The following is a 69100-nucleotide window of genomic DNA, read 5'->3' as shown; positions in this document are numbered from 1 at the left end:
CAGTGGCAGCCGCACAGGAAGAGGAGGAGGAGGAGGAGGAAGATGAGGAGGAAGAAGAGTGTTCTGGAATGGGGGTGGAGCAGAATCAAGCAAATTGAGATCATATGGCCTCCAGACACATACATCCCATGATTAATGTCTCTGTGTCCTCTTCCTGTTACTGTCTCCTCCACGTGGAAACTTTCACTATCACCCAGAATGAATAAATATTTGAAGTGAACTATTGTCTAATGTTTTTTTTGTATTTTTATTTCACTCAAATTATAATTGGTATTACACGTTTCTCAAAACAGTCTAAATCTGACATGCCATTCCATGGGTGTGACTCTATAGCAGTAATTCTAGTGTGAAAGTCTACCAACTATAAATGTATACTTATGGTGTGAGTGGATTGCAAAACAGTGGTCTTGGTTTTTGAATATGAAAGACATCCAGTCACGTCCATCATGGCAGAACTCCTGGAATAACAGGCTCACAGTTTTTAAAAAACTCAACTTTAATGTGAAATAATAAATCTGGCTAAATATATGTCATATAATAAATCTAGTACCTCGATAAGACACTGCAAACAGGAAGTAACAGTTTTTTAATCGAAACAACATGACAGTGTATAATTAGGGCTGTTTACCTGGTCTGCTGTGGGCTGCCAAGTCAGCAGCCAAACAAAAATATTTCCCAGACAGCCTCAGTATGAGACAACCTTCCAGCCAACCACAGCAGCCATGAGTGTATGACCCCAAACAACATGAGAATCTGTGTTTGTTGATGAAATCTGAACAGACAGCTGTTTCTGACCAAAGGGATTAAAAGAGGTCAGTATAGTAGGAGTAGATATATATAAAGAGTTGGACCAGTAACAAAGAGGATCATTTACTGCAGTTTTGCACACCTTCTGTAACGCAGAACTACTCTGAGATCTGCAGATTTATAGATAGATAGATAAATAGATAGGTAGACAGAGAGACATATAGAGACAAGCAAAATGTTAGTTGTCTCTGCCCTCATGTCCACAGCTGTATTTACTGCCATGCTGTGGTTGTTTCATTGTCACCGACAGGATCACCACAGCCCTCTCTGAGGAGCCAAGTCCCACTAACCCTGACCCTAGTACTGTACCTATCACAGAATCCCCTGACTCTGACCTCTGACTTGACCTTGACATTTTCTTTTTTTACTTTCTCTACCCAGACTGTGGGACAAGTGGGAAAGTTCTGAGCTGATATGGCTGCCAAGAGAAAAACAAGATATGAGGCCCATCATCATGGCCACACTGAGACAGACACAACTCTCAGACACAGCCAGCTCCAACAGATAAACAGACCTTTGAACGTACAGAAGGTTCTAGCACGCCGATGTAGCCAAGTAGTATAAATGACTTTGGCCTCGGCAGAGCTTGAACGTACAGAAGGTTCTAGCACTCCGATGTAGCCAAGTATAAATGACTTTGGCCTCGGCAGAGTCCCCACCCCGACATGTAACCTCTGAGTGACGCCTCAGAAGTCTACACTATCTATCTATCTATCTATCTATCTATCTATCTATCTATCTATCTATCTATCTATCTATCTATCTATCTATCTATCTATCTATCTATCTAGATGCTACAATCCAAGTACTGCTCATGTAGTAAAACATTTTGTTTGATTTGATATTCCACACATGATGATGTCAGTTGTTTGTGTCCTGCAGCCACAACAATCTGATGGTTTTTAGTCCAGCGGCTTCTGGAAATCTCCACAAACCCACCTCAGATTCTGCATCACTGTGTAATTGGTTGTGGTTTTTCAGCTGCAACAAAGGCAGTTGTGGACAGATGAGCAGGGTTGGCTCTTCATAGAGGACTACTCACTGGGCTACTTACCTTTTCTCCCTTTATTGTCCAAAAGAAGATGTCATATTCCAGGTGTCTATGACACACAGGTGACAGGTACTATGGGGCTCGTCAACAACAACCATGTTCTGTCTTCTAATTGGACCATAATAATCTCCGGGCCAGATATAAGGCATTTAACACGCGCTCACACAGTGTTTAGTGTAGTCTTTGTCTGTTTTATCTGATTTAAAGAGTCAAAGGAGAGACGAATTTCAGGCTTGTTGTAAACAGGATAGGGCAAAAGAAAAGAAAAAAGAAAAGAAAATTCAACAGGCCTAAATATGAAGATCCTTTGTCTTACAACATTTGTGGTTACCATCTGTTATGTGAGTATTTTATACCCATGTATGTACGTACATATGTATGTATGTATGTACGTACATCCCCAGTCCATTTAAGTCAATAGTTTCATACATTATTGACTCATCAAATATCATGTCTATTTACTTACAGGTCAGCGCGGGCAAGGTGAGGACTATATGGACTAATTATTTCTCTCTGTGATGTCTACAAAGTGATACGTGAACTGGAACAATTGTTTTGTAGAAATTAAGCCACGGCTAAAAGTAACCAGTGCTTTAATCAGGTTCTCCTTGTCTCCTTCCACACAGACACAGAAGTTATTAGCAGCTATGATGGCAGCGAATATGAACGCAGGGATGATGGCAGGTGCGAATGGCGGCATCGTCAACCCTGGCCTGATGGCACGAGGCATAAACCTGCCTGTAGGGGCCGCCGCTGGGGCAGGCTTCTTCGGTCAGCCAATGTATGCGCAGGTACAGGTACAGTGTAAAAACTGTTCACAATGCAACCACAAGGTGACACTCTCTGACTGACTCTGACTTCATGGTGCTCCTACATAGAACGTTGAAATACTACTACTACTACTAATGATGATAATAATAATAATAAGGTGAAATAAAATAAAATCATGACATTTCTGTCCTTACTCTCAAAGCTCGTTCCTGGAGTCCCTGCTTTTGCTGCACCAGCTCCATTTCCTAATGTTTATCCTATGCCTGCAGTTAACACGGTAAGTATCAAAAACACACATATTGTAACAGTATTGGTGTTATGTGACAAAATGTATTCAATATTGCTTGTGCTTAATAAAACATTTTAAAATATATGTATACTTTTAGCTTCCCTTTTCTGGACTCCCTCAAATGGCAGCAGGGAATCCTCTCCAGCAGCCGGCCATTGTAAATAGAATATTGTTTTTTGTTTTTTGTTTTTATATTGCGTTTTACCATGACCTAGAAGACACAGAAAACCAGTGACTCTTTTCCCGCATTTTTCTTTTCTCTTCAGGGGGCTCTAGGGGGTGTCCTGACTCAACAACTCCCCCCTCAGGTTGATCCCCTTAGAAGATTCAGGGTGAGAAGATGAATGTTTATCTTCTGCAGTGGTACAAAATAAGAAATTGCGCGAATTGACTTTTGTTTTCTGCATTTATTTTTCTCTTCAGCGTCAGGTTATGAAACAGGGGGAGCTCTCAGAAACTACCCTTGATACTCAAGTAATTTCATTTATTAACCCATTCACAGATGCAATTAATTTTAAATTCTCATCAACATATTTCTTTCCCAATTTCTTAGATTCCAGCTCCTGACAAACAGACGACTCTGTGTGGTGGAGATGGGAAGCCGAACAATAACTAACAAAATAAAACACACATTTCTTGTGTTCTAATCACAGGAGCTTTTGCATTGAATAAATACAAATAAATTACGAAAGTAATGCGTGGGATACATTCTTTTACAGTAACATAACGCTGGTATTCATAGTGACTCTCTACTGCCATCTATCGGCCAATCTTTATATCAACTAATGCATAGTAAAATAAACTGTTACCGATGTTCACAGCTGAAATAAAGCAGTTTCTCCATTTTGTTAGGGTCACACAAAAGGTAAAAAAGTTCATTACTATAATAGTATTTCATGAGTGCATTATTGGAAGAGAAACACTGGTCTGGGTTTAACATGAAACATACGTTGGACTACAGTGATACTGTACATTTTACAATAAACTTAATTATATATATATTGGAGAATATATAATATAAAATAATATATATAACATATTGGAAAAAACGTTTGGATTTTTCTGCGTGTAACTTGCGCAATAAGGCAGACAGATACTGACATACTTTATTAATTACTCCTTAAGGAGCCTTTGACAAGTACAGTTCATTAAACAAGAAAAATGTGAATAAAATCCAAAACCATATGTTTCAGACACCAATATTTGTGACACAAAACAATGTCTTTAAAATCAAAGTCCCTGAAAACAGGCTAATATGGATGATTTCTCATCATGATTCAGCATGGCCCGACCTAATATGAGATTTAAGTCAGTTCAATGTAAAACTTAAAATGGAGTCTCAATATCTTAAATGATGCCATAAGCCACAGAAATATCACATCAGGCCAGCTTTTGTTTTCCAGTTAGGCAGGTCCATGTGGCCGACTGAGCCACTGTACACCACTGTGGGCTGAATACATGATACATACTTGTCAGAACTGGGCCTCAGTCTCTGTGCTCTCTGAAGAATCATTGGAGTTATTTATTTGTTTCTGTTGTATTAAAATGTGCCAGGTGTCATCTTTCAGAACAGCTATTTAAAAAGTTCAGCTTTTTTTAGCTGCACAAGTTTAAAATGTCTGTCACTGCATTTTATGTCATACTGCTGTACTGAGACTAGTTATTGAAAAGACATCCAGCAGTAAAATTGCCATTAAAACGATCACAAAATGAAACAAGAAACAAAGTGTCTACAACAAATGTACTTTTTTTTCCCTCCCCAGACAAGCATTACCACCTGTTACACCCAAGTTTCTGCAAATGTAGGCAAATTTGGGTCTAATTATAGTGGGGATTTGTTTTTTTGTGTGTAAAAATTGCAGCTCCTATACTTTTGAATCCAGATTCCTTAAGACCTGCCAATGCTTCGACACAGACCGTGTGTAGAGACATGACTTACACTTAATAACATACCAACTAGCACTGTGTTGTAAATGTCTGAGAATGAGAAACGTCTGTGACACTGACCACACATTGTCCAAACAGGCCATTGGTGGACGGTAACAGCTCACATCAGACAATTTATAAGGGACATGGACCAGATGAGAAGACCAGCAGACAGGACTGAACATCAGGAGCTCAGCACCAGAACAAGGACTCTGTGTCAGACATGATGAAGCTGCGAACCGTCTTCCTGTTGGCCTGTCTGTTGAGGACCAGCTTGGCTCTGCCAGTGAGTTGCATCCACTCTTCTACAGTATACTGTACTGTGTGTCGTGTACTGTGGTATTTAAAAGTTACAGATTATTTCACTTTTTTTTTCTTTTATAGTTGCAGATTGGGATTATTGCAAGCAACAGTAACGAGGTAACACGGCCACGGCATTTTCCCACAAAACATTTTACCTGGAATTATCTGATAATCTCAGGTCTAAATCTAATCCTGCACTTTTGTGACTTCAGATCTTGAGGCTGAATGGACTAACTCTAGCAGCTCTTGGACAAGCGCAGGTATAGAACTGAAGTCAAGAAAGCAAATAAACTTTGTTTTCCTGTGCATATTCTCAAAACATAAATGTCACCCTCAGGCAGCGTCATTCCTGCCCCCGTTCGTACTGCAGCAGCAGCAGCAGCCGGAGGTGCTCCTCACTCCACAGATGGTGAACTTGAACCCCCAGCTGGCAGGTCCTTTTGGTCCCCAGGGGCCTCAGTTCCTGTTCCCAAACCAGGGAAACCAGCTGACCCCTGTGATTGTCCCCAACGGCCAACAAGATCAGGGGGGGCTTCCACAGGACCCCAACAACCCTAATGTTCCGCAGCAGAACCCAAACACAGTTCAGGTACAACATTGATCTTACAGCCATGTTTTTTTTGTGGCCTCATGTAATAATGAATTATTCTTTCAGATGTATCCACAGTTTCACTACCCAGCCTACGGATTCCCCCAGTTTCCCAGGCAGCAGGTAAGAAGTCCAACATTTTCAGCAAGTCTCGTGTTCTCAGTGAAGAAACAAACTTCATATTTAACTGTTTCATTAACCACCTACAGAGTTACCAGTACTTTGTGCCCTCATATGGATATCCTCAACAGAGGAACACAGTAATGCTTCCACCCAACAATGGCCAGCAGAACCCTGAGAGAACCACACAGAGGACACAGCTCCCTCTGCAGGTCAGACGTTAAGAACGACATCACGGAAAAAGATCTTGCTCTCTTGTTAGAAAGAAACAAATGATCAGAAAATATAAAATATATTGTTTGTGGTTAGGCTTACTCTCTGAACCACCCCCCAAAGATGTAGCCTAAAGATAACCACAGCTGTAGATGTTGAGTGATTCCTGGACAGTTGTACTGACTTTGATGCAACAACAACCAGTAATAACAGTTTTCTGGTCAGACAATGTCTGCACAGTGGTGAGCTATCATCACAGACCTATTAGAGTGTTTAGTGATAACATATGATGACTGCATACCTTAGTTCAGCCATGGGCAAACTAAGGCTCGGGGGCTGGATACGGCCCGTTCATCTTTTTAATCCGGCCCGCAAAACCTTTCAAATTATATAATTTATTTATATTATCATTATACTTCGGCCTTTTCCCTGCAATACTCACGTTTCCCCAATAGATAGCATAGAAAATGAAAAAAAAACATTTTAGCATTTTAGCCTTTATGCATGACTTTTACATCATTTATCCCGTAAAATGTTCCCCCATTTCAATTTTAAGACAATTGTGGACCACGAGTCAAAAAGTTTGCCCACACGGATTATTTTGTCCCTTGAAGTTCATGTTATTCTCCTGTTGTTTATATATATTTTTTCACATATGTTGTTTTTCAGCAGGGTTCTCAGCCAAAGGTGCCAACAGAGAGGGTAGGTGAACAACACAATCCTTTTCTTTCATTATTACCTACAGTATAAACTACTTCCATAACAGTCATCTCTAATGGCTGTGGTGTATGACTATTACCAGACCTGGCCACTGGAGACACAGAAAGAGTCTACAACGATCCCCCCTAATCCTCGTGGTGACGCATCTGGCCCTGGAGTTGACGAGGTACAGTTTTTGACACACACACAAAAGACTAAATGACGTCTCTGAGAAAATTAATGACTAAACCTTTTCTCCAGGGTAATTTCAACTTTCCCTTCCTGTTTGAGCCTTAGACGTCACCGGGGGCTCGTTCTTCTGCAGAATACCTTTGAGTATTTTGAGCGTTTTGTTCTGAATGCTGTTTATTTGTATAACAAATCCTGGCTGCCTTTGTTGTTTTCAGAACTTGTCCAATAAACATCAGATACAAACTTCCAGAGTTTTAATCTAGCACACATGGTGTTGTTTTTTTATATATTGTACAGAGAAGGTTGTGGCAGTGACACCCATGAATTATGGAGGTAAATATTCAAACTATTACAAAACTATAAAAAAATACTGTATATTAATATTGAGATCATTTACAGTATTAAAAATTAAATAGATACAGACTGTATGAATTAAATTAAAATTAAATAGATACAGACTGTATGAACTCTTCCATCATAGAAGCACACAAACCAATAATGTTATTCCCAGTTACTAAAAAAATAAAAAACAAACTGCGGCAGATTATGAAATACACCACATATTATCAAACATTTTAATCATACACAATTATTTACAAAACATGATGACCTGCCTTTTAATAATTAATTTTTTTATTAACTATAAAGTCGTATTATTATTGTATATAATTGGGATGCTGTAAAGCACAAGAACATTAAATAAGGTAAATAAAGAGGTTTAAATAACTTGGTGTGACACAGAGGAAACAGACATTAAGGTCTGCTCCGAAGTGTCAGCTGTTCAAACCATCTGAGGTCATTGACCACACCTTGGAAGGATACGATTTCCTAATAACTGCAATTCGTCAACAACGTTTGTGGAAATATCTGCCTGTTTACCCATATATAAGAGGAGAGAGACTTTAATCCCTGACATTACAACATTCACACTGTAAGCCAGCTGTGAGATCATCTACCAAAGATTAAGTATGAAGGATTTTTTATCTATTTAATTTTAAAAAAACAAAACTGTCTTATCTTTGAGATTTGATGAATTCGGAACTGTTTTTTTTCCTTCTTCCTTTGTCCTAATTTCCAGCTGTGGCCACTGAAACCATGCTGAAGGTACTGCTGATACTTGGATGCCTCCTGACCATTACCTTTGGTCAGCCTGTAAGTCTCTTTCTAATCCTCGTCCTCAGATGATTGTTGAAGTTGAAGAACCTGTAAAGCCAGTCTCCTACTGCAATATTTCTAAATTCCTACAGATGGCTCACAAGCGAGTTGCTCGCTCCAGTTCTGACTCGAGCTCCGACTCCGACTCAGATTCTGATGAGGTGAGTGTCACCTCCGGACCTCCGTCAGCTTCTGTGAAAGTTCTGTCAGATTGTGTTTGATCTTTGACAACCAATGTCATTGCATTTCCAGAGACGTGCCCCGAGCCGGCCTCGCGTCAACCAACAACAGATGCAGCTCCTGCTGACTCTCATGAAGCTCATGAAGACCACCACTACTGCACCAACAACCACCACCGCCACCACAACCACTACCACCACTGCAGCTACCACTACGGCCGCCACTACAGCCGCTGCTACCACCGCTGCGTAAAACAATCACAAATGTTACCGTACATTTGGGCTGGATTATACAACATGGATGTTTTGAGATTAGTACTTTGTCGAGTACTTGTTTGTTTTAGGATGAATCTTTGTACTCCTAAATTTTTTGTTCCAGCTGAATAAACAAAATTCAATGCAACCATTTTGGCTCAGTTTATTTCCTTCTCTGGATATTTTGATATATATACTTACTCAACTGTCTTCTACTACATCCTCAACCATGGACGAGTGGTAAACTCTTCAAATATGTCAAAAATGTACTGCTTTGTTTGTTCTAAATTCAACTTGTTTGCCAAGTGAAACACTAGAAACACGTCTTGTTATTGATCTGGTGTTTGTCGATGAAGCTGTGTGAACAAAAGTGTTGGACGTCAAATGATTTGTTCACCGTTCACTCGGCGTTTCAGCAGAAGAACGTGCAGCCTCAGTTTCTATGGTTTCCTATCTCCACTCCTCTGTGATTCATTCAGCTTTTGGTTTTATTTGCCATCCCGTCCGAGCCACACAGGTCGTCTATTTAACGAGAAAATAAGACCAGAGGCTAACTACAAACACAAAAAAAGTCAGTCAATCGGCATTTTTTTTAACAAAGTCAAAAAGTAACAACTTTCACTTCTTTGACAACAGATCCAGGCAGAAACAGTTCATCAAACAGAAACAAACATGAGCAAAAACACCAAGAACAAAGCATCGATATAAAACTAAAAGACTGAACTACACAGCAAGAAGAGCAAACACTGAACACAAAGCAGCAGCAGCAGCACAAAAAAAGACTGAGTGAAGGAGGGAGGTTTATATTCCCAGGCCACCAGGTGACACCTGTCAGACTGATTAACAAAGAGTCAGAGGACACAGGTGAGGCTGATGATCCTCTGATTAGCCCAGAGCACTAGACAGACGTTGGTATTTTTTGTTTTTTACTTCACTTAAGAATATTGTGTAATCCCTAGGTGTTCAACGCAGGTTCAGACACACACTCCTGGTTTGTGGACTTATCAATAATCATAGACAGTTATTATCAACACACCAACATCAGAATGTCTTCATTTTCTAAGTGTGTTGGGAAAACATCAAACAAAGGCTACAAAGAAAAAAAAAGTATATTCCACTATTCTCAAATTAGTGTTATGAAAAATCTTATCAGCCAATCCAGTATTTAATTGATTTTCATTTTTTATTTTGATAAAAAATAATTTCAATACATACTACAGTTTTATATTAGTCTGATCTGCAGACATTTTGTTCTAGAATTATTAATTGATTATGTTTGTTTTGTTTGTTACTTTGTTACAAATACACAGTAGTCAGAGTAGTACTTAAAAGAACTCAAGTAGCTATATTTGTGCGTGTCATGTGATCACAGCCATCAATCAAGCTCAGATATTTGTATATGCTACATTTAAATCAAACTGGATTTATATCTGTGAAAGTAAAAGAATGCAATTGTTTAAGTGTGATGTGTGATGTTTAAATCAGAATATTTTTTATAGAAGAATACTTTTGTATTGCAACCCCAAGGTTGAAAATCCCTGGTTTAAAACACTTGATCCTTGTCAAAGCCCCTACATTTGCAACTTCCAGAGCAAATCCTGATGTGTAACATCGAGTGGGCGAATAGGAACATCGGACAGCTTTGATATGGGACTGTGACTCACCTAAGCTCTGTGAAAGAACACGTGAGGTGATCAACACAATGGTCAGCTGCAGGTTGACCTTTCATAGCACTCAAAAATGTGTCAGGGATCAATACAAATGTTATGAAAAGCACAATAATAGCAATGCATTCTTTTTATTGAATGGATAAATAATCCATTCTGTTTTTGAACCACAGAGACAACACTCACCAACAGATTTCCTGTGCAGAGGCCGAGACGTTTCCTAATCTGTAGAATTTCCTAACAGTCGTTTGCTCCTGGATTAAACTCTGACACCGTGGCTGTATATAAAGGAGCACGCTCCCCAGAACAACCATCATCAACCAACAACCAACAACCAACAGTCAGACATCTGCAGCTGCAGCTTTGAACACTATAGACTTCTTTTTTGTTGATTGTTCAGGTATAACAACAGGAACCATGCTGAAGTGTCTGTTCGTTCTTGGATGTCTCCTCAGCCTGGCTGTGGCCAATCCTGTGAGTGTGACAGCAGCACTTTTACCACCTTGTTTTTTTTATTTATTTATTTTTAAAATGCATTTTATAAGAAGCAAAAATGTGACTGTGATGTTTGTAACATAATAACTGCTTCCTTACAGCTCGAGGAAAATCACAAAAGAGTTGCTCGCTCTGATTCTTCCGAGTCAAACGAAGTAAGAACCTTGTAACGTCATGTTGATTCAAATCCTCCACTCTGTGGCTAACAGCCTTTCTTCTCTTTTTCAGACCGGTGGTGGAAATCCTTTAAACAATCAACTTCTCAACCTGTTGATGGCTGAAATAATCAGGGCACTGTTTACTACAACTACAGCCACAACAACTACTCCAACTACTACTACTCCAACAACTACCACCACCACCACCACCACTGCTGCAACTACTGTATAAAACTATCATTTACCCAGGGTTCAATACCAATCTGTGAAGAATAATGTACATGACCTAAACCTTAAACTCTGTACAACCTGATGAATAAACTTCTGAAATGAAAAGTTGGCCATTGCTTCTTCTTTGTGTTATTTTGGGAAAAGACTAAGTGAGATGTAGGACGTAAACCTTTGGAGGACTCAACAGTGATACAAAAACTGCTAAAATACTAATATCATTCTTTTCCATTATTCATTAATATAATTATAAACTCAACAGCACCATATGGTGGCACTTAGCTAAGGTTGATTCAACACTGTACTTATCCCCTAAACATATACAGTCACTTTAACAGTTCTTTGTTGGTATTTGATAGTGTGGGTATAAACGAAGTACAATTTGTTCAATGTCTATGAAGATTCTCAGGTCACGAACATGAAAGAAAGCAGCAGTTGTACAACAGAAGTTAAAAATGCCAGAACAGAGAGGTGAAGCCTAACTGTTCTCAGGGATCATCGCATGAAGACATGTGACCCAAGAAGAAGCTAAAGTAATGATGGACAATATAAATCAAACTGTTGAGTATCTGCTGAGAAACAAGACTGAAACAAGACTGACAACGTTCTCATCAAAAGGTACCAATATAAGAAAATAAAAATATTGAAGGGCCACAGCATCGGCATGTTTCTCCAAGTGGGTACATTTAGCTATGATACCTATGTGGTTCAGATAATATCGCAAGTCTAATCAGGGTTGAGTCAAGATGTAGGTCAATACCCAGAATTCTTTTCATTTTTGTTTTCCAAAAGTCTATGATGTTGGGGCACAGTGAAGTCACCCACCGTGTCACTGTTCCTCCAGCGTAACTGATGTTTTACACATCTTTAACTTCCAGTCAAACTCCCTCCATGTTGGACTGTGAGCTAATATAGGTCCACATCTGAATGTGTCCTTCCAATCATCATCCACTGTTATTACATCTGCTTCCAGTTCCCATCTTTCTTTAAGATCCACATGACTCTCACTGGATTATTACTGTCTTATTATGTATGTTAAATAATAGTAATGGACATAGATGTATTTTTCAAACAGGGTCAGTGAGGTCATGGAACCCTGTTTTTTGTAATATACCAGTCTGTAGTACTAGTTATACTAGTTAGTGTCTTTGTACAGTGACATTTCATTTGCGTTATGGTTTAAAACACGTTTGAACATCGTTCTAATTACACCTTCATTGTGCAAACCCAAACACAACATTGACCAATGAGCTCAGTTACTGGTGTCTCAGTGTTGTATTGGTCAACCTGTAACCACGAGGACTGTCCAATATCAGTAAAGCTCTTAATTATTTTACACAATGTCACTGTTTCGTCTCCTGGAGCAGACACAGAACCAGGAGCAGGTAAATACAGGGCTTTATTTACAAATTCAGGAATGTGCAAATGTCCGTTGAAGCAGGACTTGAGGTGGTGACAGTGGTGGAGCTGAAGCAGGGGAGCAGAGGGTGACGGTGGTGGAGCTGCTGACCCAGAAGTAAAAAACAACTCCCAAAACACCAAAACTAACTAGGAACTGTGGAATTACAAAAAGTGACGATGAGCTTATAAGCCGGTGTCCTGATGAGTTGGGATCACCGGCAGGTGTGTGTAATCACCAGCATTGACACAGCTCCAGTGACCAGGTACCTGTACACACAAGCCAAACACACACCCCAACACACTCCCATCCACCCACGGTGAAAAACACCACACTACACACACACGTGCAAAATAATAACAAGAAAAGGGTTCGAACTACATACACCCCCTCCGTCACCCACTAAGCCTCAGAGTCACATTGCAAAATGCCCAGGCTGCTCTTTGGTCACGAGTGATTGGTTGACAAAAACTATATAAAAGCATGGACACAGTCACAGTCAACATCCACATCACAACACTGTATTGGCCAGAAGTGTAATATATAGCCCAACATTTACAAAGGTAAGGAGGGATTCTCAAACATGTTGAATTTATGTTAGTATTTTATATTATGTTACTATTTAAAATAAATATTTTTTTAGATGGAGGTTTTTAGGATGAAGATTTTGGCTGTCGTTTTTGTCATGATGCTGGTCTCCAGCTCAATGGTAAGATGTTTCAACCAACTGTTTTTGAAAGTTCTTCTTACACTGGTTTTATTTAAGACACTCACTGGTCCTCAGTTGCGGCACCACAGCACAGCCTAGCGGCAAAAACTGCAAGCAGCAAAAACAATAACGTTTTAAAAACGTGTTTATTGTACGGAATGGGTGTGTAACAAAGTAGCATGTACTGTGAGATGTAAAACAAGGCTAACATTCACACTCAGAATAAGTTCAAACATTAATAAACTTTCACAATTTAATGCTTGAAATTAAACAGTGTGTTTTTCTTAAAGGCAAAACCAACGCATGTGATTGAAAAGCGCTCCAGTGAAGAGGTCAGTTTAAGATTTTACAACATGTAAATGAGAAAAACTTTTTTTTTTAATGAGTGAAAAACAAACAAACTTGTGTTTATCCTCTTCTCCTCCTGTTTACAGAGAACACAGTCTTCTACTTCCACCTCCACTATTTCTCAATTTGTGACTCAGCTGACTCAGCTGCTCCAGCTCATCAATCTCATCAGGGGTGTCCAGGCTGCGGGTTGAGCTCCCAGACGAGATGACACTGTGGATGAGAAAAGAACCCACGCACAAATAAAGCAATAAAGAAACTTTAAATTGCAATTCACTCACTGGTTTTTGTTTTAGAGTAAGGATCATCAAGATCAATCAATCAATCTATTTATGTTTTATTCATTTGCCTTTCTATTTGTTGTTGACCAAAAAACATGAAGGGCGTGGTCTGCCTGTGCACCCTCAGGTTTGTTGTCAACAGGGATAAATAAAGAGTGATTCATTTTGGTTCCTCCGGTGGTAACAACAGGACTCCCTTTGCTGTTTCAACTGTGAGATATGTGGGTTACAAAGACTCACACAGTAAATTTCCTCATTGTGGGACAAATAAGATACTTTTTTTGTTCATGTTTTTTATTTATTTATTTATTTATTTAACCAGCATAGATAAATGGTTTTATTTTGGCTAACGTTGACTACAGTAAATCACGATCCTCCAGCATGTTGTCTGATGGATTCTTTTTATGGGCTGTCAAATGATTACACTTTTTAATAACATGAATAATTTTTATATCCAACACAGATGCACCTTTAAACAAATGAACAAGAAAACGTTTTAGCGGTCAGCTGTGCCTTTCCCGTTTTTAAAAATCTAACATGTCTGTTGACTTTTTAATTTTGACAGATTTTCTTTGTCAATTTCTGCAACACTTGACTTTGGCACAAAACACAATAAAATCCTGAGGGTGATCATTATATTACAGGCTTGCGGAACGCACACTACGCATCATAAAACCTCTTGCCAAATAGATTTTTATATGGACTGTTTGTCTCAGCAGCGATGATCACAACACTGACAGACTTTCCACGCTCCTCTCCGAGGACACAGCTGTTTTTGTCTAATACTAAAAGTAGACGTTCAGACTGGGTTTGTTTAACAAAAAAAAAAAGACTCAGCATAATCTATGTCGGCACGAAATGGTACTCTCTCTTTAGCATATCAATCAACTTTTAGCTTCTGAGAATTTTCCCCACTTTTCCTACATTTATTCCTGATGCACAAGGATGAAATCACTGGCCTCGTTCATTTCTTGGAAAAATATGCACAATACACCAGAGTTATTGCGCTGTGAAAATGCTGATTGGTCAGAGCTGTTTTCTGTTTCTCTAGTAATGCTCTTTGGTTTTCCTGGCTGCCGAATACAGCCTCATATTTTCCCCCACAGATGTGAGAGTGGGCAACATTACATTACAGCTTTAAGCCCATGAACCAGTATAAATAATAGAAACAGTCATATCCAAAGAAATGGAAACGGCTGCAAAAGTAGGAATCTAAGAGTATTAAGTCCCGTTGGTGGATAGCATTATGGTCACTAATGAAGGTAAGACCCCAACGTTCTTCTCAGATATGGGGGTCTTCACACTTTAAACCCAATGCTCAGTATTTTGAGCTTACTTTACATCTCTTGATGTAAAGATAAGATCTATGATTCAGTAAAAAAGGAAAATCTTTGCATGACTTTTGCAGCAGGTCATAAAACCTAATGACTGCTGTGGAGGACATAAATGAGGTCCACCAAGAGTAAACAAGATGATTACAGTGTTTCTAAAGGATTGAGCAAGTATCGCCTTGCAGGTGGAAATACAGCCCCAGGCGGCAGACTCACAGTTACACAAGTACAGAAATAAAAAAACAAATAAAAAAACCCTGACATTGATCATCACTGAGAACCACAGGAAATATTTGGCAATATTTTTATGATACATTACAATTACACTAGTTGAGTTTCTCTAATTTGACTCAGATAAGAAGTTAAATACAGCTAACATTGAGTAATATACACCACAGGCTGTGAGCAGTGTGTTGACGTTTGGTAAAAATGTTTAATAAAGATTTGGACGTACAAATAAAAGAAGATAAAGAAATAACACAGACCAGTTGAGTAATGATAATATGTTCACGCCTATTTTGGTTTTGTCTCCGGAGGCTGACTGCGACAACCACACGAGATGAAGCAATATGGCTCCATAGTGCCAGACTATTGTGGGCGCGTGAAAGCTGTTTAAAAGCTAATGAAGTTTTCCAAAGTGACCAGCTTAAAGGAAGAGAGCCTACCTTTGATACACAGACGAGAAGGACTTTTTTACCTATCGAGGGAATTTCAATTTCAGGCAACATGATTTTCCTTCTGACGATTCTCTTCTTCATTGTTTCCCCTGTAGCTGTAAGTATGAAAAATACATTTCTTAAAAGGCTCAGATTGATCTCATTAAATCTACAAGTGCTGCGGCAGAAGACGAGGAACAAATAATGTCTGATTTCTGATGCTTTCAGAATTGTCACCGTTATTACCGTAGCGATTCAGACAGCGATGAGGTAAGAACAATTTCTTCACACTCCAGCAGTGAGTCTGACAGTGATGAGGTAGGAACGTTTCCCGAATTCACTTTACAAAGCAAAAGTACAATTTACTTTTTTTTTGTAAAAAAACTGCTAAAAATACATTTTGTATTGTCTCAGGGAGGCTATCATTTCCCAGGGCTCTGGCCGTCCTTCCCCCTCTGGCCCCTGTTCCCTGGTCTATGGCCACAGCCGCCACCTCCTCCTGTTCCTCCTCCACCTCCACCTCCACCTCCACCGCCAGCTCCAACGACAACCACAACTACAAGGACCACACAGACTACAACTACTACCACCACAGAGGCCCGAGGGGACAGTGACTGAGAGGACAGACGTAGCTGCAACTCAGATAGTACTAGGAAAAAAACTATATATATATATATATATATGTGTGTGTGTGTGTGTGTGTATAAAACGATAAGCACTGACTAAGTTTTCTTTTTTTTTCCATTTCAGTATTGGTTTCGTAACCTTCACACCTCTTCCATGCCTGTCATTGTGATTATTCATTTTTCAAATCGCATTTTATAATATTTTTTATCAGATGATCTCACACCTTTATAGTTAGTTAATTAAAGTATACATTTTAAATAAACATAGTGTTCAAGTGAATTGCATTTGGAATAAAATATGCAGAATATATGTGGTAATTTAGTCTGGGTGTTAATGCAGGAGACCTGTGGGAGGAGGTTGATTAGAAGCCGCTGTGTCATCCATTCTGCAGGTGAACACATCACTGCTGCTGGATGAAGACAGCTTAGGAGTGGGATGAGTGGTTAAGCCCATAATACCCAACTATCCAGTCGTATTCTTTCATGACTCTGCTCCTTTACTGCACTGCGCTGCTGAAATGTACCTCTGCGTGTCCCTTCATTTGTGATTTTGCACAACTGCTGTCTCTGAATGTGATTCTGATTTCACTTGCTTCTGTGCGAAAGTGTCTGACTACGAACATGTGAACAGGTATGAGAGCTTCACCACGGTGTTGTGTTTAAGCCAGAGAATAAATAAAGAATTTGGATTCAGTCTCTTTGTGTCTACAAATGGAAACGCACAAGTCCGTAAAACATGTGGTGTTTACAAATGAGACCAACGATCGTAGTTCTTTATTTCTGACAAATCAGGAACGGAACCACATCATTGGCATCACGCAGAGTGAGGTTTTTAAATAATCAAAAGTATTTTTTTCCTTTTCTACCTCCAACTGATGCACAGCGGAATGGCATTTCTGAGTGGTAACAAAATATCAACGTCTTTTCAAGTGTACACTTGCATTTTTTAAAGGATTCATGCGATCGTTACATCTCTTACACTTCTCTGTTTCCAAACAGTTTTCTTCATTGTCTGGGTTTTTGACACATTTTTTCAAACAATTTCAAACAAAGGGCAAAGAAAAAGTGAAGTAGAGAGTAAAACACCTTACCCCTGGAGTGCGCCATCTATTGGGGAAATGCAGGCATTGGAGGGTAAAGGAAGGAAGTCTACCGATAAGATAGTTCACAGAAATAATATAATTTGGACAAATTCATGGGGGTCAAAAAGGGAGATTAAAGAGACCAATGGGCCGAATCTGACCCCCGGGCCGTAGTTTGCCCATGCCTACTGTGGACTTTACTCTACTCTTCAGACGTGTTCTAGAACAGTGTTTCCTAAACTATCTAAACAAATGATCCACCAATGACCCATGTTCTAGAAGACTGTGTCAAGATTCACAGTAATGACTCAGATCTGCAAACTTAATAAATTATTAAATGATTAATCGTGATTAATGCACAGATACCTTCTGGTGAATCAGATTAAAAACTAAATGAATCATTTTATAGCCCTTGTATTTACATGTCAAACTGAAGCAGTCCAATAACCAAATGTTGGCCGGGTCTAAACCCACAAATGTTACTGGTTTAGACCTGACCAACATTTGGTCAAGGAACCCACACAGATTTACACATGGACTAATATGTACTGCAAGGATTTGTTCCCAGCAGTAAACCTAAAACCCAGTCTATACTATACTTGCAGTACTGTATAGGTCGTCTATGTAAACCCATGTTGTAAAAACCTCACTCACTCTTACCAGTCCAGTTCTGTTGTTTTATATTTGAAATTGATTCCTGACTGAACCACGATGCCGTTTTTACCCTTCTATTTTCTCACTAATGTCTTTTCACGGTTGTTGCGCTCTCTGTGCATTTGTTCTGACCATAATTACAACATTGAGACATCAGCCGCGCCCACGGAGGCCGTGAGTGAGGAACCTACGAGGCCCTAATTCTACCGTGTTTGTTTATACTACCCTTCAGACATTACTGCATTGTAAATGAGGGAAAACAGACGTTTTAATACATCCAGGGTTTTTCTGTCTACCTCCCCGCAGCATTCACACCAAAAGTCCCATTCGTCTTTTTTCCTGCTACGTGATTGGTTGTTTCAGTCTGTGAGGAGAGCATAAGTCACTGCTGCCTCTCCTGTCCTTCCATTCAATTTACTTCAAGTGGTCTCAGAGGACATTTTTACCTGCTTCCATTGATCTCTCAGGATCATTCTGAGACTGTATTGATTTTTTTTTTCTAAAAATGATTGCTCTGATCCTATTGTCGTGTTTCACTCAGACATTATCTGCATTACCAGTAAATAGACTAATTCATTAATGTCTTTTACATTGCTTGATTTCTGAACCGATTAGTGATTTCTCTTCATTTCTTTTCAGGTTAATACAAATGTCCATCCTCCATCGCTGTCACAAGGGGGAGCACCACACCTTCAGCCTGTTGAAGCCACAAATGTGAACCAGGAATCTCAGACTCCAGCTCCGCTTTTACCTGGGCTGAGGCAAACTCAACCTGAGGTTCCCAATATGCTGAGGCCTGAGGTGGAGCCCCAGCAGATGGTCCCCCAAGTTTGGCCCCAGCAGATGGTCCCCCAAGTTTGGGCCCAGCAGATGGTCCCCCAAGTTTGGCCCCAGCAGATGGTCCCCCAAGTTTGGGCCCAGCAGATGGTCCCCCAAGTTTGGCCCCAGCAGATGGTCCCCCAAGTTTGGGCCCAGCAGATGGTCCCCCAAGTTTGGCCCCAGCAGATGGTCCCCCAGGTTGGGCCCCAGCAGATCGTCCCCCAGGTTGGGCCACAGCAGATGGTCCCCCAGGTTGGGCCCCAGAATCTGGGTCCCCAGGCTGGAGTCCAGGCTTTTTCTCCAATGCAGCCCTACCCCTGGTCTGCACTCGGAATGATCATCCCTGTGCAGCCCGGCATGTACGGACCCCAGGCTGCGAACCAGCCGTCACCTCAACAGCATCCGCTGGTAGGACATGAACAAAGCCAGTAAAGAAAGCACAGCTGGTAACAGCTTCTTCCTAACTTCTTTGTCAAACCAATAACCAGTTGTTGGTTTGTTGCTTTTGTTTTTCAGCTTTTCCCTTCCTACGGATACTACCCTATGTTTTCACACTACATCAACAACCACCAGGTAATGCAGTGTTTAAGTAAAGAACACACTGTCTGCACCGCGGTGCATAGACTAACTCTTGTAACAACGGCTTGCGTGTGAGATCTTATAGGGTGCAGGAGATAAGAGCAGGAGTGTGGGATCTTATTTTCTCCATCAACAGGTACCTTTAGGATACGCCAACAACCTGAGAGTCTTTCATAACCCACTGTGGGGCGAAGCACAGATGTGTGATTTATGACTCTATAATGGTGGCGTAGATTGTGTTTTGCTTGTATGTGATTTTCTGCCACAGGTGGTATTGACTGATGTCAAGTGTAGGAGGGGTTTACATTCTTTGGTTCTTGCATTGATGGAAATTGTTATTAAAATGCCACATTGCAGCCTCCTTCTCCCTATGGATTCCCGAATGTTCTTCAAGCGCCTCTACCACAGTCTCCAGCAAGTCAACCTCTTCAAACACCAAGCCGTCAGACTCTTGCTGCAGCAAATCCCTCTGGAGTTCCTCCCACGGGAGATGCACCTCAGCCGCAGCCGCAGCCGCACCAGCAGCAGCAGCCGCCACAGGACACGCCGCAGCCGCCACGTTCCTGAATTTCAATGCAAAGTTTGGGAAATCTAAATAAAAAAGAAAAATATTTTAACAAGTCTACTTTGGATTTGCAGAATCCCCAAATTGTATACATGCTCCAGCAACCCATGGTATGTTGAATAAAACCAAGTTTTTAAAGTGTAATAAAATGTAAATAATAGCTTCAGCAGAGTTTCTGACATGTGCTTTTATTTGTAGACTTCTCCACTTGGCGCTCTGAGTTCTGAGGAGCTGGAGGTATCGTACCGCAGCCAAGATTCTTTTATATTTGACTGTGCCGATCCAAACGATCTGCCTAGTGAACTCAGTGATCCTGCTGTTGATCCAACTGTCCTCCCTCACTTGCCAATAACTGCACAACATCTTCTTTTGTATGTTTGATTTCAGTTGGCAGCTAAAATGAACCAGCTGAGTGCATATCTGCCAACTGTGATCAGAAACCTTCCTTCAGGGGGAGGTGTTCAAACCCTGAACCGCGACACTGGGTTCGGACCGCTGGAGCAGTTAGGTGAACTGCCAACCGTGGGGACCTTCTCAGGTGGAGCTGCGAGGCCACAGGGTCCTGCCATTACTGGACCACAGCTAGACATGAGAAGAATGAGGAGTGGTGCCGGGACAAGAGTAGATCGAGGGAACCTTATGAAATCTCCAGTGGAGCCTCCACTTCAGGAGACGGAGGCCATCTCTGCACAAGATTAGATAAACAAGATGTAACTGTTTTTTCTTAAAATATATATCCCAACTGTTTAAATAATTATAATTTTAAAATAATTTAAATTCTTTTAAAAAATGATGTTTATATAAGTATGGTAATAGTCACGGAATATTGTCTTTGAGCAACTGGTTTGTCAGAGAAACAAGAATTAAATAAATAATATAAAATTCTCCACCCATCGTCCTGATCAGTCTCTTATTCCAAATATATTAAAAATGTTTAATGCATCACAAAGAGTTAAATTCAATAATGCAACCATTTGTTTGGTGTTGTAAAGTAAGGTGAACAGTAGGAGTCATAAAATTTAAATTAAAATAATAAAAAATCTGTTACACTGGGAAGAACTGTGTGTGTGTGTGTGTGTGTGTGTGAGGATGATGACTACACCATCATTAAACTGTCATCACTTAAATATTTTCCCAGAAAGGTTTAACTGAACGTCATTATGATGAAGTAAATACACCACCACTGTCCACATATGTGGAGGAAACCCAAGTGGTCCTCTCTCTCGGTGAGTTAGAACGACATCGTTTCCGACAAGTACTGTTTGTGTATGAGGCTCTGTAATTGCTGCCACAAGAAGTACTCACTGAGTGGCCCTTTGTGTTGGCCCCGTGACACCATAATGTAAGGGGACTGGTCATAGCGGTCGTCTAATCATTGCACTGAGAAATGTTCTTCCTGGCTAATGGATTTTGGCCCGAGTGTGGTACTTATGAATCTCCAGGCGAGCAGAAAGATGTGTAGAATGGGTTTTTTTTTTTGCACACTGTTTGATTACAGTAATAAACAGACTAAGTGTTGAAAAAGAGTATATGCCTTTTAACTGAATTGCGTATTTTTTCTTACTTTATTAACTGTAGAGCAGAAAAACTCCAACATCTCCTGCTAAAATACATGTATTTTTACCTTCGCTAAACTCATCTCCACGTGGAGATGCTGTTGAGTAAACAGCCGTAGCTGTGATGGTTACATCTCCACACTCTGCACATGGACCGGTTGACCTCTGAGTACAAACGTTGTACGGTTTCAATAAACACGTCAGCAAGTGAGCAAATGTGAGAGATGTGTCTCCGCAGCCAAAGTTCTAGCCGGAGATTTCTCCCAGACTTATTGCTGCCAATTTAGTCATCGTAAATAACACCTGGCCGATCACCAACGCTCCTAAAACTTTCACTCATCCCCTTTCTGTGAGTGCAAATAAATAGGAGTGAAACTCTGCTGCGATAATCTCTCAGCTTCTCGACAACCCTTCACTGCTCCTGTGCTGACAGAAAGGGAAGGTAATGCAGATGATTCTTTACTTTTTGCTCCACGCATTAAACGATTTTCCTCCAAAATCCTGCAGGACTGAAGTCGTTTTCTTTTACAGCTGATTTCAAAATGAAATTCCTCCTCCTCGCTGCTTGCACCATCGGGTTGGTGGTCTGTGCTCCTGTAAGAAACAGAATCTTCTCTCTGTCTTTTTATTCTCACCCAGGTAGTGAAACTAAATCATAATCAAACCACAATGTTCAAGTTTAATGGCGAATGAAATCTCTGCTAATTCTGGTCTGGTCATTTGATGATCGAGTTCACTGTTTTCACGTGTGTAGAGTTTCTGCAGATTCTCTGACTCAAGCTACAGGTAATTGATTATAAACTCCGGCCAACTTTCAATCACCTCACTTCCTGTAATTGTCTTCTCACTCCTCAGCACCACATCTTCCAGGATGAGACATTCATGGAGTTTGACATCCATTATGCTCCACCTGAGGTACAGTGGTCGCATTTGTGTCCTCAGTGAATGGCTGCTGTGCGCCGGTCTGCTATTATCTTTTCACTGCACTTGGCCCTGCGGAAAATGTTGAACTGATTATTTCACTTTCCACAGGCAGCACAGGTGATCCCTGCTGGAGTCCCACTCAGATCTCTGGAAGTTGTAAGACAAAACACGTGCAACTTAACTAGGTTATATAAACCAGTCACCTGTGAAGTAGATGCATGAAGTCCACACAAGAGTTTCCTGCAAATTTAACAATCTTGATTCTTCTTCTCCTCAGCTGCTGCCAGTCAATGCCCAGAGACAGCCTATCGTAGGACAGGTGAGACGCCAGATTAGACTGAGAGACATGACAGTTTGCTGGTGTCCAGTTTCTAATAATTAATGGTCCTTTATAACTTCATGACATATACAGCAAATCCATGGCTTCATCAAGCATGAGATTCCTAACCCTAACGGCAGAGGCACCAAGGACGTGGTGAGTGTTTAGTATTAAAACAGACAATGGTACTACTGTACATGGGATTTTTAAAAAAATTTTTTATCACACTGACAGTTTCCTCTACCACATCTATTTTTTTAGTACTACCCATTCGGTTTTCATCATGCAGTGGACCCAGCAGCTGTCGTCCCTGTCGTCCCTGTTGCCCCTGTTGCCCCTGTTGCCCCTGCAGCTCCTTATGTCCCAGTGGCCCCCGTTGCACCCGTTCAGCCTGTCATCACCGTCCGCGCCTCTGTAAGAGTTATTGATTTGCATTTCTGAGTATGTTTTTTATAATATAATAATAACAACAGAGCAGTAGGAGTGAGCCACCACTGTATGTGCCCAACAGTGACACAGAAGTGAATTAGGTAACATAAATAAGGACGACAGGTTCATTCTGATGAGTGAGTTCTGCGTCAGAGAACGGTCATCGACTGGGTTTCCACTGAGATACTGAGGCACATCGATCCATCAGCAGACGGCACTCGCTCCCGATTGGCTGATAACAAACTACTGTCATTTCAGGCTCCCAGACCCAGAGGTAACGATGATGACGAAGAAGATGATGATTAGAAAGTCAGAGTCAGCAGGATGTGCATGTTTGGACACATACAGGTACAGACAACCACAGACACAGAAGACCATTAGGGGGCAGTGTTTGTCCAAAGCCAAATCATTTTATATATAAGTGATTTTATTTTATTGTTTTCCATTTTAGGTAACCAACGCTCGACGACCCAGTTAACTCTTGTAAAAGACGACCAATCATAAACGTTTCCCCGTGTGGAAACTGGTGGTGTGCATTTTGGGGCAAAGTTTTTCTCATGAAGAAAATCTGCAGTGCAAAAAAAGACATTTCTCAAACGAAGACATACTCATTACAATCAGTCTTAGCCTGAGCTCAGCTCTCACCCTGAGATTGGCTGTTGGAAAAGAAAGAAACTTCTGTCTGTGCGCTTCACAATAAATAAAAAGAAAAAAAGCCTTTTACCCCGTGTGGTTTGTTCACCTAGGATTTAAAAAGTAGATCGTCCAGCTCTGTTTAAACACTTTTGGCATTTGTTATGAATAATGTCAGGGTTTTGCATTGAATCACATTTAATTCAAAGAATATGAGCAATGGCTAATTCTAGCTAAGGTGGCCAGGGTTCCTGCCTGCCACCCAGGAGGTTGTGGGTTTGATTTCAACTACAACAGTCCACAATCCCAGGTTGGGATGTATCCATGTGGGAATTCACTGCATCACATATGACACAAATAATCCCATGATGAACAGACTGGAGATGAAACGTGAAAATGAATTCTGTCTCGGCAACGTGTGAAAAAAAAAACAAGCTTGCCTTTCTAGAAAAGCATAAAAAAAACTGAAGAACTGAAAAAAAAAGAAAACCAAAATGTTTAGAATTATTTTTTCAAAATGCGGTTGGTAGTTTTGGTCAGTGACATCATAAGAAGCCAATTAAAATGACATGAAATGAAATAAGAAGCGTCAGACAAATGTCACAGTTCTATGCAGTGGTTCAGGCTCATTCTTCGATTCAGTGATGCTGACTCAGGATCATGCAGAGAGACGGTGTGCTCTGCTCCCTGCAGTGTAATCATCTCCAGTCTGCTATTACACAGAAAGTAGATTTGACCACTGGTCATTTAGTAAAGCTGGAGACTAGACACCCGAACTGTACCCACTCATTGAGTAACGTCACTCATGGAGACTGCCATTGGCTCCCACAGGAGCTGGCACCATATAAAAGCCAACGCAGTTCTGTTGAAGACATGACTGGCATCACTTGACTCTGAACTATTCCACAGGTTCATCTATCGAATCCGGTCTCTTCACATCGCAGGTGAGTTTCAACTAAACTTCTTGAGAGACTCTTTGAACCTGAAGCACCGACTCGTGTGCCATCGCTCCATCCTTCATGTTGATTCATTTTGTGTCTAAAAGATTTAAGCACTTGAAGATATGAAGCTCCTTCTCCTCCTGTGTCTGATCGGCAGCATCTCAGCTGCACCGGTGAGTTTACATCCACCGTCCATGTTGTTGTGTGAGTTCTTCATTCATTCACCGTCTGTAGGTTTGTTTTTCTGACTCCGTTTCTCTCTCTCTTTTTTCTTATCCTAGTCTCCCTTTCATTACCTGACTCATTACACAGGACCCAGACAACAAACTCAGGTGAGATGCTAAGATTGGTTAAGGCAAAAATAAAAAATTCAAAGAACTGCCAACCAAAGGGCAGCTGTGTCATAGCTATAGAACAATGCAGAAAAATGCTTAAAGTTATTTTTTTTTTTTACCAATTTCTCGTTTTAAATTCAGCTGAAGACTCCGTTCGCCCCTGTTCCGCCTCTGCCACAAACCGCCATGCCTGGAGGTTACAGTGTGGAGCTGGTATGATAAACCTTCTCTCTCAGCGCACAGAGAGGGCATTTACCCTCAATAAACTTCGATTTCTTTGTAAAGTATTGCTTCTATATCTGCAAAAATCACATTGTACCGTTTTCTCTGTTCTAGATTTATCCTCATGGATTTCTTGGTGGAGCCAATGCTGGTCAGGTGAGTGAGGAAAAAAAACATATGTGACCATTCAGTGACATTTTGTCCTTTTATCTCACTCTTTTATCCTGCTACAGTCCTTCCATGGATTTATCAAATACTCCATTCCTCAGCCACCTGGCAGACAGAGTGTGGAAGTTGTAAGTGTTTGTTTTCAATGAGTTCATAATTCTGATCAGAGCAAAGGAAATAAATAACATGATGCTTTTGTACATTTTCAGTACTACCCCTACGACTTCTCTCAGCAAAGGGTAAACATAAAAGAACAAGCTATTACTCAATATGAATATACATTTGTTTGTTTTGTATTTGATCTGTTATTGAAAAAAATCCAACTTTGATTTCAGATAATCACAAACGTCCCACCCATGACAAATGTTCCTCAGGTAAAAATGATGAGAAAATAATACATGTTACTTCTTATGACATTTACTGCTTTATTTTTTCCCCTATATAACAGTGGTTTGTTTTCCCACAGGCCATTCCCTTCGACTTCCCTCCTCAGAATATTCCCCAGCAAACTTTGAATGTAAGAATTATGGATTATCTAAATTATTCACATGTACTCTTCATAACCTGGTTAAAAATGGTTATGTTAGAATGATTTTTCTAACTGTTTTGTTTTTTTTAGATTCCAACATTTGATGCCAACCCTCTGCCGTCCCAGGTTCCCCTGCAATCTCTCCAGGACCAGCCCACACAGACAAACCCAGTAATTAGCAATAATCAGCAATTAGCAGCTTCATTATGTGAAATAATGACATTAACGTTTGCTTTCATGTAAAGCTATCTAGAAAGTGAAATAATGACATTAACGTTTGCTTTTAATTTGTTTTATTTGCAGCTGCCTACAAATGTTTGAGGCGAAGGATTGTCTGAACTGGAAACCAACGGTGGAAAGACCTCGGGATAAAGACAGAACGTTTTCATTTGTTTTTACAAAAGTCAAAATGGAATGACAATGTTGTTACCGAAATTATCCTTTCATCAGACTACTGATTATATAATATACACACACATATATATATGAATATATGATACCCTGATCGTCAGCATATAGGAACATTCCTGAAATCTTCCCGCTTCTCTTCATAGTTGTAAATTAACAAATTAACCCCACTAAGTCACATTAGCGCTGTGAACACTTTGAGCTGCTGTATTTAGTTTTTACACAGCTGTAGCAGGCCAAATAAACACACCTATATAAACACAACTATATACGTTGCTGTAATTTATGAATAATAATGAGTTATTAATGCTTTTTACTCTGAAGAAATAAAGGCTCCTTCTGTGCAACATTTGGTTTTCTGTGATGTCTGTTTTCACACACAAAGAAAATATATACTGTATACATATATATGTATATAATTAGATGTTTATATTTCTTTGTTTTTAGATTTTAATTTAGCCTGATAGTGTGAGGTGTCTCCCCCTTCCCTCCTCCTGTCTCTGTGTGTGGAGTTAATCAGTGTGATCAGACTCACCTGTGTCTCTGTCATTAGTCTCACCCGTCTCACCTGGTGCCCTGGGTGTGTACACTGCTCTCCCTCACTCGGTCTTCATGGGCTCATCGTGTGTTGATGTTCATTCTTCCCAGTTGCGCTCTTCGTTCCTGCGTTCCTTGTTCCTTTGGGATTTTTGCACTTTGTGAGTGAATTCACTCCACCAGAGGAGGAAGTCTGCCTGGTGCTGCATTTGGGTCCTGTCTGCTCACACTCATGTCCAAAGGTGACACACAGTCAACAGAGAGTTGGTGGACTTCAGTGAGTGTGCAGCTTGGCTTTGGAGTCATTGTAGTGGACAATATGAATCAGTCCACAGTCTCTTACAACTGATTTGACAATTGTCTCAATCAAGTCAGTCACTAAAAATGGCCGTCTGACCTCAGGTTTAAGGCTATGTTTTTTTTAGGGCAGGAGTAGTAGAAGTAGGTGGATGGGAAATGACTGGATGAGGAATGTGTATCTATAGTAGGTATTTTACTATATGTGCCCTGGTAATGTTGAGGTACACGGCTGAATGTAATCATTAAACCTAACCATGGAGTAAACGGTGTTTTTGAAATCGTGTGATGACAATTATTATTTTCTTATTTTGTTCTCACGTCAGCCCAGTCATCGAGGAGACAACAGATGTTCCACAGCACAGTGACGACAGTGTGAATCTGTTCACACCTAGCCTTGTGTTCTGTATGTCATGTGTACGACACACCGGGTATAAATTACCACAGCGGTTGAGCAAATTCCCCCCCTGAGTGAAAGATATCAATCTTGAAAAAGCAAATACCATGATGGAAAAGTGTCTTCCTGATCCTCCGTCCCTCGGGGGGAACAGAGTACATGTCACAACAGAGCTAAACTTTTATCTCTTTGAAAACACTGACGCTCAGGCGCCATCCTCGCACGCTAATGCTGTCTCCTCTTCAAAAGTTTCTACTTTGGAACTTTAAATCACACATATTCAAAACCTCTATCACCCAGAGCTGAGGACATCTTGACAGCAGGTTTTCAAAGTCCTAATTACAAGCCACGACAGCAGGACTGTGTCTGCGTCAGTGTGTGTGGGTGTGTGTGTGTGTGTGTGTGAAAAACTGAGATAGAAATAAGGACAGACAGAGAAGATCAAAGTCTGAAGTGGCCATCAGATTACACTTCACAGGCCCTGAGGTTGGACCATCGATGGACAGATGGACAGATGGACAGACAGATAGAGTTGGAGAGAGAAGAAAAGGTTTTGTATTTATTCAGTTTGTGTCCAGGATCCCATCAAATTAGTTCAACAAATGACATATTACATTTACAATTATATTTTAAGAATTCTATTTTGGAGTTACAGTACAAAACACATTGAGAGCTGAGCAAAGAATCGACACCAGGGTTAATATCATTCATTCTGCAAGTTTTGGGAAAAAAAACAACAACATTTAAACACAGTTTTGCAAAAGAGTTAAGAGACTACAAGTCCTTTAATTAACTTAAAACCACAAAAAAATAAACATTAGAAACCTACAATATCCCCAAATCACTACGTTGTGTCTCCACACCAGTTATAATAAACAGAAATCAGTGAAAACTCCCAGTGAAACCACCCAAAAGCTGTTTTTCATGGTAAATCCAATGTGTCTGTTTGTGTGTGTTGGTGTAGAGGTCCAAGTACTGCACTGCTGTGAAGAGAGTTTTCTACTATTAAAAAATCAGAAGTACAATAGTGTAGACAAATATACAGGCCTTGAAATGACGTCCTTCATTTTATAATTGAAGTGAACACATGAAGGTTCAGGTTTGTAGCATCTGGATCATTTATACAGTCACATACACTGTATTTACTTCATACTATCCTTATATGTAACTTTCTGCTGTGAAGACAAATTACCATTCCAAGGTGTTCCGCGATGACCATGAAACAAAACGTTTGTCTTTGGAAGTCCAGGGACCATAAATCAGTGGGACAAGTGAAAAAATGTCTTCATTTCTCTGTCACTGGACTGTGACCAATCTGCCTGTTTCTCCACATGACTTCCCTCAGAGACAGTTATGGATGTAATTTTAAATGAAGTTCACACAGAGTCTCAGCGTTGTTTAAAAAAACACTTTTCACTAAGCTGTGACTGCCGAGCAGAAGAGCACACCTGGGGCGAAGTGGGTTTCAGTGGAAGTGGGTTTGTCTCCACAACAAAGAACGCGTTTCTCAAAGACCCCTGGAAAATAGATGAAGCCCCCCCATCATCCCCACCCCCCGTCTCTCTCTCTTTCTCTCTCTCACCTGCCCTGGGACTGGTTGAATGGTTAAATACACACAGTTTAAGGACTAGTGAGGATGATCCCATTTTATTCTAAGAAGTTATGGAAACCAAATGGTAACCTACAAATTAAAATGTAAAAAGTCACTCATGTTTAGTGCCTGTGTTTGCTAAATATGGTCACTTTCTTATGTATTAGTTAAAGGATTTGAGTTAAATGATGACATAAATGATGACACATGACAATGTGCACATACAGAATAGGTCGATTTGCACAAACATTTTAGGCGACCCCACGTGGAATTGTGACCTCAATGTTGAAAAACACTGGGTTATTGGTTATTAGTATGATTAGCATCTTAAATTTAGCATTGTTGTTTTTTTAAGTAACCATTTTAGACTTATTAATATAAAACAAGTTTTAGTAAGTGTGTGTTCAGTGTCATTACATGTCTCGTTGAACTAATGCATTTTCCCCCAGTTTTCGGTTGTTGGTTATAAACCTGCGCCGACCTGCGCACCATATAATTAACTATAAGAAGGGCCTTAACCCTACATGCCTCTCCTTCTTTAGTTTTGAAGGGTAAGGAGATTTCCCCCAGCACATGGCTCTGCATGTTTTAGCAGATGTGATTGGCTGTTACGTCTGTTGTTAAGTCTTCTGCTATATATATTACATCTGTGCTGTAGACATGAAGTTCAGAACTTTACATCACGGAGGGGAAATCATTTGACTGCAGGAGGAAGAAAAAGGTGCTGCACATTTTCATGGCTAGAAACTTTTACACAATTTATTGACCTTATGTTTGAGTAGAAATTTTTATGGGTTTTTTTAGGTAAGGTAAAAAAAAAAACAGAGTTTTTTTAAGCTAAAACAAAACAAAACAAAACAAAATTAATTAATTTTTAAAAATGTATTCTTTGGTTTGAGAAGCCAAAATGAAGCTGCTGGTGTTCATGACGTTCCTGCTGGTCTCTGCTCTGGCTGCTCCTGTAAGTTCTGCTGTGGAGTGATTTCCTCTTTTAACGCTGCAAAAACAATGAACGTGATTACGACACAATGTGAAAATACACTTTCTCTTTAATCTCTGTTTCCAAATCTACAGGTTCCAGACAGTGACAGCGATGAGGTAAGAGAGTTGAGTATTTACAGTATGTCTGTCTGCCAGGACATGTCAACCCATGTTTGCGTTATGTCATCAAATGTGTCAAATGATTGTTGTCTGAACGGACGGAGGAAAAGTGATTCGGTATCAGAGCGTGTCTGGGGGTGTGTGGTATTTCTTAGCAGGCTGCAGCTCATGCCAATGAGGCCCTCAGGTGGATGGAGATGTACAGGCTGTACCAGCAGCAGGTAGCGGGGTCTTCATCTTCAACAAATGCTGAAAAAAAAAGAAAGAGAAAAAAAAAAAAAAGATACGGACACAAAATTCACAGCTATGATTCTGTATTTCACAGGGAGCATTTGGAAACCCCTTTCTCCCTGCTGCTGATGCTCCTGTAAGTTCATCTATGTACTGTAAAAAACTGTGCTGTTGTAGATTAAGAAAAAAGTAACAACAAAAAGTAAAACATCAACTGAAACTCTGGCTCTGAGACTGAAGTGTGTGTGTCGTCTCCTGTTTAGGCCGATCCAGCTGCAGTAGCGGTGGTAAGCGCAGCCACATTCACACTACAGAGAAAGATTCACTGGGACTTGAAAGTGTTTTGTTTATGCAGGTGGACTCTGCACAACCGGTTGAAGCTGCTCCTGCTGCTCCTGCTGCTCCTGCTGCTCCTGCTGCTCCTGTTGGTGAAACCTCAGAGGAGGAGGCAGAAGTAAGACTTTTAAACAGATTTAAAAGTGGATATTTGCTCCAAGTGTATTTGTATTCTCATAATACTGCTACTAAACTACTTCCACTGCTACTACAGCTTCTACTACATCTGAACCTATACAAAACTACAAACAGAAAACAAACTCATTTGTTATCATGTTGTATCATGTGTTGATGATGATGCTGATTTTTATAACTATTATAATTATTGCTATTATTATTGTATTTTATTATTAATATATAATAGATTTTTCACGACTGTAATCATTAAAAATGTCACATTATATTATCAAGAGATTTGTCTAATTCTAATGTCCCAATATAACATGTAACATAAAATATAATAATATTTATATTATATTATAATATAATTATATTTACTATTTTAAAATTTGACATTTTAATACATTTATATTAATTATTTCTTGTAGAGTATACCTTTGAATTTTTCCTCAATTTTTCATAGTTTTCTGGATACATCTGATTAAAATGATTACTTTTACCCCTAGGGTCAACTTCACCGATAAAGAAAAAAACCTGGAGACATCATATCATTATCTTCACTGTTTTACTGTCTGATATTTATCTGAGCAGTGGAACTATCTCTCCATCCTCATCTTTTCTTTGTGCTGCCCAGGAAGGAAACCACGCCCCCAAAGCTGCAGCAGCCGGCGCTGGTGCTGCCCCCCTGAACTCTGATGAAGTCGAAGAGGCTGAAGAGGCCGAGGCCGAGCCAGCCGTGGCTGAAGAAGAAGCAGCAGCAGAGCCGGCTGCAGAGCCTACAGCAGCTGTGGTCGACGTCCCCGTAGATGCTCCAGTAGATGCTGCTGCTGCTGCCGATCCTGCTGCTGTAGATGTTCCTCCTGTCGATGTGGTTCCCGATGTCGCGCCAGCTGCCCCCGAGGTGGCTGTCGCAGCCGATCTCCCTGCCCCTGCTGATGCCGCAGCCGCCCCTGTGGCAGCGGAGGCTGTAGACGTGACCCTGGTGGAGGCAGATCCAGTTCCACAGTAGTTACCTTCATTTCATTTCCTCAGTGTTCTCAACTGCAGAAAGCAGTTGAGCTGCATCAAGTATAAAAGACGTGACGTGAATATATATGTAAATGTGAGTCTTTGTGGGATGAGAGACGGCGTGTGACACTGGAAACTTAAACTTGACTTTGTAATCATTTTGTCTGTTTTGAATAAAATACATTTTGCAGTATTGCGCTTGAAATTCAATTTCCTGAAAACATCAGTATCGCACCAGATGATAGTGAAACACAAACGAGCACTTTGAAATGTTGGTGTTACAAGAGCCAGAAAATGCACATTTTTTAGGATAAACTTTCACATTCATTTTGACTGTGTAAAAAAATCTAAAATAATCATGGTAGTTCTGGAACCCTTGTCCATGCTTGCGGTATGTTCTATTCTACGTGACCATAGGTATTAATTGTGAGTGTCAACGGTTGTCTCCATTGGGCTATTTGATTGACGGTTGACCTGTACTGGTTGTACCCTGCCCCCTCCTAATGACTGCTGGGATTGGCTCCTGACTCTGAAAAATTACTCTGGTAGAAGATTGAAGGACCATTCTTTACCCTCGAGTGACTTCATGACTGCCACTGTCTAAATCTCTCATTAGGAGTAGGTGAAAGAGCAGGCAGGCCAGTCATTCAAATGCAATACTTCGACAAAGCTGTTTTTTTTTTAATCTCATTCAAGGACCTGCAGGGACACAGGTTGTTTTAAATTCCAGCTAATCCACATAAACCTGTATATTTGTCCCACAGTGGTCAAAGTCACAGTGTGAGTCTTTGCAACTCGCACAGGCTGCCACAGGAGGCGTAATTAAGTGTGGTTTCAACTCACAGGCTGCAACATGGGGTCACCGTTGGGAACATGTTGTTCACGTCTGCCTTGTGTAAGGCAGATGTGTAAGGCGTCCTCTGTCCACCCTGGTTCCAGCATCGTAGTCATCTAACATTTCCATTATTTTGGAGTGTGTTTGGAGTGTTGTTTGCATTCAATTTGAGTTTTTTTATTTACTAAAAGCATTAATAAAACGTTTCTTTTCTTCCCGTAGAATAGAGTATATACTGACGATCTTATAGTACATTTGTTATTATATACTGTACTGTACTGTACTAGAACTAGAGCATATCTTGAACACGGCTCCTTCCACGTCTATTCATCACCCTGAGCACTGAGACAGAGTCAGATTTAGTTTTGCTCTCACTGTTCTTGTTAATATAAAAGGCACCTTATCCACCTGATCAGGAGGCTCTTAGACAGGACAAGCAATCTAATTGGATCAGAGCTGGATGTGGTTGAGAATGCTGACTGAGCAGGATGGGACATTGTTCCTGGTGGTGCGCGTGTTCACACAGGATAGAGAGGGGACAGACGGAGAGACAAAGAGAGGGAGAGACAGAGAGAGATAGAGACATAGCAGTTGGAGCATGTTGTGAAAACCTAATTATTAAGACTTAATTATATGATTCTCAAACCTCCTCTGGTCTCTATACCTGCTCTCCTCATATACCTTCTTCACCCATCCTATCCTGTCCTTTTGTCTCCTTTACCACACTGTCCTCTACTTTACTGCTGTTCTTATCTAACCACCTTTTCTCTCTTTTTTATCTTTTTTTCATTTTTATTCTCCTTTTCTTTCCTCTCCCTTCTCTCCTTATTTTTATTCTCCTTTTCTTTCCTCTCCTCTTGTTTCTCCGTTCCTCCCCTCCTTCTTCCTTCCCTTCTCCACCTCCAGTAATCCCTAAATCCTTATCAAGGTCCCTGGAACAGTAGAACACAGTTGAACCCATTGTTGTCTAACAGCATTTGACGATGTTTTGAAGACATGCCTGAGGATCAGTCAGATGTTTCCATATTCATCGGACACATTAAAGAGAAAAGACCTCCCACTGAATTGACATGTGACAGGAAATGACAACATCAAGGTAAGATTGTCTTTTAAATTGATTTTTTTTCATATTTAGCCCGTCGTCGTCTTATATTGTTGGTAAAACAAATTTAGTGACTGTTACACAATACTTCTGTTATTTGTATTATTATATATAATGCATTTATTATTTTACATTTATAACATTTATACTTTAATTTTAGGACGTTTCCCATAAATAATAATAATCCAATTATACCATTGGTCAAGGTGTACGGTGTGAGAGACAAACACATTTACTAACTGAACTAACTCAGCTGTGCTCCCTAAATAAAATAAAGTAATTATCATTCATAAAAATAACTATAAGAGGCCTGTCACTTTGACAACATTATTATCACACAGTCTAAACTTCAGAGAGGTGACCCCTACTGTCAGCTTCTGCTTTACTCCTGCAGGCTGAGCTGTGGATCTGCTACTATAACAACTTCTAACAACCGTTCCTTTCTCACAATGGTACCTCACACCACAACACAACCTGGGAAAGACAACCAGCAGTGAGGAAATATTATAGAAAAAAGTTCAGTTCAGAATTAGGTTTTTACCTTGTGTGAAATGAACAGAGTGTGTGTCATATTCCGTGTTCTAGACGTGCTTCGCCACCTGTTCCACACGTTCTGCTTAATACGAACAACAGTAACGACAACGAACAGTAAGTACAATCGAAAGAGTCACATTGACAATTCGGTAAATTTCACCTAAATGTTCTGATTTCTGAAATCGTACAGTGCATTTTTATCTCAAGATATTTTGTTGCAGGAAAAAGGAAAACAAAGAAAAAGAGAAGGAACCACCTAAAGAAAAGGAAAAAGACAAGAGCAAGGAAGAAGAAAAGTAAGTCAAACCTAACGGTTACTTGACTGTTTGCTCAAATTTATTTTCGTTCTTCTTCCCAACAGGCCTAAAGAGGTTTTTGTCATCAACCCTGCAGGGAACTTGTACTACCACTGGCTGTTTGTCATCACAGTTCCAGTCATGTACAACTGGACCATGATCATAGCCAGGTAAGACTCTTTGACTCTGAGACTCTTTGCCATAGTCTACCTCTTGTCTTTATTTTCATTTTTCTTTTGAATTTTCTTTTTTCTTTTCATGTTTTCAGAGCCTGTTTTGAAGAGCTGCAGCATAATTACATCGTTTACTGGATGTTTTTGGACTACGTTTCCGACCTCGTATACGTGGCTGACATGTACGTCAGGACCAGAACAGGTAAAAGGAAAAACGCGTTGCAGTCTCACCCTTAAAGTTAATTGAATGCATTAACATGGCATGGTGTTAAAATGCGAAAATGAACCGAAAATATTCCTCCCATCATAAATGATCAGTGGGTTATAAGTGGTGAACAGCCCCAGTTCTCTCTGGTGGAAAATACTGTTTTTGGCTTTAGCAGAAGCTAATTTTAGGTTTTCACTGAGAGGTGGTTCATCCATTATCTTTCTCCACATCCATTCTCAGCTGAGAATGGGTGAAAATGCAAGTCCTTTCATAATATTCCCTGTATTTAGTGCCGTAATATTACTCCACTGTGGCTCGGCCATAAAACACTGAGGTGAAACAGAGTGCTAAGGTGCTCAGAGTCTAAATGCAATTTTACAGGAGAAGGAAATCAATCTTTTCACAGCAACTACAGTACATGCAATAAAAACAGCAGCCAACTGTTTTAGCATACACTCAGAGGTTTTTTAAATAAGATCCTCTCCATTTAGACATTGTATCACACTGTTGATTGATAGTATTAGCCCGTCTGTGATGTCCTGATTTGAATCACAATACCTCGTTGATCCAGTCTGAGAAAATACAGACTGATTAGAAAATCTCAATTAGAAATAAAATATGTAAAAGTACCCGGTCGTAGCTGACATCCTTGTACAATTGTTAATTATCGCTGATGGGTAAAGGGTGATTACCTGTGCAATCAGAATGTGATTGAAGCCATTACAGGAAGACCTTTAAAAAAAAAAAAAAATCTGTGTATTATTTCCACAATTCTCTTTCTTTATTACAGGTTATCTTGAGCAAGGTCTTCTGGTGAAGGATGAGAAGCTGCTGTGGGATTCCTACATCAACAGCTTTCAGTTCCGTCTTGACGCTGTGTCCATGTTGCCCACTGACATCTTCTATTTGATCCTCGGTCTTGACTACCCAGAGATCCGCGTCAACAAGCTGCTGAGAATTGGTCGCATGTTGGAGTTCTTCAGGAAGACAGAAACCAAAACCAACTACCCCAACATCTTCCGCATCGCAAACCTAATCATGTACATCCTCATCATCATCCACTGGAACGCCTGTTTCTACTTTTCCTTTTCCAAGGCCATTGGTTTCGGGTCAGATGACTGGGTTTACCCAGCCCTGGACGATCCTGAGCAGCCGGACTTTGGTCTGCCGGGGAGGAAGTATGCTTTCAGCCTTTACTGGTCCACGCTGACACTGACCACAATTGGAGAAACACCACCACCCGCCTTGGACTCTGAGTTTTTCTTCCATGTGTCTGACTTCTTGGTAGGGGTCTTGATCTTTGCCACTATTGTAGGAAACATTGCCACCATGATCTCTAACATGAATGCGGCCCAAGCGCAGTTTCAGGCCCGAATTGACAACATCAAGCAGTACATGCACGTAAGTCACTTTCTTTCTTAAAAAAAATCCTAAAATTAAGTTTAAAACCCTAACTGTTTTTGCCAATTCATATAGGTTCGCAAAGTCAGCAAAGAACTGGAGTTGCGGGTCATCACCTGGTTTGACTATCTGTGGAATAATGGAAAGGCACAGGATGAGAGAGAGGTGCTGAGATATCTCCCAGACAAACTCAAGGCTGAAATTGGCATCCAGGTCCACATGGAGACGCTGAAGAAAGTGCGTATTTTTGCCGATTGCGAAGCTGGTCTGCTGATCCAGCTGGTGCTCAAGCTGCGGGCCCAGGTTTTCAGCCCAGGTGACTACATCTGCAAGAAGGGCGACATAGGCCGTGAGATGTACATCATCAAAGACGGTAAACTCGCTGTTGTCGCAGATGACGGCGTGACACAATTTGTGGTGCTGGGAAGCGGCAGCTATTTTGGTGAAATCAGTATCCTTAATATAAAAGGCAGTAAAGCAGGAAACAGGCGGACGGCCAACATCCGCAGCATTGGATACTCTGAACTTTTCTGCCTGTCAAAGGACGACCTGATGGAGTCGCTGACAGAGTACCCAGATGCTAAGAGCATGCTGGAGGGGAAAGGCCATCAGATCCTGCCGAAAGACGGGCTGATAGAGTTAGACCCGTCGAAAATCTTGCCTGAGGCTCAGGAGCTGGAGGACAAGGTCAATAAATTGTACAGTAAAATGGAGCTGGTGCAGATGAAGCTGAAGAAGATACTGGGAAACTACACCACTGCTGACAGGGCTCTGAGAGACCGCATCAAAGATCTGGAACGTCTGACAGGAGAGGAGGTGGAGGGTGAGGAGGACGAAGATCAAGCTGAAAAAGAAACAGGTGCAGAAGGAGAAGGAAAGGGGAGAGATGATGGGAGAGAGGAAGAAGGAATTAAAGAAAAGAGTGAAGAAAAGACTGGAGAAGCACAAGATGAGGAAGGACACGATAAAAAATCCAAGGAAGAGGACGAAGGAGGCGCTTAACCAGAAGTGAGAACAGGTTCCTCCTCTCTGTCTCTCTGGCCTAATCATCAGACTCACCTGGTACCTGTTAATCAGTCTCACTCATCTCACCTGGTGCCCAGAGTATATATACCCCTCTCCCTCACTCTGTTTTTGTTTGATCGTTGTTCTGTGTGTGTTGTGTGGGTTCTGTGTTCAGTTTTCTTTTGTGAATCTTTTGTTTTTCCTTTTAGAAATACACAAAAATATATATTTCCCTAAATATGAAGAATAATGTATGTAAGTGATCTTATTTAACCTAAAATAAAAATATTTTTTTGTATGTGCACGTTGTCAGTGTGCAAGACTGCAGTGAGCATGTGTGACCACAGGGGGGATAGTAAAAGAGTTTCAGTGCATATCATAGAGGAGTGACTCACAAAAGGTAAAGGTAAGGCTAAAAATGGCTTAGTAGAAAAAAATATTTGATAACTAAGTTTTTGGCCTAAAATAATTTTGTTTTTCTTATCATATTTATAGACAACCTTTAATTAAAGCACCAGAATTTAAAGTTTAAAAAATAATTGAATTTTTTACTGAAGGTCAAAATTAAATTTGTGCTGCACTCATCTCTATACTTTAATTTGTTTACAGTAAATATGAATTGCTTAGACACAAGAAGGTTGCTCTATCCATTTCTATAAAAGAAACGTTCTTCGTAGGACAAACATGTTCCTATGTATATGTTTGTGTTGGTGTTAATGTCATTGAAAGAAGAATGCTGATGGGATATGAAGCATTACCAGTTGCATGATGTAGGGTGAATAGTGAAATAAGATGCTCTTTTTGGTTCTTATAATATACTGTTCAAAATATGTTTCCAGAGGATTCAGTGCCTCACTAGCCATGAACCTCACTGTTTTGTTGGCTGTGCCACAGATGGCCCAGTGTTACCAGAGTCACATTCACCAGCGTGGATAGATGTTATCAGGGAAGTGATAAGAAAAGCAACAGATGAGTGAAAATGGCAGATCTGAATCAGCAGCACGTTGATGGTTTATTAGCCTCGGCAGAGGAAACTGAATGTTCGGCCATTTTCCAGGAAAAATGTGACTACATTATGTGGCATGTTATGACAGCATAACAATGTCTTTGTGTTAATTAATGGTCCATGAAAGTATGATGTGTTACTGCAAAGTGACAGTAGCAAATAAAAATAACATGTAAAAGTCCAGAAGCTGGGTTCATGCTGCAGTTGTTGTGCAATGGATCATTTTTCTGACTGTCAACTGATTTAATAAAACGTTTTTTTTTTCATTCATATTTGCACCATTAAATCATTTTTTTGGCAGTATTACAAATTCATGGCCAGACCTAATGCCTTGCTTCTTTCTTGAATATATACAGTATAGAACCTTCTTTGCTGTATTAATATTAATATCACATTCTCTTCTTGTCAAGAAGTCAATTGTGATAGCCAGAGAAAATGTACTCAAAAGCGGCACAGAGGAGTGATGGAGCATATGTCATTTATCCTTGGGAAATTGCTGCCTATATGGCTGATTTCTCAAAGGAGCTGGTTCTTTGTTGGCTTTAGAGCAGGTGTGTGTGTATGTGTTTGTGTGTGTGGAGGAAGAGTGTTAAATGATTAGATTTCACATTAGTGTTCATGGACCTGAGAGAATGTCTGTATACTAAGGTGATTAATATGGACACCATGACACTATTATATTTAATTTATAAAAACCTATAAATAAATCACCGTGGATGTATATCTGGTGCTGTGTCCACGAGGCAGCCACACTAACCATCTGTAGCGAATAATGGGATGTTTGCAGATATCAATGCAATTTCCATATATATATATATATACACACACACAAACAAAAATGTACTAAAATAGATTACAAATACTAATAGTAGTATGAAGTTTTGCTCATATAATTAAATAGATTCAAAAGTTTAGGAAGAACAGGAAACAAAACAGTGACCACATTTTCATTAAATACCAGGTCACCTGGTACAGATACTGGGTGTTAAATGGAGCACTAACTACTACTATAGTTTACTGTAGGCTGTACTGGCTGCAAACGTTAACATTATAAAGGTACTTGTTCTTATTCTGGCAGATAATGAAGAGAAGAATCCATTCCTTTTTATTATTCTTATAGAGCAGGAGAAGCATTAAAGCAAATTCAGTTCCAATTTGTTAGAAATTCTAATTAAAGGAAAAGGGAAACTGTCCCGGGGGGGAACTTGTACCGGTCCCAACTGTGGAATTGAGTTGCAGGGATCACTTTCTTTGACAGTTAGTAATGAGTGGCCGGTTGGAAACTTTCTGGATGATTCAGTCTTTTCTCCGTCCTTGTGTCTGATTATTAGTGCAGCAAGAACATCAGCCAATGGAGCAGGGTTTTGACAACAATAAAATTCATGGAGAGCAATTTGTAGCATACAGTAAAGGCATTTGACAAAAGGTCAAATTTAAAAATTATTATTGTAGTTAACACAATTAAATTATATTGGGATTAATTATTTCAATATCCATTGTCATCCTATCCATGCATTGCCCACTGTGCTAATATTAACTGGTCCACATCCATCAGTAAAAGGTTCTTTATTTTAAATATTTTCCCCTAATTATTTTTTTACAGGCCTATAGTTACTTCTATATAACCCTTTATGGAACTATACTTCTACTTCTACTCTACGAGTAAATATACAAAAAAAAATCTTTGAAAAACTACACATAAAATTTGTATTAGATATTACCGGCAATTAACAGGATATTTTTTCATTTTAAATTATTTTATTCTATTTGTTTTATGTTTCATTTTACATGTTTTTGAATCATTATTTCAATTTAACACACGTATTATATCACATACAGTATATAGTTATATATATTATATTGTTTTAGCTCAGGTATTAAACACAAAATTGGACAAATGTCACATAAAATCACAGCATTAGACTGTATGTTAATGAAGTAAAATTACTGTACTTTTATGTGTTGATAACTTTCCATTAATCACTATACTTTAATGCACCATATTGTTGACACAGTGATGTGTCTTTAAAGTCTGTACTTTAATGCACCATATTGTTTTTGACACAGTGATGTGTCTTTAAAGTCTCTGGTCCATAAATATATATAAATACCTCCTGTATGATCTCTCTCTCAGTCCATTGTTTCAAGGAATGTGATGAACAATTATTACTGAATACAGTAAAGACTAATTAGAAAATAATTGAGCAGGAATTCCTTAATTAGCAGAGACATTTCGGTCACTGATTTCCTTAAGAAAGGAACAAACCCTGAAATGTCACATGTTGTGTGGGAAAAAAAACAATCACAGTGAGACTTGTTTTATAGTGCACACTAAGAGTGTACAGTCAGAAAGCCGTCAGGTTCCAGAGGTCATGGTGAGGACTCTCTTATACAATTATTAACATAATTCTTGTACAAAGCTACACAGACTGTAAAATTCCACTATGTGCAGTGTCAGTGTGGGAGAACCTCCTGCATGTTTTTATCTGTGGGGGAACTGAGTCTGAGAATCTGAGTCTTGGTGTGGCCTTGTGCTCTCTTCACAGCCACTGAGCTCAGCACCTCCCCACTGCAGCTCCTGTGAAATGCACAAAGCTGATGATTATTGAGCAAAACCATGTTACAAAAATATAAACCATTATGAATCATATATATATGTAGTAAGAATACAATAACTCCTATCAAAAATATTAATGGAGAGCTTTAATAAAAAATATAATTATCTCTGTGATACTGTATCTGTCTGTTGGTCAGACTGTAACTGTAGGTGTAGCACATGCATGGACATAGACATGGACATGGACATGGACATGTCCATGCATGTAAGATTCCCCAGTGATCACAGTCGAATATTCAATCTGAGCTTCTGTATTTCTAATATTGTGAGCCTAAAGATGTTCTTTTTTAAGGGAGACCTTCAGAGCAACGTTAAATCTGTTCAGAGATTCCGTTCATGGTTTTCTTTGGAAATGGGTGTCTGTTTCTGAGGTTTCCATTTAGGTCCTCTTATTTTTCTAATGGTTTTCACGTACGGTATAGTATACATTATTATAGTATACATACAGTATACCTTCTCTTCATTTTAGTGTAAAAACATGGCTTTTAGTTTTCGCTAGAAAGCTTTCTACCCTAGAACCTCTGCATCATGTCATTATTATAGTGGTGATCAAAGTCTTGCATGAAAGGCACGGAGGTTGTTTCCCTGCCCTCTGTGAGTGGTTGACTTTAGTATCACAATGACAACAGAGAGTACAAAGCTATGACACTCTTGAGGGAAATACAGATATTGAACTGTAATAAGCTTTGGATGTATTTTTGTCTTACAGTAAGCAAAGGAAAAAGACTACAAAGTACATCTTGTCTTTACATAATATATCAATATTCACATAACCACCAGCTCATATAAACTGAACCGATGAATATGCATGTCCTCTTTTCACCTCAAACAATGTCACTATTAAATTCTGTTTCTATCACAATGCTGTTGGCAGTGGTTTCCCATCTCTGGAGGACGAAATTAAAAGTGTGAGTGATTCTGGTGTGAATTTTAATCTCCAAGGCGTGCATGACTGCAGAGCAGGAAAAAACATTTGAATGAAGTCACCTACGTAGAAGATATCAGATACCACACATATTTTTACTCTTACATTTTCACTTTAAGTTTTTTAAATAAATGCCATGCCACAGAACAGATTCTTGGTTATTTATAGACTAACCCTAACTGACAGACACATTTGGTTTTGAAGTCATCTTTGCATCGTTTGATTTCCAATGTATTAACTTGTAGTAAAAGTTAATACATACTTACTAAAGTAATTAAACAAGTAATATCTTTTATGAATAACTTTTTTCCTTCCTAAAACTATATATATAAATACATACACACATACAGTATATATACACATATAAATACACACATATATACCCATTAAAATGCACACCCCCACCCCCAGCTTTCACTACCCATTAAAATGCATGCACACCCCCACCCCCAGCTTTCACTGTCACAACATCTCATGTAACTGTGGCCACACATTTTCATTGACTGCGTGGCAGCTCATGTGCAGTGTGGGAATCAGCTCTAAGATTTAAGTGAACAAAATGATTTCTGGCTTTCGTCTCTTGCAACAGAGCAATTTAAAAAGGTATTGGAGTGGTAATGGTTTTGCATTTTGATCAGTTGCTGTGATTTCTATGTGACGGCAATAAATGGTTTGGGGCGTCGGAAATCCCGACAAAAGCTGCATCAAAATACTTCGGTACAAAATACATCGGTGCAATTAAATCAATTCTCCCCCCGGCACAGCTGTGATGCCTGACATGTCTGCTAAACATTCCATATCAAATAGCTAACAAGGAGAACACAGATGGACAATAAGCTGTAGCTGCTGCGATCATACAACGGCAGAGATGATTTTGGCAGCTTCTTCTTTTCAAGGGTCAACACAGGGGACGGTCTATAGTTCTCATTTTGTCAGAGGTTTCTAGATAAGATGCCTTCATCCAACTGCAGCACCAACTCTGGTACAACAGAAACAACACAACCCCAACCTGCACATTTCTAGCAAACCATTAACAAAAATTAGCCACAACATCTTGACCACCTGAGAAATGTTAGATCCTGTGAATTCTGACAAACCTAACTTAGAAATTTAGAAAACAGTATCTTGTCAGCTGGATCAGACCCCACAAGCCTTCGCTCCCTCACATGCATCATGGAGACTTGCGGCTGAGCATCACCTGCTCAGAGATTTTCCTCCGTCGGTCGGTCTTTTGTTAGATGTTGACCACTCAACACCAGGAACACCCCACAAAAGCCACAGTTTCAGAAATACTCTGACCCAGTTTTTGGAGATGCTCTTTTTTTCCTCTTTTCGAACGTCACCTTTGATGACTAAATGTTTTGTTGCCGCCTAATATACCTCACCCACTCACAGGTGCAGTAATGAGGAGATAATCAGTGTGTTATGGTTAATAATACTCTCACTAATGTGTGAAAAGCCATTCCCAGAAGTCAAATGCAGAACACACTGAGAACAGTTCACTAATCCATCTGTAGGACTCACATACAGACAAGGAATCCCACCCCCCCGCTCACACTGATATCCCAAGGCAATTAGTTTAATTAACATAATCCACAATCTTTGTGCTTTTCATCGGAGGAAGCAGGATTATGCAGGAAACACAGGCACATGGTAAAACCTGACGTCTATAATATGTTTTGGAAGGATTTTTCTCCTTTCAGAAATCCATTAATCCATATCATAACTAATCTATAAATCCATAACACTAAACGTATACCAGTATCTCAGTCGCATTTAGAAGGGATCTACAAACAAACAATGCCTGACTACTGTGGTGATTTAAAAAATACATAACAAATAAATCAGAGAAGCTTACTGAAATGAATTTCTTCCATGGCCCATTACCTACATACCCAGAAACCCCCATTCCGTTTCAAACAAACATTACTATATTATGATTGACTTGTTTATTTATTTACTCCAGCACTGAAACTACACGTCTGTCTTTTGAGTACTACAGTATACAACACTTTACAACACTTTCGGGGTCTGTGTATACAGTGCAGTCCAAAGCAACTGAACAGCACAGTGTGTCTGATGACTATTTCTCCAGTGTTTGGATGTAATAAATAATCTAATGTCCTTTTTGGAAAAAACAACCTCCTAGACTGTTGGCTGAAATGCTCACATATTAAATCACAGCAACAAATAATGACATTACTCAGACTCATTTTTTGTTTGTTGGAAATCTCGGCTGGACTGATTGGGTTTAGTCGGCGGTGGATGGAAGGTCGTAAACGTTAAGACTGGTGATGTTTCCACTGCACTTGAGGCTTTGTAAGCAGATGGAGGAGGTTGAAGTGATGTAAAATGTAGGATGTCTGGAGGCGACCTCAGCCTGTTAGTGGAGAATGTGACTCTAGCAGAGGAGGGGAGAGAACATTCCCCTTCTCTCTGGTACAGCCACGTGAGCATGATCTAAGATCTTAATATAATTGTAAAACCAACCCACCTGAAGATCGTGAGACGCACATACGTTGTTTGCTGTTTGCTATATTTCAATATCCTGTTTGTGGCTCCTTTGAAATGCTACGAATAGAAGAGGGAGGAGTGGGGGGAGAGGGGGGGATAAAGGTGCGCCGTGCGCGCTGAATGATTACACCCCACTGAGTGTGTGGAAAGGCTTCATCTGTTATTCATGAAGTTTTAAACAGCAGCTACAACTATCAATCAATCCTTTCGCCGTTTGTGCCACTTCTGCGTCACTGAGTGCGCACGGCGTCCTGCCTGATGCTGATGCTGATGCTGCTGCTGCGAGAGAGGAGAGAGAGAGGCTGTGCGCTCACATCCACAGACATTCAACAGGCGATGCTGAATTGTTGCGACCTGTTGGTTTTCTCTCGGGTATTTAATGATAAGAGCGACCAAGAAGCGGCTGTGAACAGGTGTGAACACAGGTGAACGCCTTTTACACGGTCGTTATGCCTTTTTACGCACACCCTGTGCCACTTCTGTAGTGTTGGACTTCACAGTGATCGTACAGAATTTTCTTTCCCACTGCACAGTAAGGACAGGAGGATGGCGACTCCACATAACGGATCCAACATCACATCCAACTATACCAGCAAGTTTGTCCAACCGCCGTGGCGCATCGCCCTGTGGTCCGTCGCCTACAGCGCAGTTCTGGCTGTAGCCGTGTTTGGAAACGTCATCGTCATATGGATCATTTTGGCTCACAAAAGGATGAGGACTGTGACCAACTACTTCTTATTGAACCTGGCGTTTTCGGACGCGTCCATGGCCGCGTTCAACACTTTGATAAACTTTATCTACGCCGCCCACGGAGAGTGGTACTTTGGGGAGGCTTACTGCAAATTCCACAACTTCTTCCCGGTCACGTCCGTGTTCGCCAGCATCTACTCCATGAGTGCGATAGCGGTGGACAGGTGAGACACCGAGATGCTGTTAAAGTTAGCATCCATATCCACTTTTTCTGTTGTTACTACTTGTCTTTCACACAAATGATATAGATTTTCTCTTCCATATTTGACAGTCATGGAAGAAAAACTGTGGTCTGTACTAAAGGTACATTTTGCGGATCTTCTGCAAAAAGAGGCGTGGTCCTCAGTCGATTCCGTAGTTAAAAATAACAATTTTGTGACAAAAAAAAAATTGTGACATTGATTTCCTTATAAAAATATTTTTGAGACAACAAAACATAATCCAGCATTCAAGTTACGACACTGTTTTTGCCTCTAAACATAAAATAGTATTTCAAGTGTGATGCAACATGAGCTGCTTTCTAACAACTACAGCAATAATGTAAACTATTCCATATCAGAAAACTCGCAAATTACTCGCAAAATTCCAACTAGAACTGGAGATTACAGGGTACTACAGCAGTAACAAGTAGTACTGCAGTGATATCCAGCAGGTTTGAAGTCTATTAAATAAAAGTATGCTGAAAACAGTCCCTGAGCTACTTTCAATAAGACTTACTCTGTGTTAGTCGATTGCTTAGTTCATTTCTCGTCCTCTTCCAGTGGAACTGCACTAACTATAGCATTATCTTTCCACTGAATATTAGCTTGTGTGTTAGTGTCAAACACACACTGAGCATGCTTGGAAAACGACATGGTCCAACCACTGGCCCAGTCTGGTTTACAGCATGACTGTTTTACTTCAAACAACACACCAATGCCAAATGTGATAAAAGAGCTAAAGTTGAATTCCCCTTCACGCATCAAATGAGCCCTAACTTCTGAGCTAACTTCTCTGACTCCAGTCCCAGCAGAGATCATTACATGTCCATGTCTGCTGAACACTTTCATCCAACTTCTCTGAATGTCCATGTCTGCTGAACACTTTCATCTCTTTATGCATGATTTTTGGACATCTCGCTTGAGATTATTGCACATGATGTGGCAGCCTGGTACAAGAGGTATCAAGGGGAAAAAAATATTTTTGAAAAAAAGTTTTATTTGACGGAGTCAGTGTGCCAGGTAATTTTATCAATTTAACATTTTACCTGCCCTCCCATGCGCTCATACTTAAAAGAAAGCATTTTTCCTCTGATTTAAATTCCAACATCACCATCTGAGGCACAGTCTTCATTTTATTAGATCAGCGTTAGCTGTCCCTGCTGACAGCAGCAAACATTTACTTCATTTTCTTGGTAGAGACAGTACTCTGGTAATGTGACTGCGATCGGCACTTATGGTAAAAATGTCACCCAGAAGGATTGAGTCCATCCTTCGCTTCATAGGTCTTATCTACTCAGATGTTTTCCTCTGAATCATACAGAAAAACACCTGCCTTTAATGCCTGTGTACTTCAGGAGGTCCAGCTTATCTGTACCAGGACTTGAGAAGACGATCACGTCCATGCTTTTATCCTCTCTGACTCAATCTCTCTGTTAAATTGCCTGATTCTTCTTCTTTTAGGCTTCACCACTGTTTTCTGCTTGTTCTTTGTTTCATCACGTGTTCCTCTTTTTTCCTGCTGCCCTTTAGATTCCAGTAATGTAGTGATGCAGTCTTCACTATCAGCAGAGCTTTGATAATAATCAGTGGACGGTCATACGTCACAGTGTTTGAATTAAAGGATTAGCCTGATGAAGGAAACAGCAGCAGCCTGGATATAATGAAGACTTACGAGGAGCTGCATGAACACAAAGTGTGTGTCTGCACACACAAACACAGTGGGTATAGAGAGATGGGGTTTCTTCTTATTGACAAGGAGAAGGACCTATTTATTTTGGGTTGGTCCACTTACAGAATATCTACAGTGAATGTGTATCTTTGTTTAGTGGTGTCTATGTAATTGTGTCAACAGTGCAGTTAGAACCAGAACATGGCCATGGCCTACAGTATGTGATGCAAAGATAACCTGCAGCTATACTCTCCACGACCCCGGCGCGGAGCTGCGTCTGCTTCGATTTGTTAAAATGTCACAAAGCTACAAATTGCGATTATCTGTGAATTTATTCTCGCTGCTGATGCTCTTTGTTGCCGATAGTGTATCCGTCGGCACTGACACGAAAATCTAAGTCAAGTTTTCAGTAATGTTAACTGGCAAAGTCTTTAGATTTGACATTCTTTTTACAGTCATTTGATCACACTATTTTCCTTCCTCCATCATGTTACAAGCTCTAAAAATTGTCCTTTCTTCAACATTTGACAAGTGACATTTCTGTTAGCATTGATTTTGTTCCGTTCCCCCATTTTCTTCCACTTGTTATTCACAGGTCACAGCTAGAGCCAATAAGGGCTGATAACAGGGAAAAAGAAGAGATTGACCCTTAACAGGTTAACAGTAGATCACAGAAACACACACGCAGGTCACCGTTCACGTGTATCACAGATATCCTGACCTGCGAAAAGTCATTTCCAGGATGTAACCTACCGCAGCATCCTGCTGCTTATCAAAACCAGTCATTCAGGGGACTGTGTCTCTGCTTTCTTGACTGGCACACAAGCACAGTGCCAAATGTGTGCACTGTCTCTCTCACAGACTCTCCTGTGGGGATTTCTTACCAACTCACTCTGGGCTCTGGGGAGTTTTATATATTTGTGGAGATCCAGACGCTGTAGAAACACCAAATTTCCAAGATTCTTGGGAAGTCTTATTACTAACACAAAAGATTCCTTACTTTTTTTTGTGACCACATAAAATAATAACCTCTGCTATTCACCTGCTGATGGCACAGCAGCTAGGAGTACTTGCTGTTACGGTACGTGTCATGATGTAATAATATAATAACATTATTAGTCTCTTATCCATCCCACAAAATTCACAGTGTGAGTCTTTGCAGCCCACACAGGCCTCCACAGGAGGCGCCATTAAGTAAGAAGTTCCTCTGGGGCTCAAACCCAGGACATTCTGTATGTAAGGCAGGTGTGATAACCGCCACACTATGGAACAATTTCACCTTTTTGGTGCAGTTCAATCAATAGATCTGGTGGAAAATATTTACTCTCAGAGTCTGGGTCAGGAGTCAAAGATGAGTCACAGAGATCATCACATTAGGTGTAAAAGACAGTCAGAAATGTCCAAGTATTCACAACTGTACTCTCTTAGCCGTGGTAGTATCTTCTGCTTTCTGCGATACCAGTAAAGGTTAATGGAATTCTGTCGTAGCAGACCATTAAACTTGTTTTCCTCACCTGACAACACTTGAGCCAACACTTGACATTTATTTGTGTGCAACGTTCTTCGCCACTCACATCCAAGAGCCTCATTCCAAAGTCATTTGTACTGAAGGTAAACAACAGGTGATGATAGATTGCGTGTTTACCTTCTGATGTCACATCACGGTGAGGAAAATGATCAACAATACAATGTGCTGGAAGTTTTTTAAGAAGTTATTTATTTTGCAGCACAGTCTTGGAAAACATGAAATGATTTATTTCACCACAGCCTTAATTTCTTTGTAGTTCCTGTGATGATTCAAGCTAACGCCATTGCCTAACCTGTGTGTGTGTGTGCTCCAGTGTAGCGCCTCACTGGATGTGTGCCCATGCAGTGCTGTATGTGTGATCCTGTTTAGCTTATTCATGTTATTGATTTTCCAGTATGGTTCTGGGAGAGTCTGAATTGGCAAATTGTTCTGACACAGACGTCAATTTAAAAGGCCGTATAATTTACCTAAGTGGAAATGCTTAGTAAGAAGTGATTGTTCCAAAAATTCATGGTTGGAGTGATAGGGCAGGGTTTGGAGTCTTTGTTATCACAAAGCTAGCTTTGAGAAATCCAAAAAAATGTAATCTATGGATTCAGTTGTTCATAAAAAGGTTTGCTGAAGAATGCACATCAAAATTTAAAACAACATTTTCTTCTATTTTCTACGAATAACACAATTGTTTAATATTGTTGTTTAATCATTTTTTTGTTAAAAACTAATTAATTTTAAAACCAGCTTGACTCCTGAAATAATCTGCTCAGCAGTGCTCCCAGAGGCATGTGTGAGATCATATGAGATGATGAAAGTGAGACACTTCTGTGGAGTTTTAAAGTTAACTTTTACATTTACTTCACAGTTGATTGACTTATGATTGAGAGAAAAAAAATCGATTAATCCATCGATTAATCTAGTAACTTGTGGCTCTGAGAACGTGTAGTTTGAACCGAAGAGTTTGACAAATGAATCAAACGTGTGAATTAATAAAAAGTCACTTACTGCTGATGAAAGTTGAGAAAAACAATGAACACACTAATCTCTGCCCTGCAGGTACATGGCCATCATCCACCCTCTGAAGCCTCGTCTGTCAGCCAAAGCCACCACAGGAGTTATCGTTTGTATCTGGAGTTTGGCTGTGGTTCTGGCCTTTCCTCTCTGCTACTTCTCTACCATTCAAACTCTGCCTGGACCTCGCAACAGAACCCTCTGCTACGTGGCCTGGCCTCACAAGGCCAGTGACGCATTCATGTAAGAAATGTTTACAAGCTTCAATGGGTTGTGAAGGAATCTGCTTCGAAACATCTCAAAACCAATTAAATCAATTTCACTAATGTGTACACTTACTGGCCACATTATTCAGTTCATCTCGTTTGGACTGTATTTTCTCCATGGAATAATTCCATTCATCAGATTAGTGTCAATAATAATATCCCAGCTGCAATTTCTCAGTGGGATCTGGTGACAAACAGTGTGCTTTTAATGCACTGAACCTTAGGAAATAATACAAATAATAAAAAGGGCATTTACATGATAAGAGCTTTGTGACAGTGGTTTTCAAAGTGGGGGACACAGCCCCCCGGAGCTAATGGGTCCTTAGACAATTGGAGGGAAGATAAGAAAAAGAAAAATTTTAGTAACCATTTGTCCTCAACCTTACAACACAAAGTTTTGTAATCGTCGGATTCTCAAGTTTCCGACGGTTCCTGAACCCACCTCGTGAGACAGCTGCAACTTTGACCTCTGGCATCAACAAAATGTTTCACTCATCTTTGGAATACGCTCTGCAAACCCTAAGATGGTCATGGCGTGAAATCTCAGCAGACGATGTTCAAATAATCATTTAATGTCACTTGAATCAACTTTTGTTTTCTCAACCAGGTCAACTACAGTAAACTAAATAACACAATTTTGATCATATTATTGTCTAATTTAATATTTGCATTAACATGCAGCCTAATGGGTATGCCTATCAAAGTGGCCAGTCAGTCACTAGTAGGCTACACCCTTATGTTTATTAGTCGACCAACAAAGAACCTTTATGTATAACAGTCCTGACAATGACATGAACAGAAATATAAAAATATGACGACAAATACAATTTGGTTGTTAAGTAGACATTTTGAAATGATATAATCAACTGTGTTATATCTATAATTTGTCTATCAATACGGTGGTTAATGTTTATAACAACAGGCAACCACAGGAAGCCAAAACAATATTTTTCCAGTCCCAGTCCTGTCTTCCTGTGTGTGGCCTTAACTACATTTACAAAACTTCGGGGACCACGTTCATGCATTTCCCATATATAAAACCATCACTCTTCTATTGATGTGAATTTTCTTCTACCCTTTTTTCCTCTCCAGGTATCACATCATAGTGACAGTTCTGGTCTACGCGCTGCCTTTAGTGGTGATGGGCATCACTTACACTATAGTGGGGCTGACGCTGTGGGGAGGGGAGATCCCCGGAGACTCATGTGATAACTATCACGGCCAGCTCCAGGCTAAGAGGAAGGTAGGCATACGGAAATCCAGATCCATTCATTACAGCGTGCAGATTTTACTTAGGGCTGTTTAATTAGTAAGTGAGAAGAGGGAGGTCTTTAAATGTTAACGAAGTCAGCTGAAGAACCATTTGTAATTTCCTGCTCATGAGCTCCAAGAAATGAGGATCTGACTTACATAGACATACGGAAGAACAATGCTCTTTGTGGCCACTTAACCTTTACGACCTCAGAAAGGGAATATTGTATGTGTGGATTTACTTTATTTTCTTGTTTTGGTTAGAACCACTACGTTATTTTTAAATGTCAATGCAACGGTGATATTCTGTTTCTCTGTAGTTTTGTTTTCTATTCAAGCCTCTTTTAATTTTTATTTATTTATATTTTACTTTAACATATTTATTTGTTTGGAGTGTTTAGTGCGGGGAACAGGTAGACATGCTGCATTTGAGTCGAGAAATCTTTTATTCAACACAACACAACCTTTGTGGTTGTCACTTGTCCTCATTCAACCGCTCGCTTAGACATCCAGACTGTGTCATGGCCTGAAAAGCGGTCGTGTCTCCAGGCACAGTCAGTTTGTCTGCACTTTGGAACAAATGTCTAAACCCTCGCCCCTGATGTCCCAGGAGTCTGAATATTTATTTTAAAAATATTTTCTGCCCGGTGATAAATGTACTTCTTTGTATCTTCCAAATCCCAAATGCAATACTTTGCAACTAATGCAGTATCCATCAAAGTAAAACCTCGGACAGAGATTCCTTTCATTACAACTGATGAGACATCTCAGGTCTCTGTGTGACTTTATGTCATATGTCTATCATTAATAGACATTTTTATGCTTTCCTATTATGGATAGACCAGCAACTGTCTTGGGCTGTCATTACGACCCACTCAGTCAAGTGCATCCTAACTGAAGCCATCCATCATGTTACCAATATGCCATTATGTCAGGCTTGGATCCTGTAGGGTTCTACTGAATTAGGTCTTTGATTCAAACTGTTTGTCAATAATTAGCGTTGTCCCTTTACCAGTTTTTTGAAAGCAGATACAAGTACAAACCTCATCATTTGTGTACTAGCTGATACCAAGGTACTTCATGTTGGGTTTCAACTATCATACTAGCAACTATCACTGTCGCCTCATTGGTCCATAGTTCTAATTTTGTCCAAATGCTTATTTGGATTGTGCTGTTAGAGGGGAGTACAATTTAAATCAACTCTCAATAAGAGAATAATGATATAATACGATACAAAAAGATACAATACGACACAACACGATAACACGTGTATATTTCTACTGCAGAAAAAAATGTCCTTGTTACAGCTGCAGTGGAAAGACAAAATAATAAGAAAAATCACATCCATTGCCCTTGTACATGGACACATATACACACACATTTGTCCTCAGCATTTAACGCATCAACTCATTCCTGGGGATTGAGCTTTGAGCGCTCGGAAGCACATCAGGAGCATTAGTGCTAGCTCAGCAGACCAAGGTGGGGTTCAAACCAGGGTCCTCTGATCACAAGCACAATAATAAATAACAAATAACTCTTAAAGCAGAAAAGAAGCAAAAAAATTAGAGTTTTCAGCTAATTGTAGATAATCAATTATAATGTAATAAAAATGAAAGAAACATAATAAAACTTAAATTCAGAAGAAGAAAAGAATCAAATTGACCAGAGAAGGAGAATATAAAAAATACACCTTGTACAGTTGCTGTGAAAAACCGAACCTGTAATTGGCAAACTGAGTGTGATGTCAGAGATCCCTTGTTAGTTTCTCTCTTCTTGTGTGAATATATCTCCTGTGGCAGTTCATCTTCATATTGTTTTTTCCATATTTTGTTCTTGTCTCTTCTTCAAGTCAAGTCAAGTGGGGATTTTTTTGTATAGCCCAAATTAACAAATCACATTTGTCTCAATGGACCTTTAATTTTTAAAAATTGAATTTGAAATATCCCGGAGGAACAAACGTACGTATATACAGTCAATTCCGTACTGAGTTTGTATTAACAATAAAAAGTAGAGCAATATAAACTTCACAAATATTGCTGAAAAGCAAATTAAATTACACACTGAGCAGTATTTTGGCAACGGTGGAGAGAGAAAAAGAAAAAAAAAACATTCAACAGAAAAAACTCTCCAGCAGATCCAGACTCATTGTTGCCATCTGCCTCAGGAAAGAGAGAAAGAGGAAATTAGGGGAGACTGCAGAGGGGAAGAAAAGAGGTGAGGAAAGAACGAGAGAGAGGAGTAGACACACAACAGGATCATATGTAGAGACCTTAAAAAATAGGAAGCGAGTTGGGGAAGGGGTTAGGAGGTGGCATCTTGTGTCAACTCGCCTGATGTTTTTCAGCCAAACCACTCTCTTATTAGTTGGTGAGAAACTCTGTATGCTCTTTATTTAATTGTTTTATTTGGTTTATTTAAGTGTTTGTATATTTGTAATTAGTCAGCGTTATATCAGATTTCAAATATTACAGGAAATGTAACGGTGCGGCATATGTACTTCCTACTGACCTAAACCTAAGCCCTGTGATGAAAAGTGCAGCAGAAGCAGTTTTGAGGGTCAGTCACATTATAATAAAAGTGATGTTGGCTGCTTTCTTTAAGGGGCAAGAGTCATAGTCACATGACCTTTAATTGCTTTTCTCAACAGTGATTGTTTAGAAAGAAAAAAAAAAAGATGTTTTCACACCATGAGAAACATCCTGTTGAAACACATGACCCTAATGGACACTTTTTTGTTGCTGTCACTGAATCCATTATGAGAAAAGATACAAATTCAGTGACAGCTTGTGTGCTTGAATGTCATGAGCAATACTCCGTACTGCTTCTGGAGAAAAAGTCAAGTTCCAGGAAAAATACCACCTTTTAAATACAATAAAGGCCTCAGAAGGCATTTACTTTACAAGAGAGGCTATTAGAACACGTCTGGTGCTGGAAAATGTAAACAGATGACAGCCTGGGCAAAAGACTGTGACGTCTTGGTTAAATAATGATTCTTATAGAATAGAATAGAATAGCACCACTCCATACCATATCACACCGTACTATATTGTACCTTACTATACCTAAACACATGGTACTATACCATACAACACTGTACCTTAACATCTCGTCTTGCTTTCTCAATAAAAGTCTTCCACTTAAGCCACTCTGAAAAAAAAACCCTTTATTAATGAAGTGCTCCTAAACCCTGTAAGGTTTTTACACAATCCAGCAAACTAAAACAAGTGCCATGCGAAGCACCTACATCTGCAAAGTAATTATTATGCCATTACAGTGTGAAACAAAATATGTAAATGGAACTAAAAAGGAGTCGACGAGGTGGCAGGGCGGTTAGTGCTCCTAGCAAGAAGATCACTGGTTCAAGTCTTGAACCTGGGTTTATAACGCAACATTTTGCTTAAAACTGTTGGTGGGATTTATTCATTACTGCGTATGTTGATGGAGGCTATAGAAAACACCAATAGTTCTTTTAATAAACCCACAAAGCTCTTGTCCTCAAATATATTCTACAGTTCATTGCAGTGACCGGCAGTTGACACCTCCACAAACACAGGTTGGACCTGGAGATGTTATTTTGAGCTCCAGGTGCTTCGACTGTATGTCAGAGCCAGAGTAAGTGGATAGATGGAGTCTTTCCGTATCTCATTTGTATTCTGTACTCACAGCCCTGAAGATGGTCAGATAATGTCTATATAAAGCATGGCTTAGGTTAATGTAAACCTCACAGGATTTACTGAATATTGTTTATATATCCAAGGAGGAAAGTATGTGCACTCTTTGGTCATCGCACTCTAGAGACGGGCTCTAAATTATGTATCTTCACTCTTCTCTAGGAAAGACTGTCATATGTTGTTAGCCCCACATTTGTGCAGCGTCTACTTGTTTACTGTTTGCTGCGTCTGAGTGACTCACAACAAACATTTAACACTGAAAATGTTCTATTATGGAATGTACATTTTTAATTTTTCTACATGTCAAAACATTACTTATCCTGTCAGGTTTGTTGTAAAGCAGACACATACTTTGAATGTCTGAGAATGAAGACAGTGTAGCCAGTGTACACACATACAGTAGAGTGCATTTAAAAATGTGAACATGTTCATATTATTGTTTATATTCATATTAATGGACCAACCCTTAAAAAGTAAACTAATGCAACTGTTCATATGCAGTACATGGATCGCTTCCTTAAAGATAATACTCACTTTATTTTACCTTACCACAGCGACCTAGTGTTTTCCACAAGGATTTTCCATTATTTGTCCCTTATCTACAAAATCGACTTTTGTCCATTCTAAAAAAATGACCAGTGCACAAATTTTATTTCTAGCCAAAACCCATTGGGTCATATCTAAATCTACCCTGCATTTTGTCATTACCTTTAGAAGTTTGAATACCCCCAAAATGAGGGGAAAACAAAATCACACAATTAAAATATAATCGCATTTCTGATAAGGAATTAATGAAGTTGGGTTGGAAGGGAAAAGGACAAAACAAGGCACAAAAGGAGGAAACTAAGAAAAAAGAATGAACAAAAGAAACAAAGAAAGAAAGAAAGCAGAAATCACTTAAACCTAGATTTACCTGGAGAATTATTTTCATGTCAAAACGGAAATGCCTGTAGCGTAAACACAAAATGTTCTGGGTAAGACGGCAAAGGTTAGACATTTCCGTGAGGTTTCTCTGTCAGCAAAATAAAAGGAAAGGGAATTAAAATCTACAAAGTGACATAAGACACATGCACCAAAAGTTCAGACTTTCTATCAGGCTTTCTAGGAATTTGTTTGAGTGTACCGTAATTTAAAAAATAATTGACTTGTAGCTATAGCTGAATAAAATGGGATGCGACCCCATGGTGAACCCACTGTTTTGCAAAAAGCTGCAGGTTTTCAAGCTGTAAATAAACTAAAAAATACAGTCATTCTTTACTTGGTCCCTTTGTTTGCTCGAGAGAAAACATGGTTATTAATTTGAAACTCTGACCGTTTAGAATTCTGCTGCTAACGTTTACAGCACAGCGTGTGTTATGTTATAAACTTCTCTGCAGTTTACACTCCAAAAAAAGTGAGTCAAGACCTGTGTTTAGATTTCTTGATGTGCATGATGTCTGTATTGTCTCTGGTCGACACTGGTCCTCATGTGAGGTGTCATTCTGCTCTGGTTAACATCACAAGTTAGCACACATCTGGAGGAAAACAGCAAAGAAAAAACAAAACAAAACAACAAAAAACAATTTGCATGGCTGTGTTGTACAGCATTGTTTCCCAAAGACTGGGTTGCGATCCTCAGGTGGGTCGCAAGAGATTTTATTTGAAGTCGTCTCACATCACGTTTCGCAGGAGTTTATGACTAATGTCTATTGACTTGGGTCGATGGGCGAAGGTTTGTGACTTTTAAAATATGGGTCCCCCAAAAAAGTTTGGGAAACACTTGTACAGGATAAAAAAAGACAGGAAAAGTAACAGTAACAACCACGGCCGTTTAGCTGCTCAGATTGGTGTAAAATGTAAATTTTCCTTAATGAAGATCAAGAAAACCCGGTCCTCTCACATTTTGTCCTGTGTTAATTCCGATCAGTATCTGAAAGTAACAATCTAACGATCTGTCTGTATTTAAGATTAGTTGCGAGATGATTGAGTACTGAGCAGCATATAGCGTGGCGAATACAATGATGCTATTAATTTGACTGTAGATGGCGTTTTATTTTTGGAAACGTTGAAGTCCTTGCACCTGCCATATGCTGCCACATAACTGGGTTTGTTTACCATTGTAGCTGGAGCTAGTGTTCCTGATGCTGGCAGCTGTCAAGTAATGAAGCATACTTTAATTATTTTATTATAATTTCAGACATTCTTCAAGTACCTCGTATTTTGTATAATTTATTTTTAATCAAGAAAAGTGTGCAAGCATGTCAAAAAAGCTCCTTGTATTTCCAAGACACTGCTAAAATATAACTTCCAAGTCTACAGTTCGCAGTAGGTGTATAAATAGAGTAATTCAATTATTTATTGATCAGTGAATGAAGGAAAATTTAATGATTGATTTTCAGTTACATATAGTTCCTATATGCATTACAGCCCTGCAGGTGGCAGCAATGATCCAACAGGTTGTTTGCCATTCATGAAAAGTGGCAAAACAATGAGAATATAATGAGGGAATGAAGAGAAATCTAAATTAAATTCTACTTTTTTTTTCATTTCTGAGTACAAATCGTTCTCTGAGGTTCATCACTTCAACTTTTCTTCCGTCAGTTTCAGTTCCTTTGCTTGTCTTCAGGTGGTGAAGATGATGATAATTGTGGTGGTGACCTTTGCCCTGTGTTGGTTGCCTTATCACATCTACTTCATTGTGACGGGTCTCAACAAGCAGCTGAACAGGTGGAAGTACATCCAGCAGATTTACCTGTCAGTGATGTGGCTGGCAATGAGCTCCACCATGTACAACCCCATCATCTACTGCTGCCTCAACAGCAGGTGAGTGGCTGGAACTGAATGTCTCTGAGGTCACTGTCTGATGTCACAGGTTACAACTGTTCACGTAGACCGTAGGCCTGTAGACCGGGCTCGTCACTGTGGCACAAAATAAATCTTTAGCTGAATCCATTTGTACCATTTTAACTGTAAAAATATACTGAACTGCTATGAGACTAAAACACAGATAAAAAATAAACTGTATATACATATATATATATATTTAATTTATAATAAGATCAACGGTCGAAATGTTTAGCGACATTGCATATGAATATATGCAATGTCGATGAAGTGCTTAATTTATAAAAGAAAACCATTAATTTTAATTCTATTGAATATTTTATGCACTCATAGATAATATATTATGCTAATATAAAACATTTATTATCATCCTCCATCTCGTGATTATTTTGCTTAATATCAGTGATGGGGGAGAGATTCACAATGAAGCTGTTGTCAAAATGAATTCTCTCTGTATTAATGAGGTTAATGAGTTGTGTCTTCTTTAGTCATCTTTTCATCAGCAGATATCACTTCATTTTCCTCCAAACATCTTTGTTTTCCTGGCTTTGTTTTCCAGCATCATTAATTGTTTTAAATAACATCAGCTGAACTGTGCTCCCCTTCACTGCACTCTTACTTTATAAATAATTGATCTATAAATGAAGCTGTGAGATACAGGTCAGGTTTTCAGATACATCTGCCGTATGACTGGGAGAGTGTGCTGTCCACCCTCTCTGTCATTCATTAACACATTCTCATTAGACACATTTGGCAGCTTTAATCAATTCCCTCTGGTTTGCACTACATTTCCATCCTGTGTTTCTCACTCATTCACTGATGATTTTCAATTTCAAAAATTGAAACTGTGTTGATGTCTTCAACTTTATTATATCAGAGCTACCCTGCTGTTCCTGACTAATGTACCAATGATGACTTTGTTGTTACATTTTAGTTAGTCTATACGGCAGAGTCAGGCAGGATGATTTAATACTCTTCTTTGTGCCTGTCTTTCTTCAATTCCTTTGAGTTTATCAGTGCTGTCTTCAACTAAATAAGCACAGGTTTCACACTGAGTACATGAATTAAAACTAGAAGATCATTGGTGGTTCCATAGTGTAGCAGTTATCACACCTGCCTTACATACAGTATCTGCCTTACACACAGAAGGTCCTGTGTTTGAGCCCCAGAGGAACCGCGTAACTGTCAACACTGTAAACTCTGCTGTAGACACGGGGACAAATAAGGGACTAAATATACCCCATTTGCTGGTCCACCGTGGGATTTTTCTAATGCCATATAGGTGCCAGACTCAAAGGGCAGTTAGGAATCACTGCCCTAAACTGACTATAGAGATGAATATGAATATGAGTGTGTTTGTGTACGTAGTAGAGTCTGTGGCCCTGTGATAAGCTGGTGAAGCAGGTTGTATCCAAATGACTGCTGGGATTGGCTCAGCTTCTACTGCGTTCTTGCAAAAGGATCAATGGCAGAGGATTTATAAATGACATCTGCAGTTCATAAAATCACATCTTTACGGACTACCATTCAAATTTGTTTTGTCAAAAAAATAAGGCTGCGTCCTCGCAAAGTTCTAACATGCTTGTTTACTCGGAGTGAATACTAATTTTTCTGTGTTTGCACCACAACTTATACGGCACCAGGTTTCGCGCTGGCTTCAAGCGAGCTTTTCGTTGGTGCCCATTCATCAAGGTGTCAAGCTACGATGAGCTGGAACTGCGCTCTACGCGGCTGCACCCCACACGCCAGAGCAGCATGTACACACTCTCACGGATGGATACCACCATGGTGGTTGTTTACGACCCCTCTGAGAATGATGGTCCAGGTGGGGGCTCCAGCAGGAAGCATTCTCTTTCATCGAAGAAAAGGAGTTACACCACCACACGTCACGCCGGGGTCGCCAGGTGCAGCAGTGCCAGTGTGAACACACAAAATGGAGAAGCAGCCAATCCTCAGCCTGAGCAGTTCTCCTGAAAAGTCCACACCAACCTGTGTAGAAAAATATCACATTTAACACCGTGAAGTAGATTTCTCTCATGAATTTCAAGTTTTACTGAACGTCCACACTTACAGCTGGATGAGACGATTATTGATTTTGGTGTAATGAAGAATATTGATTTTTTTTTAAGATATGTTGTGGCCAGGATTACAGAACAGTCTCCGTGGACACAGTCCCAAAGGCTCAATATGCCACAGACCGTCTGTATAATGAAACACTCCTCAGTGCTGATCTTGATCCCTGAGCTGCAGTGATCTCATTTGTTTTGACTGATCATTAATGACATGGTCAAGTTGCTCATATGTATTTTACCCAATTAATTTTCCCGCGACAATGTATCGAAACTTCTTTGTCCGCCCAATTTCCCACGACAATGTATCGAAACTTCTTTGTCCGAAATAGCATTATAGTGTGAACAGAACAGCATCTTTAACAAATCAGATCTCTGAAGATTTAGAAAAGAAATATTCGTTAAAAAGTGAAGACCTCCGACCATTCAGTTTCCAACAGTGTCAGTTCACTGTCTGTCTGTTTTTATTCATTATTGTTTTAAAAGAAATGCCAAAAATGGGATCTATGTCCGGATCAACACCAAAGTTCAATTAGAGACGTCCTCAGAACCTCTGCACCAGGGGTCCCCAACACCTGGTCCTGGGACCAGTGCTGGGCCGAACGTCATTTGGTACCGGGCCGCAGTGGGAAACATGTACTTCAGTTTTACTAATTTACTTCATTCAAAAAGAAAATAATAATAAAAATATAAAACTTACCTGATACATGTGATGTTGTTCACCAATGTGGCCTTTAATACACATCAGTGACAGGATGTACACATTGCATTAATCAGAACCAATCATGTTTGAGTTTCCAGAACACATTCTTTCCTGTGAACGTACTAAAGTAAAAAAAAAAAAAAATAGCTCAAAGCTGAATTTGTGAGTTGATTGACTGTATGACAATTCAAAATGCTAAATTATCAAACTGATGATCAGTAGTCACTGTGATCTCTGGCACGGAGGATAAGTCCCAGATTATTGATTATTTAAGTATAACCCCAGGGCAGGTTCACAGCCAAAATGTATTTGTAAATATTGTTAAATAATTCCGGAGCCATTGTGCCGCATACTTATTACAGTGAATGCTCTAAATGTGCATGTATCTGTTTGATGTCAAAGAGATTAGAGATGTGTCTGGGAGTCCTAACCCTAACCTCTTCATTGACCTGAGGCACACCTTGGGCTGGTGTCTGGATTTTATTTGCATTTACCTGAAGGCATCATGGCCCAAACGGTGCAGCCTTGACCACAGGATGTGTTTACAGCATGTGTACACAGAATCTTTGATCATCACAGACATTTTGAGACACTGTCGGTATAAAAAAAGAGCTTTAAAGTTTGTTGAGGTAAAAGTATGTGACCAGAAGAAAACATTTTTTGAAGATTATAAAAGATTTAAAAGTATCTTTACATGTTTTAATTTGTTTTGTTGTCAGGTACCTGTGTGTAAAGAAGTAACTGAAGTGAATTGATCTTTTTGTTTGTTGGTTTTCTTATTGTGGCAAAGAGAATCCTGCACAAATATATATTGAACTCTATTTTAAAAGAAGACTTAATGAAAGTATTTTACTGAAGAATGTGAAGACAAAGGTTTATTGTTCGTTGTAGGTGTCAGTGCTCGCCACTATTTTCAAGTGTATTATAAATATTTACAGTGGGAGGAGCCTTTAGTGTTTTGTCCGTGTAAAAGTCTTTGTTTTCTTTGACTGAACTGTACTGTACTGTACTGTACTGTACTGTACTGTACTGTGTCATGTGTTGAACATTTTCTCTGCTGTATCTTACTTGGGCCAAAAAATTTCAGTAGAATTGTTTTTTGTTTGTTTGTTAATTTCATCTAAGTTCTGCATTTAATCATCAGACTATAAAATACTTTAATAATTTATCAAGTAATATTTATGTTGAATGTTAAAGAGAATTGTTGGTCTGGTGTCTTTGAACTATAGCTCTGGTACGGCTTCATTAGTAAATGCGTTCAAATATTATCAAATGTGGCAGTTAATCGTTAATTGCTAACGTACGCTTTTAAATGCTAGGAAAAGCTAAAGTGATTTGTTTCGTGCTATTTTGTGATGAAGACTAATTACATATCGTTCTGATCATTACGTTTTAAAGTGAATCCTGCTCTTCATGTTCATGTGGATTTTATTTTATTTTTTTTCAGATTTCTTTTTCAGATTAAAGGTGTAAGTGTCATTTAATTGAACTAATACAGACAAATGTGGATTTTAAAATTACGTGTCATTGTCAGTGTCTTGTCTTGGTTGAAATATCTCTGCGAAGCGACGTTGGCTGCACATGGAGATTTAGACACATTTTAATCCATTCTAGAGTGCACTGATTATTACAGTCAGATTTATGAAGAATCTTTCGTAACTGACACCACTTAAAACATGATTTTCACAATTTTTCACACACTGTGAAGCCAGGACTTGACCATTACATTTAAGTACGTAAGTATCTTATTTGTTTTGATTTTTTGTGTGCCTGTTAATAAAGCACTCACACACTTCTTCATTAATCATGTTTCTCGCAGTAACAGCTCAAAAATGAACTTAATGATCACAATCTCCAGGCAGCGTTTCTTTCCGACACATTGCGACAGTAGCCCTGGACTATTTTACATAATTATTGGGAAGAATTTGATTAGTTAGCAGGTCAGACCGCAGGGAATGTGGGAAACTGCAAAACAGAACGGTTAAAACATGGAGAAGAAAATAAATACCAAATTGTGACAGTTTATGTATCGTGTGGAACATTTCACCCAGGACTATTAAAGGCACAGTCTGAAGTATTACTAAAACCCAAAACTCAAGTTTCATGTTGTTGAAGATTCCTCACAAAACCATAGCCATCCAAGCAGACCTGTCACTAACCAGTTCAATGCCCGGGGCAAGATTGTAGGTGGCGCCCTCTCTGCAGTGACTTAAAGTGGACATTTACATAAAGTCACACAAGAAAACTAAATTTCTTTGTCTTTGACATGCTCTGTTATTTAAAGGAAGTGTTACCCAATCAAAACACTGAACAAAATGGAGAATGCATTTGAAATGAAATTTAAATATTGGGAAATTAAAATAGCATGAGTGCTAAACATCAAAGATGAATTATCCACAAAATAAAATTATATGTTAATGATATGTTATTTAAAGTAAACTCAACATAATGAAAGGCAAGGCAACACATTTAAATAAAAATGATTTATTTAAGAGTTCAATATAAAAAAAACTAAAAAAATGTATATTTACCTAACCTCAGACATTGTTCCAGGTGGGAAACGTGGTGAACTCCTGCACAGGATGACTGCTGGGATTGGTTCTAACAGTGAAGAGAAGCTGCAGAAGACGAACGACTGAATATTAAACAGTGCAGCTCCTAAAGAAACTGCTATTTTTAAAGTTCAGTTTTACAGAGGGCCGGTTACCTTCCTTACTTCATATTGTTGCTGTGTGTACTGTTACGCAACATAAATGTGTGAATGTATTTACCTTCTAACTGTTCAAACCATGAGGCGTGACAGAATATTGATCTGAAAGAGCTAATCCATTTGGGTATGAACCAAAGGCACATCAATTATTTATCATGGTCTTATTAGAAAATGAGTTACTGCTCTGTGCCTTATTAAACCTTAATTAACATAAGCCAAATGTTAAGGTTACAGTAATTACTATATCTGCTGTGAGGTATTTTATTTGACCTCTTCTTCTTTTGAATGACTTTCTTGAGGACTGTGATTTAACTTTGAGAAATCATGTTTAAAGTGTTTACATCGCTGCGATGGAAAGAACAGTTCTGGTCTAACACCACGCACAGTCGTGGCTCTGCAACACTAAATAAGGCAGTGGTACACAGCTGTCCTGCCTTCATAGTTTAGAGTGCTGGTCTGCTGCTCTGTGTCAGGCCACTTGGCAGGTTTGTCATTTTCAGTGCAGCCTCTCACTGAGCACCACAGCATAAAGCTGTCAAAACAGACACCGGACGTCTGATGACTCTTACTGTTCACTGCTCCGTGAACCGAGGAAACATGTTTGTGTTGCTTTTACTCCAGAGTACATAAATGTTTCACTGCAATCACTGCGCGATAATTATTGAGCCGGCTGATCTTTCATTTACACAGTCAGACTAATATTTAAGCTACATTTAAACTGTGTTTTATAATTGATTTTATTCCATCTGCTAAACCAATGTGTGTGTGTGTGTGTGTGTGTGTGTGTGTGATTGTGTGTGTGTGTGTGTGATGAGGCAGTCATAGTAATTTTTTTTCTTAGTTTAGCTCCTAAGGGAACTTGCATCTTCGGGTGAAGCTATTGTTTCTTTTTCAAATTTGATATTTTTTTAAGCTCCCCATTGTCCTCGTTCCTGGTGTGGCTGTTATCTCAGTCTGTGCAGAGCAGTGGGAGTTTATACTGGAATTGGTGGAAGTTGTGTGTAACTAATTTGCTGTGGCTATGAATTCTCTACCTGACAGTGCTACGTGTCTTCGTCTCATCTAATGTGTCTACGACCCTGCAGTAACCCACCTGCCAGAACAGGATGTGACATCAATCACAGGATGCTGTGTTCATAGTAGTGGATGTGGATTTTACACCTGTCAGCATGTGGGTATAGTTTTTAAAGTTCTTTGTCAATCAGTTTGACTTCAATCACAGACCCAGTCACAGGCTCTGTAACTGACAGCTGACTCACTTCTTTCCACAGTGACCTGCTCCTGGCCTCCAGCCTTCTTCTCCACTGAGGATAATGAACCCTGTTGTTGTTGTTGTTTGATTTTATCTTGAAGCTGCTTCATCTAGGATCACCGTGCTGTGTAGATCAGCTCAGTGGTTTCAGTTTTGGTCCAAGTAGGACGAGTGCCTAGGGCTGCATTCACACAGACATAGAAGGTGGTCTGTGTAGGAGCCTATCTGTGATCTTCAATCTTAAGCCAGGTGCTATTATTTTCAGCAGGTCGTAAGGGCATGTAATTAGTGGATCTTGGTGATATCTCCTCTCTGACATGTTGTCGTAGCCCCCCCTTAGTGCAGTGAGCTGAGGCCAGGATGTGGACTTCCAGTCTTACTCACTTCTCTGTGCTTGACATGATCTAATAGAGACTGTCTGGTCCCCTGTCCACTTAAATGACATCAATCAGCAATTAGTTAAAGAGGCATTTGACATTTGAATTAAGAATAACAAACACAGACACCACACAGGAATCCCAACAGTAGAACAGCTAGATGTGCATCGTTAAATGTTCCATCATATACAGTACAGTAGTTCCTGTATAAACATTAGACTATAGACTTTGACTTTGGATCAGCCAGAGACTACTTCCTGTCAAAGGTCGCTGTTTATTTTTACTGTCCCCATTTGTTCAATTAATGGTGTTTTTGTCCATAACATTGTGACACCACTGGGTGTCAGTTTTACAGAAACCTTGTGAGTGCGTCTGAACAAGTCTGGTTTAGCCTTATTGACCTTCTCAGTCTCACATGCCTCGGTAAACGAGAGCTACACTTTCTTTCCGTCACATTTACTTTAGTGGTGTAGATTGTAGCTGCTGCTCGCAGTGAAGGTCGGAGAAGTGAACGACTCACGTGGCCCAGGGGTACGCTGGAGGAAACGGAGGTGTCAAGGAGATGTGTTGCACTGTTGGATTAGGTGTGCGGCTGATCCAGGCTTGTTTTTCAGTAAAAAAAAAAACAACCCTCTATTTCCGCTTTCAACGTTAATTCAAAAGCACATGACTAAACCTTTATATACACACAGCTAACATTTTAGGCTTCAAATGTTAAAATGATTGTTGGAGAGTGTTTTTATACATTTATTACAACTAGATGATTTTCTTTTTCTTTTTTCCATCTCATATTCTCACAGCCCTTTTAGCCTCAACTACATCTTTACCCGTAAATAATCTAGTGGTGCTTTTTTGTGGTTTCGATTTTTTATTTTATTCTGAAATATTTTCAGCATAAGTAAAGTAAATTTATTTATCTACTTCTTGTGAAAGATAAACTAAGACAGAATCTGTCCTGGCCTTTCGTCAGTCATTATTTTATTTTTTATTTTTTTATTAAGTTTCTCCTTTGAGTTGTGATTTCAAACATTTTTCATCTCTCATCGTTCCTCTCACATCTCCGTAGAAGACAACAATATCTTGTCATAAGTGGTTGTGAGGTGAAAAGCAAAACTATATGCTTCATGTATATCCAAGTGCATTGTTAATACAAAAAAAAAAGAAAATATATTGTATTGGTTTATTTGAGTATAGACATAAAAGTAAAACCTTCCGCATCAGGATGTTTGTCAAAACAAGCTTGTATAAAAATGATATTTGGTCATCCGGTGGCAAGTTTCATTGTGTCTGCAGACAAACAATCAAGAATTATTCTTTCCGTGATAGAGAGCACTCCAGAAGGAAAACTCAATTATTAGAAAGGAACTTTTCATAACCTAATGTCTGAAAAAACTTTTAGTAGAGAACATTGAAAATAGACATTTAAAAAAAAATAGTGTGAGACAGAGGCTTATAGATTAATGCAATGAATATAAATTAGGGCAGTCCATCAATTAAAGTGATTAATCATGATTAATCACAGGATGGCTGTGGGTTATTCATGATTGTTCAAGATTAATCATGTTGGTAATTTATCATGATTTATCATGTTATGGCCAAAAAACAATCAAATGTTTCTTTGTTCTGTATGTACAGTATGCTGAACCAGAAAGACAAAAACAGCAGGTTAAAAAAAGGTTATTTTTGTGACTAATCCAAATAATGGAATTATTAATGTGGGAAAATGTCTCAAAACATGCAAAACTATAATTAAAACCTTTTTTCTTCAGAGAGTCGGTGGTCTTTAGTCATTACTCTGTATCTTGACCGTGGTTTGTAGACCACAGGCTGAGTTAATCTGGTGAGGCCTTTGTCCTCAGTGATATTAATGGGTCCACAGACCCCTGCAATTCATTGTCAGCTTGTCCGCTGTATATTTACTTTACGTTACGTCCATGTGTCTAGAGCAACCAGACCCAACAAGAAATAAACCGTGTGTATTAAAAAAAAAAAAAGAAATCTAATGACAGACATGGTTTGAGCTAAGGTTAGTCTGGGAAGGTCTCCCCTACATGCACCTCAATCACACACCTGCAACACCTAAGAAAACGACCCCTGGGGTTGTAATATTACTCACTGCCCTGCGCCCAAGGGCTGAAATTTTGGTATTACTTCAGTCACTTTCCCAGTTTAATAAAATCTAGAATGTGATTTCTTTATGAATTGGAAATCATATCTGATTCATTATTAATGTTTACATCTACATATGTGATACACTGTCGACCACCTCAGCTAATACTGGACCCAGCTCTACCAAGATACTATTAACTTGATTAAAGTGTTCAATGGTGAATAAATACATATTTAATCTAGATTATGAGAAAATGTATAAAGTACTTCTTATCTGGGGATATTAACTCAGTAAGTCAGTTTTAATGGCCTCTGTCTCATAGTATAAATGCTAATATGTTACAATGACTTAGAGCTTAAATTCTAGTCCTCTGTGTCCATGCATGTTTTTTTTAAAAAACATTTTTAAAATGATTCTTTAACCTGCCGAATATTTGATTTCTTGTATGTCTAATGTCCCGACCACATTCGAGCACACCAATAGGGAGGTTGACACTATTTTGAACTTCTATAAATCTCATTCTTCCAGGAAGTGGAGAACAGATAACATCCCGTTTGTTCTTAGGTGCAGTGGTTCCCAGCTTTCACCACCATTTCTTTAATTAGACGACAATACACAAACTGAATTTCTCTGTTTGATTTAATTGTAACATTTTACATAACCACCAGATGTTGCTAAATCTTACAGTGCAGTACACATGCCCTTTAATGTAAATACATGGATTTAGTCTAGGGGATACGCCAGAGTACCTTGGATGAAAAACTAAAGAGCTCTCAAGTCGTGTACTGTTTTTATTTAGAGCAGGTTTGTCTTCATTGATTTGTTTGGTTTAAATGAACAATTATCTTCCCAATCGTCCCATGGCTCCTGTCAGACTATTTTGAATTACCTTAATACTTAGGCCTTATAAAAAGAGGTCTTTTATCTTTTCACCATGATTAATCAATAGGTCATTATTGGATTTTCTGCAAGCAAAAGCAGGTTCTGTAGATTTGCAGATTAAACCTCTCACAATGTAGTCTTGCAGTTCCAAAACAATGATACAGTGTGTTGCAATTATTTCAACAAAGCCCAGCAGTCGGTGCATCTAAATTTACTCCTTAACCGTGCCTTTCTCGATCCACATTTGCTGCAATCCAACGTGATGAATGACGGACATTCAATCGTTTTCCACGGCACTGACAAATAGGGCTCAGTGTGTTTTTTCCAAGGGGCAATTAAAAAACACATACATGCACACACACAAACACACACAGTAGTCGTAGATCAGTTTGTTTTCCAACTTGGAGTTCCCATATCCTGTGTGTATTCCTTTCACTTACTGAACGCTCAACACACACTGCCAATGGGTAAAATAAAATCCTTAGGTTGTAATTACATGCCGTTCATCCATCCGATTCATGGGTGGTTAATTTGGCTCAGCCCCGTCTGATCAGGGACTTATGGGTAGACAGATTACTTCTGTAGAAGAGGCAAAGAAATCTCACAACTGAAAAAAACAAAACAAAACATCCAGGTTCAGCAAAACATCCAAATGGACCATTTTGTTGCCATTGACAAATGTTTATAGGAGAATAGTCATTATTTTCTTGGCAATTTACTGTTTGGGTTGAAGATTGTTTTATTTAACTTGTTTAAAATTTTTTATAAACAGAAATATTGGAAAAAGTTCCTTAACTAAAAATGTAAGGTAATTTAAATTTGGTTTTCTGCAATCATTTTGGTAATTCATTACTTAATATGCAAGTTAGACAAACAAAGTTACCATATATATATTTTTTTATTTTATTTGCCCATTTTTCAAAAATATATTTGTGATGTCCCAGGAGTTTTTTTTATATAGTCTGGTTATTGTGTGTTAGAGCATGTTGG

General features: G+C 39.4%; 7 protein-coding genes and 1 long non-coding RNA gene across 12 annotated transcripts; all 8 read left to right on the top strand.

Moving 5' to 3' along the window:
• Positions 1 to 4946: 4946 nt before the first annotated feature.
• odam (odontogenic, ameloblast associated) lies at positions 4947 to 7100 on the top strand. Its single transcript, XM_008317149.2, has 9 exons — positions 4947 to 5130; positions 5229 to 5264; positions 5360 to 5407; positions 5485 to 5736; positions 5803 to 5859; positions 5946 to 6068; positions 6739 to 6771; positions 6872 to 6955; positions 7030 to 7100. The coding sequence occupies exons 1-9, from the start codon at positions 5068 to 5070 to the stop codon at positions 7063 to 7065; spliced, it is 732 nt and encodes a 243-aa protein (XP_008315371.1). The 5' UTR covers positions 4947 to 5067; the 3' UTR covers positions 7066 to 7100.
• A 727-nt stretch (positions 7101 to 7827) lies between these two features.
• LOC103383848 (spore coat protein SP96-like) lies at positions 7828 to 9304 on the top strand. 4 transcript variants are annotated; one of them, XM_008317158.2, is made up of 4 exons: positions 7828 to 7926; positions 8039 to 8112; positions 8208 to 8276; positions 8368 to 9304. In XM_008317158.2, exons 2-4 carry the CDS (start codon positions 8056 to 8058, stop codon positions 8545 to 8547), a joined length of 306 nt encoding a protein of 101 aa, XP_008315380.1. In that variant the 5' UTR covers positions 7828 to 7926; positions 8039 to 8055; the 3' UTR covers positions 8548 to 9304. The 4 variants fall into 4 exon arrangements, with proteins under 4 accessions (XP_008315380.1, XP_024914654.1, XP_024914656.1 ...); XM_025058886.1 differs by having other exon boundaries at positions 8039 to 8276; XM_025058888.1 differs by having other exon boundaries at positions 7830 to 8112.
• Positions 9305 to 10475: 1171 nt separating this feature from the next.
• On the top strand, positions 10476 to 11691 carry LOC103383849 (anaphase-promoting complex subunit cdh1-like). Its single transcript, XM_008317159.3, has 3 exons — positions 10476 to 10690; positions 10813 to 10866; positions 10940 to 11691. Exons 1-3 carry the CDS (start codon positions 10634 to 10636, stop codon positions 11099 to 11101), a joined length of 273 nt encoding a protein of 90 aa, XP_008315381.1. The 5' UTR covers positions 10476 to 10633; the 3' UTR covers positions 11102 to 11691.
• Positions 11692 to 12402: 711 nt separating this feature from the next.
• Positions 12403 to 13785, top strand: LOC103383839 (uncharacterized). Its single transcript, XR_522036.2, has 4 exons — positions 12403 to 13059; positions 13140 to 13205; positions 13496 to 13537; positions 13640 to 13785. It is a non-coding gene; the product is annotated as an uncharacterized LOC103383839 (long non-coding RNA).
• An 8204-nt stretch (positions 13786 to 21989) lies between these two features.
• On the top strand, positions 21990 to 24054 carry scpp7 (secretory calcium-binding phosphoprotein 7). Its single transcript, XM_017035166.2, has 9 exons — positions 21990 to 22144; positions 22234 to 22298; positions 22558 to 22617; positions 22735 to 22782; positions 22904 to 22945; positions 23039 to 23101; positions 23207 to 23359; positions 23633 to 23722; positions 23826 to 24054. Exons 2-8 carry the CDS (start codon positions 22245 to 22247, stop codon positions 23678 to 23680), a joined length of 468 nt encoding a protein of 155 aa, XP_016890655.1. The 5' UTR covers positions 21990 to 22144; positions 22234 to 22244; the 3' UTR covers positions 23681 to 23722; positions 23826 to 24054.
• A 6020-nt stretch (positions 24055 to 30074) lies between these two features.
• Positions 30075 to 32419, top strand: enam (enamelin). 2 transcript variants are annotated; one of them, XM_008317150.2, is made up of 6 exons: positions 30075 to 30153; positions 30335 to 30393; positions 30507 to 30530; positions 31028 to 31051; positions 31120 to 31218; positions 31855 to 32419. In XM_008317150.2, exons 2-6 carry the CDS (start codon positions 30340 to 30342, stop codon positions 32227 to 32229), a joined length of 576 nt encoding a protein of 191 aa, XP_008315372.1. In that variant the 5' UTR covers positions 30075 to 30153; positions 30335 to 30339; the 3' UTR covers positions 32230 to 32419. The 2 variants fall into 2 exon arrangements, with proteins under 2 accessions (XP_008315372.1, XP_008315374.1); XM_008317152.2 differs by having other exon boundaries at positions 30088 to 30153; positions 30332 to 30393.
• A 2195-nt stretch (positions 32420 to 34614) lies between these two features.
• On the top strand, positions 34615 to 37850 carry cnga1a (cyclic nucleotide gated channel subunit alpha 1a). Its single transcript, XM_025058477.1, has 7 exons — positions 34615 to 34658; positions 34751 to 34813; positions 34921 to 34995; positions 35061 to 35165; positions 35264 to 35370; positions 36167 to 36777; positions 36853 to 37850. Exons 1-7 carry the CDS (start codon positions 34615 to 34617, stop codon positions 37777 to 37779), a joined length of 1932 nt encoding a protein of 643 aa, XP_024914245.1. The 3' UTR covers positions 37780 to 37850.
• Positions 37851 to 44560: 6710 nt separating this feature from the next.
• On the top strand, positions 44561 to 60355 carry tacr3a (tachykinin receptor 3a). Its single transcript, XM_008317153.3, has 5 exons — positions 44561 to 45758; positions 50042 to 50239; positions 51355 to 51505; positions 57790 to 57986; positions 59651 to 60355. The coding sequence occupies exons 1-5, from the start codon at positions 45391 to 45393 to the stop codon at positions 59979 to 59981; spliced, it is 1245 nt and encodes a 414-aa protein (XP_008315375.1). The 5' UTR covers positions 44561 to 45390; the 3' UTR covers positions 59982 to 60355.
• The last annotated feature ends 8745 nt before the right edge of the window (positions 60356 to 69100 follow it).

The sequence above is a fragment of the Cynoglossus semilaevis genome, chromosome 9 (assembly GCF_000523025.1).
Source record: "Cynoglossus semilaevis isolate Cse_v1.0 chromosome 9, Cse_v1.0, whole genome shotgun sequence".
Classification (NCBI taxonomy): Eukaryota; Metazoa; Chordata; class Actinopteri; order Pleuronectiformes; family Cynoglossidae; genus Cynoglossus; species Cynoglossus semilaevis.
Note: the sequence above shows the minus strand (reverse complement) of the source record. Positions and strands in the feature narration are given on the sequence as shown.

Excerpts from the sequence above, each read along its gene's own strand:
- odam (XM_008317149.2), top strand. The coding sequence starts at position 5,068 with ATGATGAAGCTGCGAACCGTCTTCCTGTTGGCCTGTCTGTTGAGGACC. Across the intron at positions 6,772-6,871 it reads CAAAGGTGCCAACAGAGAGG|ACCTGGCCACTGGAGACACA; the intron begins GTAGGTGAACAA and ends GACTATTACCAG. Across the intron at positions 6,956-7,029 it reads CTGGCCCTGGAGTTGACGAG|GGTAATTTCAACTTTCCCTT; the intron begins GTACAGTTTTTG and ends CCTTTTCTCCAG.
- LOC103383848 (XM_025058886.1), top strand. The coding sequence starts at position 8,082 with ATGCCTCCTGACCATTACCTTTGGTCAGCCTGTAAGTCTCTTTCTAAT. Across the intron at positions 8,277-8,367 it reads CCGACTCAGATTCTGATGAG|AGACGTGCCCCGAGCCGGCC; the intron begins GTGAGTGTCACC and ends TTGCATTTCCAG.
- LOC103383849 (XM_008317159.3), top strand. The coding sequence starts at position 10,634 with ATGCTGAAGTGTCTGTTCGTTCTTGGATGTCTCCTCAGCCTGGCTGTG. Across the intron at positions 10,691-10,812 it reads GCCTGGCTGTGGCCAATCCT|CTCGAGGAAAATCACAAAAG; the intron begins GTGAGTGTGACA and ends GCTTCCTTACAG. Across the intron at positions 10,867-10,939 it reads ATTCTTCCGAGTCAAACGAA|ACCGGTGGTGGAAATCCTTT; the intron begins GTAAGAACCTTG and ends TCTCTTTTTCAG.
- scpp7 (XM_017035166.2), top strand. The coding sequence starts at position 22,245 with ATGAAATTCCTCCTCCTCGCTGCTTGCACCATCGGGTTGGTGGTCTGT. Across the intron at positions 22,299-22,557 it reads GGTTGGTGGTCTGTGCTCCT|CACCACATCTTCCAGGATGA; the intron begins GTAAGAAACAGA and ends CTCACTCCTCAG. Across the intron at positions 23,102-23,206 it reads GCAGAGGCACCAAGGACGTG|TACTACCCATTCGGTTTTCA; the intron begins GTGAGTGTTTAG and ends CTATTTTTTTAG.
- enam (XM_008317150.2), top strand. The coding sequence starts at position 30,340 with ATGAAGCTGCTGGTGTTCATGACGTTCCTGCTGGTCTCTGCTCTGGCT. Across the intron at positions 30,394-30,506 it reads TCTCTGCTCTGGCTGCTCCT|GTTCCAGACAGTGACAGCGA; the intron begins GTAAGTTCTGCT and ends CCAAATCTACAG. Across the intron at positions 31,219-31,854 it reads CCTCAGAGGAGGAGGCAGAA|GAAGGAAACCACGCCCCCAA; the intron begins GTAAGACTTTTA and ends TGTGCTGCCCAG.
- cnga1a (XM_025058477.1), top strand. The coding sequence starts at position 34,615 with ATGGTACCTCACACCACAACACAACCTGGGAAAGACAACCAGCA. Across the intron at positions 34,996-35,060 it reads AAGAGCAAGGAAGAAGAAAA|GCCTAAAGAGGTTTTTGTCA; the intron begins GTAAGTCAAACC and ends TCTTCCCAACAG. Across the intron at positions 35,166-35,263 it reads TGGACCATGATCATAGCCAG|AGCCTGTTTTGAAGAGCTGC; the intron begins GTAAGACTCTTT and ends TCATGTTTTCAG.
- tacr3a (XM_008317153.3), top strand. The coding sequence starts at position 45,391 with ATGGCGACTCCACATAACGGATCCAACATCACATCCAACTATACCAGC. Across the intron at positions 50,240-51,354 it reads AAGGCCAGTGACGCATTCAT|GTATCACATCATAGTGACAG; the intron begins GTAAGAAATGTT and ends TTTCCTCTCCAG. Across the intron at positions 57,987-59,650 it reads TACTGCTGCCTCAACAGCAG|GTTTCGCGCTGGCTTCAAGC; the intron begins GTGAGTGGCTGG and ends ATACGGCACCAG.